The sequence below is a fragment of the Bos mutus genome, chromosome 22, assembly GCF_027580195.1.
Source record: "Bos mutus isolate GX-2022 chromosome 22, NWIPB_WYAK_1.1, whole genome shotgun sequence".
NCBI classification, from domain to species: domain Eukaryota; kingdom Metazoa; phylum Chordata; class Mammalia; order Artiodactyla; family Bovidae; genus Bos; species Bos mutus.
The window spans coordinates 62,478,544-62,539,491 of record NC_091638.1 but is presented as its reverse complement, the minus strand read 5'-3'; the positions used below and the strand labels follow the sequence as shown (position 1 = coordinate 62,539,491).

The 60,948-nt window shown below is 58.1% G+C and overlaps 2 protein-coding genes across 10 annotated transcripts; one reads left to right on the top strand and one right to left on the bottom strand.

Annotated features, from left to right (window-relative positions):
• Positions 1-6,151: 6,151 nt before the first annotated feature.
• On the bottom strand, positions 6,152-23,209 carry TSPAN32 (tetraspanin 32). Of its 9 annotated transcripts, XR_011461918.1 has the most exons (10): positions 22,829-23,209; positions 21,853-21,967; positions 21,057-21,154; positions 15,695-15,769; positions 9,907-10,008; positions 9,375-9,461; positions 8,833-8,965; positions 8,010-8,093; positions 7,758-7,828; positions 7,221-7,360 (listed from the first exon to the last, which is right to left on the bottom strand). XR_011461918.1 is itself a non-coding variant. In XM_070359445.1 (9 exons), the coding sequence occupies exons 1-9, from the start codon at positions 22,892-22,894 to the stop codon at positions 7,162-7,164; spliced, it is 897 nt and encodes a 298-aa protein (XP_070215546.1). In that variant the 5' UTR covers positions 22,895-23,209; the 3' UTR covers positions 6,152-7,161. The 9 variants fall into 9 exon arrangements, 8 of the variants coding, with proteins under 8 accessions (XP_070215546.1, XP_070215547.1, XP_070215549.1 ...); XM_070359445.1 differs by lacking the exon at positions 8,833-8,965 and having other exon boundaries at positions 6,152-7,360; XM_070359447.1 differs by lacking the exon at positions 7,758-7,828 and having other exon boundaries at positions 7,116-7,360.
• A 28,949-nt stretch (positions 23,210-52,158) lies between these two features.
• ASCL2 (achaete-scute family bHLH transcription factor 2) lies at positions 52,159-54,299 on the top strand. The gene is made up of 2 exons (XM_070359721.1): positions 52,159-53,398; positions 53,991-54,299. The coding sequence occupies exon 1, from the start codon at positions 52,800-52,802 to the stop codon at positions 53,379-53,381; it is 582 nt and encodes a 193-aa protein (XP_070215822.1). The 5' UTR covers positions 52,159-52,799; the 3' UTR covers positions 53,382-53,398; positions 53,991-54,299.
• Positions 54,300-60,948: the final 6,649 nt, after the last annotated feature.

Here is a 60,948-nt window from a genome sequence, read left to right as displayed (position 1 = left end):
TGAAACAAAAACATTGATAGAAAATTATGAATGGACCAAACTGACTCAAGAAGAAGTCAGATTAAGAATCGTCCTAGTTCACGAGTAGTCTCAGTTGAAGGAAAGTGTCTTCCTAGAGAAGGGTCATCTAAGGGACACAGAAGGAGTAACAAATACACCATGTTAGCTGTCTGCGGTGGTATGAGGCGACTTGGCCCCAAATGTGGTACAGCAAGTCCCCTGCATGCACACAAGCTCTGTTCTGAGATCACGCTTGTAAGTCTAAAAAGGTCGGCCCGGGTATCTAACTAACACTGTCGGCTATGTGGTCCTGTACTGTGATAGGTTTATAATACTTTTCACACAAATAATACATAAAAAAAAAAACACACACACACAAAAAATGAAGAAAACATTTTAAATCTTATAGGTGTGGTTCAGTTGCTAAGTCACGTCTGACTCTTTGTGACCCCATGGACTGCAGCACCGAGTTTACTCAAACCCATGTCCATTAAGTCAGTGATGCCATCCAGCCATCTCATCCTCTGTTGTCCCCTTCTCCTCCTGCCTTCAATCTCTCCCAGCATCAGGGTCTTTTCCAATGAGTCAGTTCTTCACATCAGGTGGCCAAAGTATTGGAGCTTCAGCTTCAGCCTCAGTCCTTCCAATGAATATTCAGGGTTGATCTCCTTTAGGATGGACTGGTTGGATCTCCTTGCAGTCCAAGGGACTGTCAAGAGTCTTCTCCAACACCACTGTTCAAAAGCATCAATTCTTCCTTCACAGGACAGCCCTCCATACGGTCACCACTCCCAGCAGAGTGAGCAAAGACGATAAGAGAACGGAAGCTGGGTCTAGCCTCAGAAGACACCTCATCACTGTCCCCTCATTCAGTTGTTGGAGGTAAGTCAGTCACTAGATCAGCCCACATGCTCTAGACAAAGTGGGTTGCATGGGGGTGTGACCAGTAGGAGGCAGGGCTTGATGAGACTAATTTATATGCTGCCTATCACAACAGATGGTAAAGAATCTGCCTGTAATGCAGGAGACCTGGGTTCAATCCCTGGGTCAGGAAGATCCCCTGGAGAAGGGAATGGCTACCCACTCCAGCATTCTTGCCTGGAGCATCCTATGGACAGAGGAGCCTGGTGGGCTACAGTCCATAGAGTTGAAAAGAGCCGAGCTGAGTGACTATCACTTTCACTATCACGACAGCGACTTGCCGTGTTGCCACATCTAGTGTCATAATCAATCCAACAGACGCTCAGCCAGGAGGAGGCTGCCTGCTGGGGAACGGCTGTCACCAGGACGACCATGGAGTGCTTGCTCGTGGCAAGGGAGAGATGTAACTTGACAGTGGAAATGCTGCTGTCCCCTGTGTGACAAGCAGGCCCGTGCTTCCCAAGCAGGGGCAGCAAGGACCCCACGCCTCACCTGTGCAGGGTTCCCTCTAAGGCGGGTGACTTGCCATCTCACCAAGCCTTCAGTGATCACTTCCAGTTACAAGAAAAACAGGGGAGAGAGGCACATTTAGACGGGCACCAGGAGGACGTCACCTTCAGAACCTGGGACCTTCGGGCCACTGACCCGGGCTCCCGAAATGGGCTTGTGGCTCGGGGAGAAATGCTGAGGGTGGGAGGAAACTGCTGTGAATCCGAAAAGACTGAGGAGACACACCCAGGGCAGGGGGCTCGACAGACTCTAGGCGTGAACAAGCCAGCAATAAGAGCTAAGATGGAAACGTGGTGGAAATGGAATGCAGATCGTGTTCTCAGCGCTGCCAGGGAATTATTGCTAACGTGGCCGCACAGCAGTGGGATTGTGGGTCTGCTGGGAAACAGCTTCCTTCTTTGGAGATGAATGCTGAACTACTTGTCTATGCAATTTCTGTGTCATGACATATGGAATCGACTTTAAGAGTCTTACATACACACATATCTTAAAGTAAACACACGTGTGTGTATGTGTATGTGTGTCTATATATAAAGAGAGAGAATGAAGAACGAGGTATTTATTCTACGGAACTGGTTCATGCAGTTGGGAGAGGGGCACATCTGAGCTCCATGAGCAGGTCGGCAGGCAGGAACCCAGGCTGGCTCCCTGTGTTTCACTTTTGAGGTTGAAATCCTTCTTCTGGGAAAACTCAGTCTTTGCTCTGAAGGCCTTCGAATGATTGGGCAAGGTCCACCCACTCGATGAAGGTGATCTGTTTTACTCCAAATCTTCTGGTTGAAATGTTCAATCAGACTTTGCTGTTGGTCCAGAGGTTAAGAATCCACCCGCCAATGCAGGGAACATGGGTTTGATCCCTGATCCAAGAGGATCCCACACGCCATGGGGTAACTGAGCCCGTGAGCACCACTACTGAGCCCTCACTCTGGAGCACGGGCTTTGTCACAGGAGAAGCCGCCGCATTGAGAAGCCTGCGCCTGCATCTATCGAGGAGCCCTGCTCGCCGCAGCTAGAGAAGAGCCACACGCAGCAAGGAAGACTCAGTGCAAACACACAAAAATGGTAATCTCATCGAAAAATACCTTCTGCAATATCTGACTGGTGTTTGACCAAATAGCTGGACACCAGGACCTGGCCGAGCTGACACATAAAATTAGCCTTTCCCGTGGATATATGTGTATTCATTATATTACTCTTTCTACTTCTTTTCTGTATTAAAGTTTTCATCAAAAGCTAAAGAACAAAGAACCTTTGTTCACAGACGTCACTATAAGGAAAGTGAAAGTCAGGTCGCAAATATGAGACAGTATTTACAATCCATGCAAGTAACAAGTGACTTCTACCCAGTAATACAGACTTCCCCACGCCTCAGAAGATAGAGACATAGGATCTGATTTTAAAAATGGGCAAAAGGCAGACATTTGGCAGAACAGGAAACAGAAACAGCCAATAATCATGTGAACGGGAAGTCATGTCTCCTGGACGCACAGACGTCTTCAGGTCTTGGGCAAGAACACGCGTGCGCTGCTGTGAGCACTGGAATTGGAGCGAGCAGTGTGAGGACCGATGGGCCATGTCCAGGAGGGTGGCTTCTGCACGTGCGGCGATACGGCACCCCACCTCTGGACGGGACCCTGGATCGGGTCCTCAGCCTGTGAGATGCGCCCCATGGGGGTAGGAGTGAACCTTAAAAATCAGGTGGTGGCGTACGGGCAGCCCTAGCTTCAGGGCTTCTATAAGTCTTTATTGAGACTTTGTTACTGTATAGCTTGTTTTATGTTTTTTTTATGTTTGGGTTTTGTGGCCCCAAAGCATACGGGATCTTGGCTCCCCAGCTAGGGACTGAACCCACATCCCCTGCGTTTGAAGGCAAAAGCTTAACCACTGGACCACCAGGGAAGCCCTGCTCCAGGTGTTCTTAGTCGGCACAAACCTACGCACGTGCCCACCCCCCGCCCCCGGTGTGCGGCTGCCCGCCCAGTCAGTACCTGGCTTTGTTTTTGAGTTTTTAGGTCTGTCCTAAGATGCAGAAAGCCAGAGGCCAGACATCTGTGCCCTCACCTGCAGGGACAGCAGCGTGCCCTGCGTCAGGACCACTCAGACACTTGCTTTCGTCGGCTCAGTCCACGGGCTGCTGACCCCTGCCGAGGAGATCTGGAGGAGGCATGGTAGGCCACTTGGGTGAAAACCGCATGGCAGAGCGCGAGTAATCCCTGTGAAAACAGGTCCTCACTGGGTCCGGGGGACAGAGCTGTGTGCCCCGCGCCTTGGACCCTGTGCACAGGAGGCGGAGGCCTTGTTTGGGCATCCGCTTTGCTTTCACCTGCATCCAGGCGGCACGTTGGGGTGCTGACTTTGAGCGACATGCAGAGTTGGTGGAGGTGCCCCCGGGGTTACAGGACTTGGTCCTTGTGACCCAGGGGCCCCAGGGCTGCTGGGGAAGCTGAGATGCAGAAGGTCAGTGCCAGTCCTGTGCGGGCACATAGTTGTGCCCTTTGCCAGGACCTCACCTCCCTTTGGGACACCTTGTTTGGCTCCCCTCTGGGCTGGGGAAGAGGTGGACCCCCGCACATGGGGCGGCAGGGTGACCTGAGCTGCCCGTCCTGAAGGGGGTGTCATCGGGCACTGGGTCATGTAGCTGGGCAGGCCAGCAGCGCCCCACTGCCCAGTGAGGTTGGGGGTCTGGACTCCTGTAAGGCCCTTGGAGCCCATGGCAGGCAGGCAGTGTCTCCTTCCCCAGTCAGCCCCATGCTGCCTGCTGGGCCCGCGCAAAGCAGAGGGCAGGGAGAGGAGCCGTCCCTGGGCCCAGCAGGACACCCCTACAGCTGGGTGCCCAGCCTGTCACAGTCGCGCGTCCAGCTCTGCACCACAATGCCGGACCTCCGGGAAACCGGCCTGCCCCCTGGTAGCAGGTTCACTGACGTGAGACCCCGTGTGGGTCAGGAGTCTCCAGAGAAACCGCACCAGTGGGCTGCCTGCATGCATGCTCAGTCACTCAGTTGTGTCTGACTCTTTGTGACCCCCCTGGACTGTAGCCCACCAGGCTCCTCTGTTGATGGGATTCTCCAGGCAAGAACGCTGGAGTGGGCCCCTTGTCCTCCTCCAGGGGATCTTTCCCACCCAGGGGTGGAATCACGTCTCTTGCGTCTCGTGCCTTGGCGGGCGGGTTTTTCACCGCTGGTGCCCCCTGGGAAGCCCACCAGTGGGATATCCGTCTCTACCCATCCGTCCGTCTTCAATTCATCCACCCTTCCGTCTCTCCATCCTTCCGTCCATACACCCCTCCACCTGTCATCCAGCCAATTACCTACCTGCCCCTCTATAAAGCATGTACTACGAGGAAACAGCTCGCGTGGTTACGGGGCTGGGAATGACCTGCTGTGGGCACACTGGCGGCCCAGGAAGGCCAGTTTGGTGACGTCATCCAGCCTGAGTCTGGAGGCCTGAGCCCCCTGATGCTGGAAACCGCAGTCTGAGGGCAGGAGGCGGTGCCTGGAGCCGCCCCAGCTCAGGCGGTGGGGCCGGAGGAGGGGCGTTCTCCTTTCCCCCATGTGCTCCGTTCAGGCCTCGGGGAACTGGCTGGTGCCCCCCAACATGGGGGAGGCCGCCTACTCTCCTGCGTCCACAGTTCAGTGCCAACCTCCCCGGGAAACACTACCCCCACAGCCTCCCCAGAAGTCGCGTCCCCTCTGGCGGGTCACGCTGAAACACTGCTGAACCCGGCTCCCCCTTCACGAGAAGGGCAGCGATGCCCTGCACTTGGATTGCCCCCCACCCGCGCCCGTCCTTCCCTTACTTACCGACTTAACACCGTGCTGCTGGGCTGGTTCCTCCCGGATCCCTGTTTCTGGGCAAGGACCTGACCTTACAGCCAGAGGAGCAAGGCAAGCGGAGATGCCCTGGGCTCCCCGAGAGCCACCCCATACCCAGCTCCTCAAGGAGGAGACCCCATGGGATGGGGCCTTGGCGTCGTTTAGGACCACGGCTGGGACAGTGGGGTGACCGTGGCCCTGTGTCCTTAGGACATGCTAGTCAATGCCGCCATCTCCCCCAGATCAGGATGCACGGGGGTGGAGGCCACGGCGGGGAGGGCCCGCTTCCTGTGATTAGAATGAGCGGGCTGCTCACACACGCTCTGTCTCTCGTCCCCGTTGGGCCCTGCTCGCCTGGTTTTCAGTCCCAGCAAAGGGATGCTTTGAACAAAACAATGGTGACCTTGAGTTGGAAGGGGGAGCGTTCCCACCTGGCCCACCTGGGGCTCCTTTGCCAGTGGATTAAGGGGCCCCGAAGGGGGCCACGGTGACGGGATCAAGAGGAAATGCGGTCCTGCTCCTGAGTGAGGGCGGGATGAGGGGGTGATGAGGGTGCATGGCAGAGGTCACCACCGGGAGGAGGCCTTCCTTCCCAGCACCCTCCCCAAGAAGAGTGGGCTCGCCAGCAGGAGAAGCAGGTGGGAGGGCTCGGAGCAGGTGGGCGTGGGAGGGGAGAGGCGAGCCTGATGGCAGAGGGTGCCGGCCACAGCTTCCGGCGCAGACTCTTCTCCTGCACTCTCACATCCGATTCTACGAACTCTGACCGTGACACACCCCTTCTCTTTTCTTCTTCTTCGGTTTTCGCCATGCTGCACGGCCCCTGCCGTGGAAGCGTCAAGCGTACACCGCTCGACTGCCAGGAAAGTCCCTGATACGAGCCTGTTCCCTCTTCTTCCCACCACTGCTGGTGCCTTCCTTAAAGTTTATTTTGTAAGATGAGAAGAACAGACTGGGAGAGGAACACACCTCCCCAGAGGCCCTGGACGGTTACCAAACCCAGAACCGCAGAACCGCGAGACTTCTGCCCACGAGCTTCCGGCACAAGGCTGCTGTCTGTCCCTGGGGAGCTGCTTGTTCTGGGAGGTGTACTACGGCCTGTGTGTGACTGCGGGCAGCGGGCGTTGTTCACTTCGTCCCCGTTTGGCTGCACCTCACAGACGCTGCTCCTCACTGGGGAAGAAGCAGACTCTGCCGGTTTCGGTGGGGCGGGGCCGCACCCCCTTGGTGGAAGCCCCACGGGCCGTGTTTCCTTCTCCTTTGGCAGCTACGACGGGGCCCCCAAGCTGGGCTGGGCCAGTCCGGTGTCCCGCCCAGGACTCTGGGGCTTGAGCCGAGGATGCCAGTCGTCAGGTGGTCGGATGGCAGACACGGGGGCAGCAGCAGGCAGGATTTCTCAGACGCACCCCCGGGACTGTACACGCAGCATCACTACACGAGTGATTTCTCCTTACAACAGGGAAGTCACCCGGGTGGCCCTCACCTAGTCACCTGGGCCTGCAGATAGTCCTGCTTGGAGGGTCAGAGGGGAGCAGGAGCCCTCCTGCCTGCGATGTGAGGATGGGGGGCCGTGTGAGGAGGGGAAGTGGTCTCCGGAGCCGAGCAGCCCGTGGACAGCCGACATGGGTGGGGCCTCAGTCCTGACGCTGTGCAGAACTGAACTGCCTCCAGTCTGCTTGAGCCTGCAGTGGGTCCTCCCTTCTCCCCAGAGCCTGGGAGTGGGGGGCCAGGGAGCCCTGCCAAACCCACCCTCTATTCCCTCTGCCCGCACTCTCACCCCCTAGCCTCTCCCCAGAGTCTGCAGTTGACCCCTGCTCCCCCAACCCCCGTCTGCTTCAATGGAGGTGCTGGTCTGGTCAAGCCTCCTCTTCCCTGACCCCCCACCACGTGGAGGGAAACAGCTCCTCCCCTCCCACGAGGGTCACATGCGAGTCGAGACCGTAGCTTCTCCACTCCCGTGGGTAGGCGGGTGGGTGTCCTGGAGCAGCAGAAGCTGACCCGAGCGTCTGCTTGGACTCAGACGGCCCCCAGGAACATCTGCTTTGGACGGGTGCGGAGACGGGGATCCCTCCCGGATGCATCTGTAGACTCTGGGTTCCTGGGGAGGGTGGTCGCGGGCCCTGAGGGGCAGAGGGACGGTGAGGACGCGAGGGGCCGGGATCTGGGCCCGGAGGGCGGGCAGGTGGCCAGAGCAGAGGGGCTGGGTCAGCGGTGGAGGAGCCTGCGGCATGGATGGAGGCAGGGGGCTGTCCTGGGGGCCCCAGAGACGCCGCTGTGAGACTAGGTGTCTGCGGGGGCGGGGAGGGGGCGGAGCCTGCCTGGCGGAGTGCTTGCTGCCCCCCAAGGGCCTGCTCTCGGGTGTCGGCCTGGGCCCTCGGTCCAGGGGCCCCACAGCTGGGCAGAGGCGGGATCTTGGGAGCGGGAAGGGGTGGTGCTGTCTGCCCCCTGCCCGCACCTGCAGGCCCTTAGGACCCTTCTGGGGAGGTGGCGGTGGGGGTGGGGGGTGGGTGGGCCTACCGTTGGCTCACAGGGTATCTGCCCAAGCGGATGGTGAACCAGATGAAGGAGCTAAGCAGCATTGCGTACACCTGGTGGGCGGGGGGACAGAGCACATGTCCCAGCAGCTCTGGGGGCTCACCGCCCCCCGGGGAAGGGGGTCAAGGAGGTCCTGTCACCCCCAGGCCTGCTCCTCCCTGCTCCCTGTGCAGGGCGAGCCCTGCGGGTCCCCAGGACCCTGGGGGTAGGGGCCGCGGGGGTGGTGAGAGCTACCGTGAAGGCGAGGCCCAGGCCGATCAGGGTGGAGACGATGTTCCCGTGCACCCTCAGGAAGCTCTGGATCCCCCGCAGGCAGTCCTGGGCAGAGGGCAGCGTGTGGGCCCGGACCGCCCCTCCCGACCCGGGCACGGTGCCTCCGCAGGGGCGGGGGGCCCTAGCGGACACTGGGACCCAGGCTAGGGGTGCCACCCGTCCCAGGACAACTGCCCCGAGCTCCAGACAGGTACTTAAAACAGGCAAAGACAAGCAGGATGGAACCTGTCTCTGTGGGGACGAGGGGCTCCAGAGGCCCAGCGGGGCCTGCCGCTGGGTGTTAGGCCATGTGTCTGCCCCTCCAGGGCAGGCTGAGTCCCAGGTACCCCACTGAGGGTGAGGAGAGGGCACTGGCTAACAGGGAGGGGCGTTCCTGCCGCGTCTGAACCTCCCGGCCTCCCCAGGCCGTGGCGCCCACAAAGGCACCCTATTTCCAGGGAAGAGGGAGGGGACCACCCCCCACTCTGAACCACTCAGAGGTGGCGTTCGGCTCCGGGGAAGGACTTGGCATTTGCGGGCAGGCAGGGGTGGAGGCCGGCTTGGTGTTTGTCCATCTGCCCCTGAATCCCTTTGACAGGCTCTCATCCCCGCCCCTGCGGCTGCACTTCCTCTTGGAATGCAACTGGGGTCCACCCTCCCACCCCCTCCCCCAGGGGTCTCTCCCCACAAGGCTTTCGCCGTTTCCCATGTTGCCTGCCTCAGAAGGTGCAGGAAGCCGGCCTTCACCCCCACTTTGCAGGCGAGGACCTGGGGCCTCCCACCCCCATCCCTCCACTGCCCTCACCTCCCCCCCAGCGCCAGGGCCCAGGGCACTGTGCTGGCTCCGTCAGGGCTGGGCTTCCAGCCATTTGCATCCTCCTGTCTGTTTCTTGGAGGGTGGCCAGGAGCCTCTTGCCAGAGATGGGGTGAGTTTGTTCCTGACCGGTGGGGGAGGGGAGACAGGGGGTGGGGGTGAGGGGAGGCCACTGTCCCTGCCTCCGACGCCCTCGTGGCCAGATTCAGGCCCAGGCTGACCTTCCAGGAAATGTCCTTCCGGCTTCGGGGTCCCCGGCACAGGCAGAGCTGCCCACCGCGCTCTGCGGGCGCTCAGCACAGCTCAGCCCCTGGGTCTCCTACCTTCCCCTGCCCTTCTAGACAGTTCTGACGGGAGGGTCTCAGTCCCTCAAGCTGGGAGCTGTACGAAGGAGTGAGCACCTGGGCCCAGCCGGGTCAAGTGAACCCAGCCCAGGCCAGCCGCCTCCCTGGGAGGGTCTGGGGGGCCAGTGGGTGGGTGTGGCGCTGCTCTGGGGCTGAGAGCCCAGGGATGGTGGCGAGCCCTGCCCTCACCTGTCTGGCAGCCTCCTCCCCCTGACACAGGTCGGCTTCCAAGCCCCCCAGGAGCCCAAGGGGCGAGCTCTTGCCACAGCACAGGAACTGCAGGAGCGGAAAAGGGAGGCGGTCTGCTCTGAGAACCCCAGGGGCAGAGGGGAAACTGAGGCATGACGTCCTCCCCCCGCCCTGCCCCCGGCCAGGACGGGGGCGCAGGGCCAGGAGGCTGGCTCTGTAGGGGACACCCAGCTCCCAGCAGCCCGGCCTGCGGGCACCGAGACCGGCTGTGTCACCTCCAGCTGGAAGCTCACGTGTGCACACGGGCTCTCACACTCCGCTCTGAACCCACGGACTCAGAAGCCAGGCCTCCCAGGGCGGAGGAAGACAGGCGCGCTCTGCCCTGCGCCTTGCCCCGCCGTGGCATCGGTGACCCAGGACCCTCAGCTCTGCACCTGGCCAGCTGGCTCTGGGGGACTGCTCCCCTGTGCCCCTTTTCTGGATGGCAGGCTGCTCAGAGCTGCGCCAGAGGGGGCCTCCCCCACGTGCTCACCGTGTCCTGGATGGCCACCAGCTCCTGCCGCCCGCTTCCGGATGTGCTCCTCAGCGCCCGCTCGTAGGCCCGGTCGTAGGCGTCCAGCACAGCGTCCTCCATCTGCACACAGGGCAGCGGGAAGGCCGTGCTGGTGAAGCTCACGTCCCTGACGGACCCGCTGACGACCCTCAGGTGCTGAGCAGCGCTCAACCGGCCTCCTCCTCTTGCTTCCTCGGGACCAGGCCCCCCAGGAGCAGGGCCTGTGTCCCCCGGGTGCTGGTCACAGGGGTTCCCGTGCTCCAGCTGTGGGGACTTCCCCCTAAGAATGATTGTTGATGCCACTCTTGCCCTTGGGGTCCCGCAGGGTAAACCAGCTCTTGTCTTACGGTGGGAGGAGGGCCTGGCCTGTGTCCACCTGCTTCTGTTGATCTGGAAATGGACAGTGGGGAGGGAGAGCGAAGGGTGGGCCTGGGGGAGACAGCCAGGAGCCGCCTCGTGCCGGAGTTCAGCTCACAGGGATGGTCCAGGTCGTCCCCCAGAACCATCTGGTACATTCCAGAAGGCCCAGGCAGCTGGGGTGCAGGCAAGCCCTAAAAGCCCAGGGCTGGCCATGGGCACCCAGGGCTGATGAGGCCCCTTGAGGCCGACAGAGAAGAGCAGCAAAAGGGCCTGGCCAGCTGTGCCGTCACCCTGTGCCCCTTCCCCAGGCCTCCTTCCATCTGCCCAGCTAAACGTCCCCTCCTGCGCCTTCTGAAGTGCCCTCCCCTTGCCAAGTTACTTCGCCAGAGGCAGACTGGAATCTTGCCTCCTCCAGGGAGTCTTTGGTGATTGTGCTGGAGTCACTGGTCTGGCAGAGGCAAGGCCTCTGAGCTCCCCTGCCCTCCTTCCCCACCTCAGAGACCCTGAGCCCAGCCTCCCTTCCCTTCCTGCCCCTGAGTCGTGTGCCCACTGGGATAGGTGGGCGGGTGCTCGGGGGTACCCTGCTCTGGCCACTCACCCCGCCCTCCGGAAAGGACCCGGCTTCCCCACTCCCAGCCTGGAGGACTTGGGGGCCGGCGGGCGGGGGGGCACTCTTGCCCAGTGCTGCCCAAAGCCCTGGTGCCCCTGTAGGGACAGGCGTATCTGCACCCCCAACATCGCGCTCCGAGCTCATTGCTCTCTTGGTGAGACCCAGATCTCCGAGCCTCGCAGATGCTCCAGCCGCTCTGTTCACTACCCGAGGGGGAGGTGGGCAGCGTCCTGGGCGGGGGGCCAGGCGCCAGGCTGGCCACCCCTGCAGGAGGCCTGGCGAGGGGGCCCTCTCCTGGGGGTGGAGACCGGGTGGGCTGTCCTAGTCTCTGTGGGAGGAGGTCTCGGGGGGGCCTGTGGGGGGAGCAGAGCCAGCCTGGGGTCAGGGGTACAGGAGGCCGTGACAGGGGCCAGCCCCCCCTACCCCTCACTAGGGCCCAGGGAGACCCTGGCCCCTCTGAGTGCTACCAGGAACACTGGCTGGAGGGGCACGCCCACCGGGGCTGAGCTGTGGGTTCTTCCCCCTCCTAGCTCCCCACCCGCTCCCGACCCCAGAAAGGGGGGCCATGGGCTCCTCTTTCCAAGTGGGGGCCATGAGCTCCTCCTCCAGGTGAAGAGGTGGATCCGACAAAGCCACACCCCTGCCGGAGACCCCTGGCCTGGATGTGGGGCTCGTCTGACTCTCCTGAGGCCCGGTGCCTGGGTGGGTGGTGCTCCACAGACGGACCCCATCCCCGGGCTCAGGGGTCCTGTGTGTCTTTAGGAGAGAAATTCATGGGGGGCTGGGAGGTCTCAGAGGCCCTTGGATCCCAAGATTTGGGTGCTCCCTGCAGGGCGCCCTAATCTTTAAGCCCGATCTCCCAGGGCTCTGGGGGACACCCCTCAGGACAGGGTTTCTAGGCTGCTGAATACAAACCAAGGGCCTGGGGCGTCCCTGCCAGGCCAGCTCCCCACGAGGACCCCTCCCAATCTTACCACTGACCACCCTCCCATAGTCTGCTAACCTGCCTGGCGGGGGATGCCTGGGGGGCGGGGGCAGTAGGAGCTGCAGGTGGTGTGGAGCAGCCCCCGGTGGCCCAGGGCCGGCTCTGGCGGCTACTGGACCGTGGGGGCGGGGAGTGGCCCCGAGGGGCGGGGCCCAGCCCTGGAGCTGGGGGACGCGCAGCCTTTCCCCAGCTCAGGCACCGCGCACTCAATCCGTGCCTGAATTATTAAGCGGGGCCTGGCAATTCATCGCCCGCAGGCCTGTCTGGGGACTGGGCAGAGCGGCTCTCAGGCGCCCTCAAGCTCTGTATTCACAGCACGACTGCCTAGTCCTGCTGAACGCCCGCCAAGCTTCAGGGCACCTACCAGGGCCTGAGGCTGGGAGGGGGGCCAGGGGCCGGGAGAGGGGGGCAGGGAGTGGTCAGGGCCTGCGGGATGGCTTCGGGACCACCAGAAGTCACGGCCATCCTCAGGTAGACAGGCCATCTGGACCCCGTGTTTCAGGATCTCTCAGGGGGTGCCAGGGGAGAAATGGGGGTGAACAGACCCCTTAGAGCAAACAGCGCGGCCCTTTGAGGGTCTCTGCTCCGGCCTCCAGGAGGACCCCATGGAAAGAGGGATCTGCTGGCCCGGGTTGGCCTCGATGCCAAGGGCCCCCAGGTGCCCGGGGTCGGGGGCACAGGACAGGTGGCTCCTCGGCCCCTGCCACCTGGGGCCCGCACCCTCGTGAGAGCGAGTGACGGAGGTCAGACCCGGGCTCGGCGGCTGCAAGTGGGTTCCGCTTGTCCCTTCACCTGTGCTGATTCATTCCCGCACACGGGGAGGTCTTCATACTCCTTTACAGACGAGGACACGGAGGCCCAGGAAGGTGGGCCGATCGCCCAAGAGCGCAGGACGCAGGGCTGACCCCACCCAGGCCCCCCTGCGCCCACTCAGGTGTGGGAGGAAGCCCCAGCCCCCACTGGGGCCTGCCAGGGCCCTGAACCCTGGACCCCAAAGGCCAGCTGCAGCACAGACCAGACCAGAATGATTTCTGTCGGGGGTGGCAGGGGCTGTGCAGGGAGGAAGCCCAGCTGGGTCCTGTCTGCTTCCACCCCTTCCCCTTCCCAGAGCGGGAGCCCCAGAAGGGTTTCGGCCTGTGGGCCCCGCCCCTGCAGAACCGCCAGCCCTGATCTGGGAGCTGTAAACACACAGGGTCAGAGTCAAGACAGGGGGCTGCAGCTGCCCCGGGGGAGCTGCCCGGCCGGGCACCCTGGCAGCTGTCTTGGCAGGGACCACCCGTGTGGTGACCCTGACCTCGCCTGGCCCGGCAGCTCCTGGGTGGGGGGCCAGCAGCCTGGCTCGGTGCTCCCTGGTCTCCGAGAGCCGAGGCTGCCTTTCCGGGCCCCGACCCCCCAAGAACCAGAAGGAATGCTCTTTTCCCCTCTGGTCAGGGGTGGGTGACCCCAGATGATCCCAGAATAGTGGTGAACGGTTTGGGGTGATCTTTGGGCAGCTACGGGAAAAGAGGCGTTGACTCAGGTCTAAGAGCCCTGACAGTGGCCCCTCTTGCTCCGGCTCTGCCAGGGTGACCTGGTCCCCTCCCCACCCCCATGGGCCTGAGCCCCTCCATCTGCAGACCAAGAGGATGGCACCGCCCTGCAAGGTCTGGGGATGCCCCCTCAACTCCAAGAAGTTCAGCGGTGGTGGGGCGGGGACAGGGGAACCAGGCCGGTGCTGTGGATAAGGCAGGGCAGGCCAGAGTGGGTAAAGAGAGAGGGTGAAAGTGTGAGTCGCTCAGTCGCGTCCGACTCTTGTGACCCCATGGACTGCAGCCCACCAGGCTCCACTGTGCATGGAATTGTGCAGGCAAGAATCCTGGAGTGGGTTGCCATTTCCTTCTCCAGGGGATCTTCCCAAGCCAGGGCTCGAACACGGCTCTCCCGCACTGCAGGCAGACTTACCCGCTGTCACCAGGGAAGCCCTCTGGGCTTTAGCGTGGGTAACCACACGCCTGAAAACGCACAGCACAAACTTGGTCTCCTGACCCAGCTGTCCTGCATGCTTCATGAACACCTTGGGGCGCCCGTGCAACCAGGGGCCAGGGCCGCTGGGATCCCTGATACACGGTCAAACACGCCGCTGGTCACCTGCCTGCCTGGAAACCCAGGATCCTCCAGGGCTTCCCTAGTGGCTCAGTCGATAAAGAATCTGTCTGCAATGTGGGAGACCTGGGTTCAATCCCTGGGTCAGGAAGACCCCCCACCTGGAGAAGGAAATGGCAACCCACTCCAGTATTCCTGCTTGGAAAATCCTGTGGCCAGAGAAGGCCGGCTTGTTACAGTCGCAAGAGTCAGACACGACTTAGAGACTAAACCGCTCCCCTCACCAGTGTCCTCCAGCAGGACTCACCGTGGTCTCCCCGGGCTTGTCCTTATGGAGTGCAGGGGAATCTTAAGCCCAAAGAGAGGAGAAAGGCGCGCTCGGGGTCTCGGAAAGTCTGTCTGGACAGGGCCTGTGGGGCTGGGCTCCCCAGGGTCTGCTCTGGGGTCTGGCCTGGTCTGGGCTCCCTCAGGCGAAGCCTGGGCCTGGGTTCTCCTGCCTGGCTTGTGTCCGCTCCTGGGGGCTGGGGGGAGGCCTCTACAGAGAAGCCCCTTTGGGAGGGGCACCCAGGGGCTGCCCTTCAGACTCACAGCTCGGCTGGGAGCGAAGCTGAGCCTGTCAGGGCCACAGGCACAGGGCACGGGGGGTGCTGGCCAGCCCTGCTCTGCCCTTGGGATCGGCCACATGGACCAGCGGCGCCCCCTCCTCAACAGACTGCGGACCCTCCTGGCCCCGCCAGGCCTCGGCCTCTGCAAACAGAAGCCCATCTGGGGCTGCGTCCCCCGTCTCTCTGAACCTCTTGGGCACCCATTTCCTCTGTCCGGCCACAGAAGTTCTGACCTTGACCCCGAGCCCTGGTCTGGGAGGACTCAGCTTCACTCATGGACTTGACCAGTCCCGTTTCCCAGGCAGGCTTTCAGCTGTGTCTCAGGGCCTGGAGTTCAGGCAGAATTTCTGGAAGGCCAGGCGGTCCCCGCCCCGTCACTTGGGAGCGATCCCTCCCGAGCTATGGTCCTGCCCTCCTCCCTGGGGTGGCACCCACCCTAGACCCGGGCCCGCAGGCCTCAAGCCCCATTGTCCAGGGGCTGGTGTCCCGCGTGACTGCGTTATCTCAGAACTGGGGCCTCCCTCCCTGCCAGCCTCGAGCCGCCCCGGGGTCCCTCAGAACCAGCAGCAACCAGAGATGGAGGGGTGGGTGGACGGAGGAAGGAGAGGAGAACGGAGCACCCCCCCCCCGCCCCCGCAAAGGGACCCACGCCCACCATCGCCACGGTCACCACCAAAGTGAACATCCCTGGGAACAGCCCCTGGTGACAATGGAAGGAGCAGGTCACCAGGCAGCCCGCCTGCAGGCAGGTCAGGGCCGCCCTGAAGGACCGCTGGACACCCTGTCCCCTGTCCCGCAGCCCCTGCTGCTAACGGGCCTCTCTCCTGGCCAGGCCCGGCCCCCGTCAGGGTGCAGTCCTCGAAGGTGCGTTTTTCTGGAGCCGACCCCTCCAGTCAACCCTGCAGGCCTGGGAGGCTCCCCTCCACCAACCCCCCAGGTGCCATCTTCCGGGCCCCGGGGGGGCCTGCCCCCTTCCTGCCCCAGGAGCTGCCGCTCTCAGCCCAGCAGAGGGCCGGCCCGCAGGCAGAGAGTGTCCCCAGCATGGTCCCCACACCCGCCTGCCTCCCCCGGGGGCCGCAGGAGAGAGGGAGCAGGGCCTCCCCTGCGTGGCGGGGCCGCGCTTACCTGAGTGGGGCTGTGGGCCCTCCAGAAGGCCGCCTGTACGAGGGCGCAGAACACCAGGGCAAAGCTCAGGAAGGCCTGGGAGGGGCAGGGGAGGAGGCACCCTGAGTCCAGGCCCCGCCGCGGCCTGGCGGCTCCCCCTGCCACAGGCAGACCTGGGGCGGCGGGCACGCTGGCTCCCAGGCCTCGCTAGGCCCTTCTCAGGAGGCCCCCACGGCCGGCTTTGGCTTCCCAGGACCCCAGGGAGGCGGCGGTCAGGCCCCCGGATGAGGCAGCCCTCTGTGCCTGCGGCCAGGAAAGGCACCAACCCCAGAAGGGCCGGGCAAACCTTCCCTGAGCCTGAGATTCAGATTCAGAACAAGTGCCCCCTTTCAAGTGGCCTGGCCTGGAGGGGCGGCTCGGGGATGTTGGCTACACTTGGAAGTGCTGTGCTTAGTCACTCAGTCGTGTCCGACTCTGTGACCCCATGGACTGGCGCCCGCCAGGCTCCTCTGTCCGTGGGAGTCTCCAGCCAAGAATACTGGAGTGGGTTGCCATGCCCTCCTCCAGGGGATCTTCCTGACCCAGGGATCAAACCCGGGTCTCCTGCATTGCAGGTAGACTCTTTACTGACTGAGCCATCAGGGAATCGCTTGGATAGGAAGGGCCTTTTCCAGAAGCGACAGCTGGTTTTGCTTGGTTTTCTGAAACAGGCCTCCCAGAGGTTCAGGAGCTGGGGTTCTGGCCAAGAGCATGGCCCAGTGGCCACCCTGAGATGGGGTGACTCCCAGCGGAGGTGCTCTTCTTCCCACCGGTGTGCTCCCCAGGACCCAGCGGGCCTGTCCACCTCCTGCCCATGCCTGGGCCTCGGGCTTTGGCGGACCCTTTCTCTCATGGGGGTTCTGAAGCTGACGAGTATTTGTCCCCTCCCCCGAAAACACACAAATGTCCCCAAAGCTCTTTTGTGGGTCATTTCAGAGGCTCACCCCAGGCTGCCCCTGGGACATCCCCCACTGTAGTCTGACTGGTCACTTCGTGCTGGGGATGCTCCCATTCAGGCTGAGCCTCCTCCGGGAGCTCTGGACGGTCAGTCCGCCTGCTGACCACCTGGCCCAGAGGTCTGGAGTCCGGTATCGCTCCTTCCCGGGAGCGGGACTGTCTGCCGCCTGGGGCCGGTGTGGCCAGGCTCTCCCAACCCAGGGTCTTACTGGGGTGACACCAGAGAGTCCACGGCCAGCACGGGGCCCATGGCCAGCATGGAGGGACACGCAGGTGCAGACAGACACGCTGACAGTGCCCGGGCTGGACGGGGGTGAAGAAGACTGTTCTGTTCCACACTTGGTGGAGGGGCTGCAACCAGGAGATGGGGGGCCAGCCCACCGGCTCCCAGACTCCATGCAGGGACAGGGACCTCCAGCTCCGCTCAGGGGTAGGAGGCCCACCAGCTTCCACCCCACGTTTTCTCCTGCCTGCCCAGGGGTCCACCAGGCCTCAGTCTCCAGATGGCTCTAGGATGCCTCTTCCTCCCCTCCCTCCTCCCCCTCCTCCTCTCTTTCCTCTCCCTCCTCCCCTTCCCTCTCTTCCCTCTCCCTCCTCCCTCCCCCTCCTCCCTTCCCTCTTCTCCCTCCTCCCCCTCCCTCTCTTCCTTCTCCCTCCTCCCCTTCCTCCTCACTTCCCTCTCCTCCTCTCCCTCCTCCCTTCCCTCTCTTCCCTCCTCCCCTCCTCCCTTCCCTCTCTTCCCTCCTCCCCTCCCTCCTCCTCCCTCTTCTGTTCCTCCCGCTCCTCCTCCTCCCGCCCCCAGGCTGGCCAAGGGCCCCTTTCCCCATCTGGAAGCCATTGCCCAGCGCTGCCTCCCAGGCTGGAGGCCCGGAGCCAGCTCAAGGGACTAGCATTTTCCAGGAACTGTTCCATTCCCCGGGAGAGGGAGCATCACTCCGGCCCGCCCGCCCACCCGTTCGCCTTGCACGAAGGGTCCTGGGTGGCACACGGGCCGCCTGTGCGCTGAGGCACTGGGTGCGGTGGGCCCCATGCCTGCCGCCCTCTCTGCTGATTCTAAACAACAACATAAATAAATCCAAATGGCTTCCTTGGCGCAGCGGCCAGCCCTGCTCTCAGCCGCGCATTTCCTGTGTGCGAGGCTGGTTTGGGAGGGGCGGGGGCAGGAAGGGGGAGCAGCAGGAAGATGCGGGGCAGGACGGGAAAGATCACCCTCTCCTAGCCCTCCCGGGGGCTCGCACGCTCCTGACACACACAGAGGCCAGACACAACACTGCACCCCGGGGTGCACACATGGGCCCTGCTCACCGGGCGGGCGCGGGATGGGGTCCCCCGGCCCCCTGCTCCCCCTCACCCCCTCCGGGGGCAGTGCTGGGGGCCCACGGGAGGCTGGGGTGCAGCAGGAGGCCAGTCGTGGGGCCCAAGCCGCGTCCCTGGCAGGGAAGCAGAACCGAGGCCCTGGTGCTCCCGGGTCCCTGCCCCAGAGCAGGTCGCAGAGCGCGGTGGTCGGGGGAGCTGGGAAGACCCTGGCCAACTGGAGCCTTCGGCAGAAGCAGCTTCAGACCGCGGCTTTGCGCCTAACACCATGGCGCCCCCTGGCGGTGGACGCGGCAGACTGTCGCCGCCGGGACCTCCGGGTCTGGCCCCGCTGCCGGCAGCCTTGACCTCCAGCAGTGAGCCCCTGTAGCAGCCCCAGGCCTTAGGGCTCCCCTCCGGGGGGACAGTCCACTTGCCTGGTCGGATGCCCCTGGGGCCTCCCTCCCTCCCCAGCCCAGCCGGACCATACAGGCCAGGTTGGTAGCACTGCCCACGCTCCTGTGGGGTCCTGGTTGCGACCCAGCTGCCAGATGGGCCTCCAGCACACCAGGCCCCGGGCCCGGCTCTGGGACGTGACTCTGCCCCGGCCTTGGTGTGTGGCTCAGTCGTGTCCGACTCTCTGCGACCCCATGGACTGCAGCCCACCAGGCTCCTCTGTCCATGGGATTTTGCAGGCAAAGATACTGGAGTGGGTTGCCATTTCCTCCTCCAGGGGATCTTCCCGACCCAGGGATCAAACCTGGGTCTCCTGCACTGCAGGCAGATTCTTTACCGACTGAGCTACCTGGCCTTGGAGGTGTCTGTAACCCAGGAGTCACTCAACACATTTGCTGACACCACTGGCCGAGACCCCTGCCAGCCGTGGGGACCCAGAAGGCTGCCAGGGAGCCCAGGGTTGTCAGCTTCAGAGTACACCTGGGGAAACAGCCCCCAGCAGGAGCTCCCGGGGGGGCCGCCTCATGAACTGCTCCCAGGGTAGGGGTGCGGTCTGCAGGCGCAGAGGGCTGGAAGCCAAAAAGTGGGCACCGCAGGGACCCTTGGAGGCCCAGGAAGGCTAGACTTGGTGTTTCGGGGAGCCTGAGAGGGACTGGGGGTGCAGCTGACACCACGGGGCACCAGCCAGGAGCTGAGGCCCTAGTTCAGGCAAGAGACGGCAGCTTGAGCCCACAGCGGACACCACAGTCCTTGGGGAGGCGGGGCTGGTAGGTGCAGCAGGACAGGCCACTTGGAGGAGCAGGTATGGGGGCAGCAAGGGCCCCTGCAAGGGGCGAGATCAGGGCAGGGGAGGGAGCCCCACCGCTGGCAGCTGCCACGGAGGGCATGCAGCTCGGGAGGAGCCCGGGGTCTAGGGGCCACAGCCAGTCCTGACCTATGGGCGAACCGATCGGGCCTGGCCTCATCCTAAAGGGTGGAATTCATCCGAACTGTGTTCCCAGAGCTTCCTGTGTCACAGAACCAGACCGTCCCGGGCCTCGGATCAGCACCCAAGGCTGGGAGGGCCGACGCTGCCTTTCAAAGCCCCAATGGATGATGGGGATGAGGTAGAACGCCCATCACACCACCCCTGGGGAAGGGTGCCCAGGTGGAGGGGTCCTGGCTGTCCTGGGTAAAAGAGTCCTGACTCTCCTGGGTGGAGGGGGTCCCAAATGTCCCAGGTTGAGGGGTCCTGACTCCCGGGTAGGGGGTTCCGACTGTCCCAGGTTGAGAGGTCCTGACTCCCCCGGGTGGAGGGGTCCTGACTCCCAGGTGGGGGGGTTCCAACTGTCCCAAGTTGAGGGGTCCTGACTCCTGGGTGGAGGGGTCCTGAATCCCAGGTAGGGGGTTCTGACTGTCCCGGGTGGAGGGGTCCTGGCTCCCAGGTGGGGAGGTCCTGACTCCCAGGTGGAGGGGTCCTGACCCGGGTGGAGGGGCCCCGACTGTCCCTGGTTGAGGGGTCCTGACTCCTGGGTGGTTGAGGGGTCCTGACTCCTGGGTGGGGGGGTCCTGACTCCCGGATGGAGGGGTCCTGACTCCCAGGTGGAAGGGTCCTAATCGTCCCTGGTTGAGGGGTCCTGACTCCCGGGTGGGGGGGTTCTGACTGTCCTGGGTGGGGAGGTCCTGACTCCCAGGTGGAGGGGTCCTGACTCCCGGGTGGAGGGGTCCCAACTGTCCCTGGCTGAGGGATACTGACTCCCAGGTGGGGGGTCCTGGGTGGGGGGTTCCGACTGTCCTGGGTGGGGGGCTCTTGACTCCCGGGTGGAGGGGTCCTGACTCCCAGGTGGGGAGGTCCTGACTCCCGGGTGGAGGGGTCCTGACCCGGGTGGAGGGGTCCCGACTGTCCCTGGTTGAGGGGTCCTGACTCCTGGGTGGAGGGGTCCTGACTCCCAGGTGGAGGGGTCCTGACTCCAGGTGGGGGGGCTCCGACTGTCCCTGGTGGAGGGGTCCTGACTCCCAGGTGGGGAGGTCCTGACTCCCAGGTGGAGAGGTCCTGACTCCCGGATGGGGGGTCCTGGGTGGGGGGTTCCGACTGTCCTGGGTTGGGGTATCTTGACTCCCGGGTGGAGAGGTCCTGACTGTCCCTGGTTGAGGGGTCCTGACTCCCGAGTGGAGGGGTCCTGACTCCCAGGTGGGAGGTCCTGGGTGGGGGGTTCCGACTGTCCTGGGTGGGGGGTTCCGACTGTCCTGGGTGGGGGGGTCCTGACTCCCAGGTTGAGGGGGGTCCTGACTCCTGGGTGCAGGTTTCCGACTGTTCTGGGCGGAGGGGTCCTGACTCCCAGGTGGGGGGTCCTGGGTGGGGGGTTCTGACTGTCCTGGGTTGGGGGGTATCCTGACTCCCAGGTGGGGGGTTCCTACTGTCCCAGGTGGAGGGGTCCTGACTCCGGGGTGGGGAATTCCAACTGTCCTGGGTGAGGGGGTCCTGACTCCCAGGTGGGGGGTTTGCAACTGTTCTGGGTGGAGGGGTCCTGACTCCCGGGTGGGGGGTCCTGACTCCCGGGTGAGGGGGTCTTGGCCATCCCACACCCCTTGGGCTTTGCTTTCCTTAGGGACACAGGGGTGAGGCGGGCTCCCTCAGCCCCCAGCTTGGGGCACTCACCGCAGCCATGAGGCCCCCGGCCCCTCTCACAGTGGCTGCGGCGCTCAGCATGGCCCCCAGGGTCAGGAGTGCAGCCAGGGCAATTCCAGCGGAGAAGGCTGGGGGTAGAGAGAGGCGTCAGGGTGCCCAGGCAGGGGTCCTGGGTGCGCAAGAATGGACTCGGGGCTGCTGGGCTCCCGGGGGCCCTGAAGGGGCCTTGTCTCCTCAGCAGGGATGTGCCCCCACCTTCCTGCGCTGCCCCTCCCGCCCGTCCCCTCTCCCCTCCCCTGGGGGCCATCAGAAGCCCGTCCCTGCCCCCAGGCCCAGCTGACAGGCTGGTAATCTTATCAGTCCAGGCCCAGCCCCAGGCTTCCTGCTCCCGGGGCTCTGGGGTTTGGGGCTCGAGATAAACACGGGAGGCCTGGGGCTAGGACCATGGTAACCCCGCCAGCCTCGGCTTTCACCACATCTGCCCTCCTCAGCCTCTTGTGGTCTCTCCTGAGGCCAAGACACCCAGGGGTGGGGTTGGGGGGATAGGATGCCATCTCTGTGAGCTGTTCAAGGCCTCATTGTGGGTGAGCACCCCTTCCTACCTCCCGACATACCCACGCTGCCCTAGAGGCCCAGGGAAGATCCAGGCAGACCTAGGCTCTGCGGGGGGAGCTGGGACCTCAGGGCAGCCCCTCCTGCCTCTGACCCCGCTGCCTGCCCCAGCCCAGCTTCTCTCAGCAGTCCTCACCCCAGCCCAGGGCTCCTCCCCAGCTGCCTTTGCTTCTGAAGCCCCTCCCCAGCAATGGCTGCCCACAGCATCACTCACCCCAGTGGTGCAAGGCCTCATAGGTGGTCCTGTCTGCGGACACGGGGCCGATGACAGTGAAGTGGGGCCCAAAGTAGCTGAGCGCGGCTGTGGCGGCCATGGCAGAGCTCAGGAGCTGCAGGCAGGCACGTACAGCTGGTGGGCGCGGGGCTGGGCACCGACCCCCACCAGCCGTCTCCAGCATCCTGGTCTCATGGGACAGGGTCAGCTTCAGGGCTTCCAGGTGTTCTGGGGGTGGCCTCAGGGGTGTCTTTGCTGCAGACAGCTACCCCCACACCGTCACACACAGACATCCCATCACAGACACCACACCACACACACACACCACCCATCACACACAGATACTCCATCACACACACAGACACCCTATCACACACAAAGATGCCCCATCACAGACACCCCGCTACACACACAGATACCCCATCACACACACAGATACCCCATCACACACAGATACCCCATCACAGACACCCCACTACACGCACAGACACCCCATCACACACAGATGCCCCATCACACACACAGACGCCACCACACACACCACACAGACTCACGCTCACACCCCCCCTGCCAGCACGACACTCACTATCCTGCACCTCCAAGGGCCCAGAACCTCCGGTGGTTCCATCTGAGGGTGGACACCCCCAGCCCTCTCAGCTCCCCCTCTCTGTGAGAGCACCTCCAAGGGCAGGAGGCCAGCCCCCAGCCCGCACCCCTGGGGGACCCCTCTCCGACCCCAGTTCCCCAGCCACCCAAGGCCCTCAGGCCTCCAGCAGGCCCCTTGCTGCCCAGCAGGAGGATGCACACTGCTCAGGGGGCACCTTTCGCTGCCGAGACTTTGCCCCCAGGACCCCAGGTGCACGCTCACGGGGGCGGGAAGGCAGGTGTGTGTGTTAGGGGGAGGACCCACAGTTCTGGAGACCCAGGAGCACGGCGCACCCCACCCCTGCCGCGTCCTGCCCAGCCTGCCTCTTACCAGAACAAAGAGGCTGGTGGCCAGCATCTGGCATTTGGCCACCCTGACTCGACTGCAAGGCTCCATGGAGGTCCGTCTGCTCTCCTCTGCTCTCCACTCCCCTCCCCACCCTCTCCTCTCCTCCCCTCCCCTCCCTCTGTGGTTTTGGTTTCCAGCTGGGCGGGGACCTCAGACCACAGTTCCCCGCAAGGAGCTGGGTTAGGTTGGTCACCCATCTGCCTGTCAGCATACCCAGGAACTGAGCCTCTGGGTGCCCCAGAAAAAGGGCAGGGAGGAAGGGGAGCAGGGCAAGGCCAGCTTCCGCCCCCCTGCAGCCCCTCCCCTGGCCCAGGCCCCCAGGACATGAGCAGATAAACGAGGCCTCCCTGAGGGGTGCGCCCTGCTCCTGGCAGGGCCGTGGAGGACCCTGGGAGGAAGTGGGTGGGTGATAGAGGGCGCCTGGGTGGGGGTGAGCTTCCCGTCCTGGGAGTGTGCAAGCAGAGGCTGGACCCCCGTGAGTCCTGCCTCGGGCTGCTGTCCTTGCAGGACTTTGGGAGAGAGGCCGTATATGAACTTCTCTATCGAAACACTGTCTTACGAAACATCTTTCGAAATGTTCTGTGACATCAAAATTTTCCAAAAAGCCACTTGATTTTCGATGCTTCAGCGGCACAGATGAGTAATTTAGAGCGGAGTGTGCAGGGGGAGGGGGCTGGGCCCCTCTCTGCACCCACATTGAGGCTCTGTCGGAACACGAATCTGTGATTAAACCTCCTGATGTGACCCTGGGGCTGTGCTCGTGGGCGGCTGGACCCAGTGCAGCCTGGGGGGAGGCACGTGGTGAGCCCCCAGTCTGGGCCCTTCTGGGCCAGCTGGGACAGCGGGGTCCCCCACTGTGGTCCTCCAGGGCTGCCTGGGCACAGCTCCCCTCTCGTGCTGAAATCACCTCTCTTCCACATCTCATCATGTGGGTCCTCAGGGCACTCGGGGGCCTCAGCTGGGGAGGACAGGTGCCCAGACAGCTGTCACCATGTCTGCGGTGAGGCCTTGGCCTTCTAGAAGCCAGCAGAGTGCGGCCTGTGCTAGCCGGCAGCTCTGCCACCTCCTTCCTCTCCCTGTTCAGAGCAGGGGCAGCCAGGACCCCTCATCTACCCCTGTGCCCTCAGCTGCCCCTTGGCGCCAGGAATCCTGCCTCGTGTCCACAGGGGCAGGAGGGGGCCCCCAACATCCCAGCCTGTGCTTTGAGCTGGTGAAGCCAAGCTGCAGCCTGAGGGGCAGCGGGAGTGGAAGTCCTGGATAGGGGTGGGAGTCGGGCCGTGGGCTGGGGGCTGGCCGCCTGGACCCGCCCTCCTGCAGAGACGAGCCAGTCACCACCGTGCTGGCCTCACTTCTGGAACTGTCTGCCTCTGACTTGGAAGCAGATGTCCTGACCTTTTCCCAGAGGTCAGAGCTGGCTCCTTGATCTGGCCTGCCTAGTGCCGACCCTGCATGTTTCCCCACATCAGCCCCTCTGTGGGCAAGAAACGAGGCTTCCTTGGGGACTGGGCTGCTGGGGACTGAGCGCGGCTCAGACCCCCTCAAGTCCAAGCCTCTGATTGAGGCCCCCTTGCCCTGGGCCCGCTGCCTGGGCAGGGAGCCTGGCCCACATGGGGAGCCGTCCACACCTGCCCCAGGAAGCCTGTTTCCACTCCCTCCGGCTCTGACAGCCAGTCAGAGACAGGAAATGACATCTGGAGGGGAAGTGCTGGCCTCGCCCAGCTCCCTGACCCTCAGCCCCTCGCCTGTCCCCTCTGGCACCCAGGGCGGCCACCCCTCCTGAGGGCAGGGCAGGCTCGTGGGAGCCAGCAGGGTGCAGAAAGCAGCAGCTTCTGACGGAGGCGCTGGGCTGGGGGATAGACCCCCACCCTGCACGGACCCTGTGCCAAGGGTCCCGCTGTGAGCTGCCCAGGCCGCTCCTGTCTGTGTCCACGGGGGGTGTGTGTGCGCAGGTGTGCAAGTGTGTGCGCATGTGTGCTGGTGCATACGTGCGTCTGTGTAATGGTCTTTGCCGGCCAGTGACTTCCTTGTTTCTCCCTCTTCCTGCCCTCATCTAATAATTACTCGATTAATAGAAAGCTGTTTTGTCAGGGGAGCCGACTGACAGAGCTCCCCATGGCCATGGCTGGGATGCTTTGAGCAACAGAATAAATAACAGATTGATGACAACCCACGATGTTAAACAGACATCCGCAATACGTGCTGGCCCAGCGGAAGGATGAATACACCAGTGGGAGGGGAGGGAGACTGCCTGCGCAGGAGAACCCCAAGGAACGTGTGTGGATTCTCCCCTGTTGGTGGGGAGCACCTCCTTCCGGCCCCTCCTCGGGCTCCGGCAAGCGCCCCTCAGCCAGGCGATCGCGGGCTGTGTCCATGGGCCGCGACGGGCAGGCGCTTCACTCCTGCGTCTTCCTGCCCAAATGCACAGCCCTGGTCTGACTGCAGCACAGACACCCGGCAAACCCCAGCAGAGGGGTGTCCTCCTGTACCCCTGACCCCCACACGGCCAAGGTCATCGAAACCGTCATGGCCCAGAGGAGCCCAAGGAGATGTGACGACCAATGGGTGTGGGTCCTGGGATGGGGCGCAGTACAGGAAAGAGCGAGCAGGCAAGGACTAGCGAAAGCTGAGTGCCGTGTGGGCTCTAGTCAGTAACAGCGGAGTCCTGGGAAGTAAACCGCTGTGACCGACACCCTGCACGCTGCTCAGACGCTGGTATTGGGAGGCGGTAGGCGTGGACGGGGGAGCCTGGTGGGCCGTCTGTGGGGTTGCACACAGTCGGACACGATTGGAGCGACTTAGCCGCAGCAGCAGCAGCAGGGGCGCGGTGGTATCGGTGAACTTACCTTTGCAGCTCTCCTTTGTGGATCTAGACTACCCTCAGATAGAGTTTATTTAAGAACGTGGTGTTAGCTGCCCCCCCGTCTCAGGGCGCAGAGGGGACCAGGCTCTGGTTGGCTCTCCTTTGTGGATCTAGACTACCCTCAGATAGAGTTTATTTAAGAACGTGGTGTTAGCTGCCCCCCCATCTCAGGGCGCAGAGGGGACCAGGCTCTGGTTGGCTCTCCTTTGTGGATCTAGACTACCCTCAGATAGAGTTTATTTAAGAACGTGGTGTTAGCTGCCCCCCCATCTCAGGGCGCAGAGGGGACCAGGCTCCTTGGGGTTGGCTCTGCCGGTCCACTTACCGGGGCTTGAACTCTTGGCCCCAGGCCTGGCAGAGCCCCACTTCACTAACTGCTTGTCACCAAGATGTTCACGGACTCGGTGATGTCACTGTCCCCCTGTCCCCTTATCTACCTGCCCACCTGTCCCCCACCCACGAGTCCCCCTGCCCACCTGTCCCCCTGCTGACCTGCCCACCTGTCTACCTGTCCCCTGCCCACCTGTCCCCCGCCCACGAGTCCCCCTGCCCACCTGTCCCCCTGCTGACCTGCCCACCTATCCCCCGTCCCCTTATCTACCTGCCCACCTGTGCCCCTGCTGACCTGTCCGCCTGCTCACCTGCCCATCTGTCCTCCCTCCTCCCCCCTCGCTCCCTTCTTCCCTCTCACACCCTCTCACGCAGTTGTGGCTTCAGTACTTGGCCCCTTGCTCCTGTCCTCTGTCTGCCGCCCGCCTCAGTTTACCAGGGCAATGGCCTCTGGGAATCCGAGTGGGGGTGTTAGCCATGAAGCAGGCCGCTCCTACCATGAGGCAACTTCCCTGGGTGAGGAGGTGGCAGCCTCTGCCCGGCTTCGTAACAGCTGCCCCGAGGGAGACATCCCTCCTCCTTCTCCATCAGAGGCGATGTTCGGCCTCACGGGCTGGTGACACGGCGCCCCCACCCAGGAAGGAGCTCCGGGCCAGCCGTGAGCACAATGCCTCCCCGCAGCGTGGAGTGTGGGGCTCTGCCATCCTTCTAGGGCGGGTCTGAGGGCTGAGAAGGACCCCGAGTTCAGTCTCTGGCTTTCTCTCTGCCCTTCGGCCTGATTCTGACGTTGTCACAGCTGCCCAGACGTGTGCGCCCTGGGCAGCGTCTCCTGGGGAAGGTTTTCTTCCCGGATATCTTACATCTGGTCAGCCGTGTGAGCTCTGGGGCTCCTGAACAGCTTTCCCTCCACAGGGTGTCATGCTGGCCCATTACCTCGATGACATCTTGCTGGTCGGGTCCCGTGAGCAGGAAGTGGCAGTCATTCAGACACTGTGTAACCACGGGCCATGCTGGAGGGTGGGAAAGAAATCCCACAGAACTGGCTGCCTGCTGCCTAGTGACCCTCGAGGGGCCCAGGGCGTGTCTGGGGCACTTTGAGGCCCATATCTGGCCCTTCCTGCTGCTTAAGAAGATGCCTGATGCCCAGGTCCTCTGCTTCTGTGTGTGTGTGTGTGTGTGTGTTTTAACATTTACATCACTTCATGGCAGATCAGTTCAGTTCAGTTCAGTTGCTCAATCATGTCCGACTCTTTGCGACCCCATGAATTGCTGCACACCAGGCCTCCGTGTCCATCACCAACTCCCGGAGTTCACTGAGACTCACGTCCATCGAGTCAGTGATGCCATCCAGCCATCTCCCCCTCTGTCATCCCTCCTCCTCCTGTCGCCAATCCCTCCCAGCATCACTCCTCCAATGAGTCAGCTCTTTGCATGAGGTGGCCAAAGTATTGGAGTTTCACTTCAGCATCAGTCTGATAGATAGGGAAAATTGGAAACAGTGGCAGATCTTATTTTCTTGGGCTCCCAAATCACTGCAGATGGTGACTCCAGCCATGAAATTCAGACGCTCGCTCCTTGGAAGAAAAGCTATGACAAACCTAGACAGCATATTACAAAGCAGAGACATCACTTTGCCAAGAAAGTTCTGTACAGTCAAAGCTACGGTCTTTCCAGTAGTCATGTACAGATGTGAGAGCTGGACCATAAAAAAGGCTGAGCATTGAAGAATTGATGCCTTTGAAATGTGGTATTGGAGAAGACTCTTGAGAGTCCCTTGGACTGCAAGGAGATCACACGAGTCAATCCTAAAGGAAATCAACCCTGCATATTCACTGGAAAGACTGATGTTGAAGCTGAAGCTCCAATACGTTGGCCCCCTGATGTTAAGAGCTGATTCATTGGAAAAGACCCTGATGCTGGAAAGATTGACAGCAGGAGGAGAAGGATTATCAGAGGAAGATTATCGGACGACAGAGGATAAGACGGTTGGACGGCATCACCGACCCAAGGAACATGAATCTGAGCAAACTCTGGGAGATGGTGAGGGACAGGGAAGCCTGGGGTGCTGCAGTCCATGGGTCAGAAAGAGCCGGACACGACTGAACGACTGAACAGCAACGAATGTGTAACACAGATGACTGATGAGAACCTGCTGCACAGCACAGAGAGACACTCAGCGCTTTGTGACAAGCTAAATGGGGAGGAAATCCAACAAAGAGGGGACGTATGGACGCTTACAACGGATTCACTTTGCTGTGGCAGAAACTAAAACGATACTGTGAAGCAACTATACTATTAAAAAAATGTTTTAAGTCCAACAATAACAAAAATAAATGCATGCGTGGCAGATGAAAAACGAAGAATGGGTGTCCCACCAGAGACAGGACCAGACGGCGCAGCTGGGTTTACAGTTTCACGCTGTGAAGTTGGGCGCACACAGTCCTGTTCCACCATCAGAGAGGGGCGTATGCAGCACAGGCTCCGGGCAGGTTCTAAGGATACAAGCAGGTCGAGTGAGGCAGCGGCCGCAGAGCCTGCTGTGCCCGCCCCTCCTGTGTCACCTCTGGCGTCAAGGGACCTTCCCATGACCTGGTGACCGAGGAGGGAAGAGCCTGGGCCTGTCTCTCCAGGGTTCTGCCCTGCGTGGGGTCACCACCCGAAGTGGACAGCCCCGAGCTCCAGGAACCCAAGCAGCATCTCTTCGTTTCACTGTGCCTGGAAGGAGAGGTCGGGGTCTCAGGTCCACACACATCACAGCTGTGAACGGTTTGCCTAGTTGATCAGGGACTTGGAAGGGGCACAGTTGGAAAGTTGCTGGCAGGAGGTCTGGGAAAGAGGGGCGAGGTTAGACTTCCCCAAAGGACACAGAATGGGGAGGCGTTCGAGGCCCATGTGAATGCCGAGCTGCCGCCGCGGCCAAGGAGGATCTCAGTTACCAGGCAGACCGCTGGCCCTTCTGGGGACCTCTGCCAACCTCTGTCCAGAGGGCTCGTGGCTGCCACGGTGGAGGTGATGGGTGGGCTTGGCACACAGACTGCCCACTCCACATGGCCGTTCACTGAGGGCCTCTCGTGAAACAGCAGAGGCAATACCGATGCCCCGATGCGGTCCGGGTGGTCCGGACTCCATCCCAGGGCCGCGGGTGAGGCGGCTGCTTCCCCGTGGGAAGGGCACAGCTGGCGTCACTAGAATAGACTCTCCGAGTTTGGAGTCACTTTCCTGCCCCTACATGGCTGCAGGCGTACCACCTATGCCCAGTGGGACACCTAACCCCCCGTCACAGGCTGACAGCAAAGAAGCCCATTCCCCAGCCAGCGGGGGGCTCAGGCTAACTGACCTGTAGGTTTCCCGAGAACCCCCACCACCTGAAGCAGCTGGCCCAGCAGGACAGTGTGATAAGCTTTTGAAGATGCGGCTGTAGCGCCTGCTGCGGGTGCAGGGCTGGGGTGCTCTGAATCAGCATTTTCTCTCTTTGCTCAGATGTGTGGTTCTGGGAATCATGAGGGAGAAATGACAACGAGCTCTGTTACCCTAGTGAAATGTCTCTGGTGTGTCTTTGCCTCCTGTCCCCAAGACTCTAGGTTTTTTTGGTCTAGAAATTCAAGTTCCCAAGGGAGGAGGGCTCCCATCAAGGACACATGAAGAGTCCATTAAACCCAGGCCACCATGGGGTCCTCATGCCAGAGAATCAACAGGCAGAAAGGGGTGACAATAAGGTTGGGGTGATCTGTCCCATCGGGTGGGAACCGGTGCTTACTCCAAGAAGGTGAGGATGAAAAAGAACATGTCTGGAAGGCAGAAGTCCCCTGGAGCATGGAGATTCCTGGTCCTGTGATGGAAATCAAATGGGAATTATAGCCATCGGCCCAGGCCTCTCAGGAATGAGGCCTTGGATTGACCCAAGGCAGGGAGCCAGAGTCAGCTGAGGTGCCTACAGAGGCCAAGAGGATGTGGAGGTGGGCGTGGGGGAGGTGCTGACAGAGACCAGCCGTGGCCGCCAGGCTAACCACAGAGCTTGGAGGGTGTGACCACGGTTCCCGGCCCACCATTCTGTCTCTGCAGGTAAATCATAAAACGTCAGGGTGGGAATGTGACTGCACCAGAAGAGAAGTGGACACCACCCTGGGGTGAATAAAGGGCCCTCCTCCCCTTTGGGGGGAGGGGAGCATGCTTCTGGTTGTCCAGGGTAGAAGTGTAATTTTACTTTGCCTTTATTTGGAAGTTGCGTGTGATGGTCGCTCAGTTGTGTCTGACTCTGTGAGTAGCCCTGCAGGCTCCTCCGTCCAGGGAATTCTCCAGGCAAGAATATTGGAGTGGATAGCCATTTCCTTCTCCAGAGGATTTTCGTGACCCAGGGATCAAACCTGGGTCTCTTGCATTGCAGGCAGATTCTTTACCATCTGAGCCACTGGAAAAATTAAGTACAGTCCAAAAAAAGCACATAGCATTTCGTATGACTCCATGTGTATGAAAAATCCAGAACAGGCAAATCGAGAGACAGAAAGTGGAGTCGTGGGACTTCCCTGGTTGTCGAGTGGCTAAGTCTCCGAGCGCCCAATGCACGGGGCCCAGGTTTGATCCCTGGTCAGGGAAGTAGGTCCCACATGCCACAACTAAAGATCCTGGGTGCTGCAACTGAGATACAGTCAAATAAAGAAATATTAGAAGGATGTGGTGTGAAACACAAAATCTCCCATCACAACCCTAGGTGCACGGCTCCGTGGCGTTGAGTGCACTGTGGCAGGACCATCACACTAGCCTCCTCCAGAACGCTCTCATCTCCCTAAACCCACACTCTGTCCCCATGAAGCACTCATTCCCTCTCCCTCCCCAGTCTGGTCCCCACCACCCCAACATCTGTCTCTAGGAATCTGACCCCTCCAGGGGCCTCATGTGAGCAGAGACATATAGGACTCCATCCTCGATGAAGGATGGTGTCCTTTTGTGTCTGGCTTCTTGGCAGTAGGTCCAGAATATTCTGCACAGCTGCACTGCTCTCCTTCACGGCCGTCAGCCTGTGGCCTCAGTCATCTGCTCTCCTTCACGGCCGTCAGCCTGTGGCCTCAGTCATCTGCTCTCCTTCACGGCCGTCAGCCTGTGGCCTCAGTCATCTGCTCTCCTTCACGGCCGTCAGCCTGTGGCCTCAGTCATCTGCTCTCCTTCATGGCCGTCAGCCTATGGCCTCAGTCACCTGACCTCAGTAGCCATCAGCTGGACTCACCAGTCCTGTCTGTGGCATCCACTCTCCCCTGCAGAAAGAGGGAGAGGGACTAATCCATTCCAACACCAGAATTGGCCGCTAGATGGGGACACTCAGGATCAACCATGGAGAAACCCTAGAAGCTAGAGGGAGGAAGGGATCTGAGGAAAGATCAGCAAGTATGATAAACTTCCGGGAGCACTGAGGGTGGTGGTGAGCTGCAGTGTGTGTGCGTGTGTGCGTATGTGTGCGTGTGTGTGTGTGAGACACACACGCAGTGTGTCTCTGTTTCCCTCTCTCCATGGATCTGTCTGCAAATCCTCCTTCCCTCAGCCTCCTGTAACTTAGATTTCCACCTCCCCACCTCTGTGAAACCTCGGGCTCAGTTGGAGAATCACCCCCTGACCCCGGGTTAGTTTCACCTCTCTCACAGGTCCCTCACTCCCCACTGTCCGTGTTTGAACACAAAGTCACACGCGCTGTTCCCTGTTCTCTGGGCGCTGACAGCAGGTAAATGTGGTCCCAGTTATCCGCATGGTCAAGAGAGGACCACCTGGAGATACTAACTTTTAACACGTGATTAAATGTAAGTCGCAGGTTTACAGTTACTTTACAGGGTAAAGTTAATATTTTGCCCTTTGTAATTTTTATTTTGCAGGGAGGAACCTCGAAATTGTGTAAATATCCTGCTACTCTCCCCACTTTTACCCACTGCTTTAGCACTGATTGGTGATTTGCACCTACATAAATCAGCACTGCGATGCTGTGAAACGGACTATCAGAGGGGACCCTGAGAGTGTGGGGAGGAAAACGAACACAAGCTAATTGGACAAGAGGAGTCACAGAGCGAAAGAGAAACAGGGGGAGGAAATATTTGAAAACGTAACCAAATTAAGTACCTCAGAAGGAAAGAAGCACAAGAAGAAGCTCTCAGGGGCCAAACAGGATGAAAAGGAAGAAGCTAGATTCTTCCTATCGTAGCGACACAAAGATGAAAGTTCTGGAACGCTCCAGAGTAACCTGAAGATGGCCTGAACGGATGAGCTTCATATCGTTCTTCTCAAGAGCAGCGCTGGATACAAGGAGAAGTCACATTTGGAAAGTGCAGAGGACCAGTAACTTTTCACAGAGGACTTTCCAGGATATCATTATCATTTAAATGAGAAAGTCGAATAAAACCACTTTCAGAGACACCAAACTTCAGAGTATTTAGAATGTTTGCCACAGTAACACCCACTCTGGCAACAAGGTTCTCAAACAATAAGATAAATAAATTCCAGAAGCTGCTGCAAGGGGTGTGAAAGTGGGAGAGACCACGGATCTGCTCTCCATGCCTGTAAAAATCACCAACGGGAATACAAAACAGCATACAAGACATCGCCTCGAACTGTACCAAAACCAAGAGCAACTAGAAATTCATGGGTCAGGAATGTGCCAGGCTTCCCTGTGCTAAATTCTGGACTCAAACAGAGACCCTGGTGGAGGTTGTTGAAGTGAATAGACAGACATTTCTTGTAGGAATGCCTTAATATGACAAAGATGTCAAACCTCCTGAAATTAACCCAGACTTATCCAGTGCCACCCTGATTCACATCTCAGCTGGAAGTTTGAAACACTCGGTGCACTTACTCTAATGTGGATTACCGTTCAGTTGCTAGGTCGTGTCTGACTCTTTGCGGCTCCATGTCTAGGTCGTGTCTGACTCTTTGCGGCTCCATGTCTAAGGCGTGTCTGACTCTTTGCGGCTCCATGTTTAAGTCGTGTCTGACTCTTTGCGGCTCCATGTTTAGGTCGTGTCTGACTCTTTGCGGCTCCATGAACTGCAGCGTGCCAACCGTCCTTCACTGTTTGCTGGAGTTTGCTCAGACTCACGTCCACTAAGTCAGTGACGCCATCCAACCATCTCATTCTCTCTCACCCCTCTTCTCCTCTTGCCCTCAGTCTTTCCCAGAATCAGGGTCTTTTCCAATGAGCCAACTCTTCCCATCAGGTGGCCAGAGTATTGGAGCGTCAGTTTCAGCGTTAGTCCTTCCAATGAATATTCAGGACTGATTTCCTTTAGGACTGACTGGTTTGATCTCCTTGCAGTCTGAGGGACTCTCAAGAGTCTTCTCCAGCTCCATAATTTGAAAATATCAGTTCTTTAGCACTCAGCCTTCTTTATGGTCCAGCTCTCACATCCATACATGGCTGCTGGAAGAACCATAGCTTTGACTGTATGGACATCTGCCTGCAAAGTCATGTCTCTGCTTTTTAATATGCTGTCTAGGTTGGTCATAACTTTTCTTCCAAGGAGCAAGGGTCTTTGAATTTTGTGGCTGCAGTTACCGTCTGCAGTGATTTTGGAGTCCAAGAAAACAAAGTCTGGCCCTGTTCTCACTTTTCCCCATCTATTTGCCAAGAAGTGATGGGATCAGATGCCATGAGTTTTGTTTTTTGAACGTTGATACTGAAGTCTAAAGGTCCATGAGTAGGTAGATCAGCTTTGAATAAAAAGGACAAGAAAGAGGGACTTGCCGTGTCTGATACGAAGGCAACCTGATGGAGCCTAATAGGAAAACCCCAGACGGCATGGGATTGTCACCCAGATGAAGCTGGAGAATAGAAAGCTTGCAGAAAGACTCCTGTGTACATTTACTCCATGCTTAAATATATTAATCTGTTCATGACAGTCCTTTGGGGAAGGGAAAAGCCATTAAATAGGAAAAGAAATCCATTAATTTTAATGGTAAAAATTATAATGTGTTTCATCCTAACCTGATAAATTCCAAACATTCACAGATAAAATACCAATAAGGCATGAAGATGAATTAATTTGAATTATAAAGAACACAAGGATTTTAAAAGTTTGTCAACTTAAAAAAAAAAATCTGCTGGGACTTTGATCGAGACTGTATCAGATCTATAGATCAACGTGCACCCAGGCGGAACGATATGGCCAGGCCGCATAAGCCTCGGTTGGCCTCGGACAGCCAATCCCCAGCGGCCCCCGCCAGCGGGCCACTGCCCGCGTCATCCCAGCAGCGTGGTGTGCCCGCGCCCGCTGTGCGTCGGGACTGGGGGTCGGTGCAGCGAGCCCTTCCTCCTGGGACATGGGGCGTGGCCAGAAAGGCGGCCGCCCCCTGCCCCATAATGCCCCGCTCCTTTGTGGGGAACCTGGTTCTAAATCATTAATAGAGGACCTGCTTCTTGGTCCCGGCTTCGTGCAGATGCAGAGCAGCTCCCTCGATGCAATCTATTGAAAGTCAGCCCTTGACATGAGGGTTTGTAGAAAAAGAAAGAAGAAAAAAATGAAAACAAAGCAAAACAAACAGAAAAAGAAGATTAAAAAAGAAAAATTAATGAAAAAAAGATTAGATCAATGTGGGGAAAAATAATATCTATTGGATCTCCTAATCCATGAACATAATCGTTATGATTATACAGTGGAAGTGACAAATAGATTCAAGGGATTAGATCTGATACATAGAGTGCCTGATGAACTATGGATGGAGGTTCATGACATTGTACAGGAGACAGGGATCAATGCCATCCCCGTGGAAAAGAAATGCAAAAAAGCAAATGGCTGTCTGGGGAGGCCTTACAAATAGCTGTGAAAAGAAGAGAAGTGAAAAGCAAAGGAGAAAAGGAAAGATATAAGCATCTGAATGCAGAGCTCCAAAGAATAGCAAGAAGAGATAAGAAAGCCTTCCTCAGCAATCAATGCAAAGAAATAGAGGAAAACAACAGAATGGGAAAGACTAGAGATGTCCTCAAGAAAATTAGAGATACCAAGGGAACATTTCATGCAAAGATGGGCACAATAAAAGACAGAAATGGTATGGACCTAACAGAAGCAGAAGGTATTAAGAAGAGGTGGCAAGAATACACAGAACTGTGCAAAAAAGATCTTCACGACCCAGATAATCATGATGGTGTGATCAGTGACCTAGAGCCAGACATCCTGGAATGTGAAGTCAAGTGGGCCTTAGGAAGCATCACTACGAACAAAGCTAATGGAAGTGATGGATTTCCAGTTGAACTATTTCAAATCTTAAAAGATGATACTGTGAAAGTGCTGCACTCAATATGCCAGCAAATTTGGAAAACTCAGCAGTGGTCACAGGACTGGAAAAGGTCAGTTTTCATTCCAATCCCAAAGAAAGGCAATGCCAAAGAATGCTCAAACGACCGCACAGTTGCACTCATCTCACAGGTTAGCAAAGTAATGCTCAAAATTCTCCAAGCCAGGCTTCAACAGTACATGAACTGTGAACTTTCAGGTGTTCAAGCTGGCTTTAGAAAAGGCAGAGGAACCAGAGATCAAATTGCCAACATTCGTTGGATCATTCAAAAAGCAAGAGAGTTCCAGAAAGACATCTACTTCTGCTTTATTGACTATGCCAAAGCCTTTGACTGTGTGGATCACAACAACTGTAGAAAATTCTTCAAGAGGTGGGAATACCAGACCACCTGATCTGCCTCTTGAGAAACCTGTATGCAGGTCAGGAAGCAACAGTTAGAACCAGACATGGAACAACAGACTGGTTCCAAATAGGAAAAGGAGTATGTCAAGGCTGTATATTGTCACCCTGCTTAGTTAACTCATATGCAGAGTACATCATGTGAAATTCTGGGCTGGATGAAGCACAAGCTGGGGTCAAGATTCCCGGGAGAAATATCAATAACCTCAGATATGCAGATGACACCCCCTTATGGCAGAAAGCAAAGAAGAACTAAAGAGCTTCTTGAGGAAAGTGAAAGAGGAGAGTGAAAAAGCTGGCTTAAAACTCAACATTCAGAAAACGAAGATCATGACATCTGGTCCCATCATTTCACGGCAAATGGATGGGGAAACAGTGGAAACAGTGGCTGACTTTATTTTTGGGGGCTCCCAAATCACTGCAGATGGTGACTCTAGCCATGAAATTAAAAGACACTTGCTCCTTGGAAGAAAAGCTATAATCAACCTAGGCAACACACTAAAAAACAGAGACATTACTTTGCCAACAAAGGTCCGTCTAGTCAAGGCTATGGTTTTTCCAGTGGTCATGTATGGATGTGAGAGTTGGACTGTGAAGAAAGCTGAGCGCCGAAGAAATTGATGCTTTTGAATTGTGGTGTTGGAGAAGACTCTTGAGAGTCCTTTGGACTGCAAGGAGATCCAACCAGTCCATCCTAAAGGAAATCAGTCCTGAATATTCATTGGAAGGACTGATGCTGAAGCTGAAACTCCAGTACTTTGGCCACTGGATGCAAAGAACTGACTCTTTTGAAAAACCCTGATGCTGGGAAAGATTTAAGGCAGGAGGAGAATGGGACCACAGAGGAGGAGATGGTTGGCTGGCGTCACCGACGTGATGGACATGAGTTTGAGCAAGCTCCAGGAGTTGGTGATGGAGAGGGAGGCCTGGAGTGCTGCAGTCCATGGGGTCACAAAGAGTCGGACACGACTGAGCAACTGAACTGAACTAAAGTAGGTTTGTCATGGCTCTTCTTCCAAGGAGCAAGCTTCTTTTAATTTCGTGGCTGCAGTCACCATCTGCAGGGATCTTGGAACCGAAGAAAATGAAATCTGTCACTTTATTTTATTTTTGTAGATTTGGTCAGATTTTTTCAGATGATTATGGTTTCTATGAATTAAAACATTTCGCTCTTACTTTCAGTTGCTTTCTTTCTCTTGCCACATGGCACCAGCTAAAACTTTCAGAACAATGTGAGACAGCAGTCTTGACAAGAGACATCCTTGTCTTATTCTTGACCTTAGGGAGAAATCGACCAGTTTCCTACCATTAAACTTGAGGCCTTTATTAGGCTGAGGAAGTGTCCTTTGATTCCTAGCTGCTGGCACTTATAAAGTTATGAATGGCTATTGGATTTTGTCAGATGCTTTTTGTGAATCTATTGAAATAATGACATGGCTTTTACTTTTAAATTTAATGTTGTCACTTAATTGGGTTGATTATGTTGAACAAACTTGCATTTCTAGAATTAATCCCCACTTGTATTGTTGGATTTGAGTTGCGAAGCTTCTCTTTAGATTTTTTCGCCTCTTATGTTCATGAGGAATATCTGTAGTTGCTTTTCTTGTCTTCATCTCTCTTTGGTGTCAGTACAATGCTGGCTTCACAGGATGAATTGGCAAGTATTTCATCCTTTTTCATTGTTCTCAGTGAGTTTAGGTAGAACTGGTTGTATTTCTTCCTTAAATATTTCAAACAAGTCACCAGCTATTCTATCAAAGCGTGGAGTTTTTTTGAACAGTAAGTTTTTTCCCTTAACTACAAATTTAGTTTACTAAATAGATATGAAGCTACTTTGGTTATTTCTTTTTGAATTAATTTTGGCAGTTTGTGATGAGTTTGTTATTTGTGTGCAGAAACACAACTCATTTCTGTATGTCGATTTTGTATCTGGCAACTTTGCTGAATTTGTTGATGAGTAATAACCATTTTTTGTTTTGTTTTTGATTTGTGGATAGGGTTTTCTATCTATAAATTCAGGTCATTTTCAAAAAGTAGCAGTTTTACTTCTTTCATGATTGGATGTCTTGATTTTTTTCCTGCTTGACTGCTCTGGCTAGGACTTTCAGTACTTCGTTGAACAGGGCTGTGGCAGTGAGCACCCTCTAACCCTGATGTTCGGGGAAAGGCTTTCATCTTTTCATCACTGAGTATGATGTTAGCCATGGGATTGTCATATGCGGACTTGACTATGTTGAGATGTGTTCCTTCTATACCCACTTTGTTAGGAGTTTTTTTTTTTTTATCATGGAAAAATGTTGAATTTTGTCAAGTGCCTTTTCTGCATTTATTGAGACAAGAATATGATTTCCATCCTTCATTCTGTTAATGTGATGCATCACATTGATTGACTTGTGTGTGCTGAGGCGCCCTTTCACCCCAGGGATGAATTCCATTTGATCACAGTGTACGATCCGCGTAATGTGTGTTGCGTTTTGTTTGCTAGTATTTTGTTGACAATTTTTGCCTGTACATTCCTCAGCAATATTGACCTGAAGCTTTCTTTCCTTGTAGTTTCCTTATCTGGCTTTGGTATCAGGGTAATGTGATCTCGTAAAATGAGTTTGGGATTATTCCTTCCTCTTCAGTTTTTGAAAGATTTTGAGAAGAATTGGCACTAATTTTTCTTTAAATGTTTAGCAACTTTCACCAGTGAAACCCTCTGGTCCTCTGTTGGGAGGTTTTTGATGAATGTTTTTAATCTCCTCACTCACGTGACTCTTAAGATTTTCTGTTTCTTCAGATTCAGTGTCAGTGGGTTGCATCTTTCTAGGAATTTGTTCATTTCCTCTAGAAACAGTGACGTTGCTCAGAGTGGTCTCCTGTCGATCTTTGGGTTTCCGTGGTCCCAGCTGTAACGTCTGCTCTCCCTTTTGTAATTTTGTTCATTTGGATCCTGTCTTTATTTTTTTTTTCCTTGGCCAGAGGTCTGTCAATTTTTCTTTATGCTTTCAAGAACCAATCCTTAGTTTCATTAATCTTTTCTATCATTTTCCTATTCTTTACTTCATTTATCTCTGCTCTAATCTTTACTATTTTCTTCCTTTTGTTAAATTAGAGCTTAGTTTTTTTTCTTTTCTATCTCCTTGAGATGTACTGTTAATTTGGGGGGAGACTTTTCTTTTTTCTTAATGGATGTGACTCCAGGTTTCTTTTGATTAGTTCAGCACAGAATATCTTTTGAAATCTGTACCAATTATTCATTGTGGCTTAACAAATACCCCAAAGCTTAGTGGCTTAAAATAATAAATTTTTTATCTCACAGCTTTTTTCGGGCAAGGAAACTGGGCGTGATTCAGCTGGGTGCCTCTGAATCAAGGATTCCCATGGGGCTAATTTTTTCCTTTTCCTCAGGCCCCAATAGGGCTTATCTCGGCAGAGCATTGAACTGTTACTAATCCTATTTTTATTTAAAATTTATATTTTAACTTTCATGAATTTTTAACTTGAATTTGTATTTTTTAAAAAGTACTGCACTAAGGTGTTGTTATCTTGATTGACGAGTCTTTTGCTCCCTTACGTTACTGACTGAGGCAGTGCCTCACTCACCGCATCTTAGACTCAGCCCTGGGTGTGTCTCGCAAGATAATCAGGGCCTCTTGAGCCACTATCTCTCAGAGCACTGTCTTACTTTTAACACGTTTGTGTCTTTATATTGGATGTGTATTTCTAAAAAGCAGCATAGACTTAGATGTTTCTTTATTGTCCGTTATGACAACATCTGCCTTTTAACTGGGATATTTAGACCATTTACACTGAAGGTTATTGTTGATTTGGTTAGGTCTGTCATCCAACTGTTTGTTTCCTTTTTACTTACCTGCTCTTTGCTCCTTTTTCTAGCTTTAAAAAAATGAATTGAATGTTGTAATTTTAATTATGCTATTAGTTCCTGGCATCTAATCTTAGACTGGCTTATTAACTAATATTGTTGGCTCATTAACTATAACCTTCATGGTCTTATTTTAGTATTTGCTTTAGGATTTGTAGTTTATATCTTAAATTTATAATCTGCCTTCAAGTGATATCATACGACATTACACATAGTGTGAGAGCTTTACAAGAAGCTCTTCCATGCCCCCTCCGCCCTTTGTACTATTGCTGTCATGCAATCTACTTCTGCATATCTCACAGCCCACACCATGTTACCATCATTTTTGTTTACACGTTGACTTATCTTTTAAATTTATTTTTATTTTGGCTGTGCTGGGTCTTCACCAGGGCACGCAGGCTTTCCCCAGTTGTGGCTCGTGGCTCTCTAGGGGTGGCGTGCAGGCTTAGTTGCTCCATGGCATGTGGGATTTTAGTTCCCCAACCGGGGACTGAACCTCCACCCCTGCACTGGAAGGTGGATTATTAACCACTGGACCACCAAGAAGCTCCATGACTTAGCTTATTTGTTTTTAGATATATTCAGGTAGTAACAATTTACATGTATTTACTCATATAGTTGGGCTTCTCAGGTGGTGCTAGTGGTAAACACCTGCCTGCCAGTGCAGGAGGTGAAAGAGACTCAGGCTTGATCCCTGGGTCAGGAAGATCCCTTGGAGGAGGGCATGACAACCGCTCTGGGTATTCTTGCCAGGAGAATCCCGTGGACAGAGGAGCCTGGTGGGCTACAGTCCACGGGATCACAAAGAGTCAGACCTGACTGAAGCAACTTAGCTCACACACACTGATATAGTTACCATTTCTGATGCTCTGCGTTCTTTTGTGTACGTCTATAATTCCATCTCATATAATTTTCCTCCTGCATGAAGGATTTTTTTTTTTTTTTTTTGCTGCCCCATTTGTCACATAGGATCTTAGTTCCCTGACCAGGGATTGAACTCATGTCCCATGAATTGAGAGAGCAGAGCCACTGTGCTGCCAGAGAATTCTCATGAAAGACATTCTTTAATATTTGTCTAGTGTAGTTCTGCTGGCGATGAATTGTTTCAGCTTTTAAATGTCTGAAAAAAACTTTGTATCTCTGAGTTTTTGCAAAATACTTTCACTGAGTATAGAATCCTAGGTTAATAGATTTTTTCTCTATATATTTAAAAAATTATATTATTGCATTGTTACTACTGAGAAATCTGTATTTTCTTTATTTTTATGCCTTTATGAATACCTTATTTCCCTGATTTTTTCTTTTTGGCCATGCCACATGGCATGTGGAACCTAGACCACAAGGGAAGTCCCCAGTGGGTGTTTTAAAGTATAGATTTTGTTATTATTCAGGCATAGCAAGGCCAACAGAGCCGAAGATGACCCTTGAAAAGACAGTTACAGTTTCTGAGAGGAGGGGGCAGGACGGGATGCTGGGGCTGGGTCAGGAGGCAGAGGGAGTGGAGAGAGTGGGAAATGTGGAGAGGAGCCTCTGCTGTGGTTTCTATGGACGGAGTTGGAAAGGCTGGATGAACAGGCTTAATGTTGGCTGGTTTTAATAATTCCAAGGTGCTCTGGGGTACAGGGGCTCCCCTGGCTGTCTGGTTCCTGATCTGGCATGACGAGGGCAGGGGCTGGTGGTCCTGAGCGTCAGAGCCCTATAGAGGAGGTGGTGGGTCTGTGCTCTGCCCAAGACGGTTTGCATGTCTGGCTTTTATCTCTAGGAGCCAGCCCCTCCCAGGGACGGGCAGTCTCTCCAGGGTCCCTGGAGCCCCAGGACGTCAAAGCACCAAATATAGACTAGAAAATGCAGTATTACAACGCAGCTTGGTGCTCCCTGTCCAGGCCTGTTGTGGCTCAATATGGTAGCATGAGTCACGCATGTGTTCAGCATTTGAAACGTGGCCAGCCCAATGTAAGTATAACAAAATACACATCTGATTTCCAAACTTGATGTGAAAAGAAATTGTGAACTGTCCACTTAATGGTTTTCATATTGATTATATGTTGAAATGTTATTCATTTGCATATATTATTAAAATTCATTTCTTTGTTCCTTTTTTTTTTAATGTGGTTACTAGGTACTTCAAAGTTACATTGAAGGTTCACATTATATTTGCCTTGGGTGGCCTGTGGCTCTTCTAACGTGTTTCCATGGGGACTTCACAGCCCTGGAGGTGGGAAGGACTTTACACCCCTCTTCCACACGGGAACACCATACTCTTCTCTCCAGAGCAGGCTTTGAGTCTGTTCTCCCAGCTGGGGTGTTTGAGTCAATGTGACTGATCACTGGGAGCTCAGCTTCCACACGATCCTGGGACGTCTGGGAGGGTGTTTCCAGTGAGGCTGGCATTGATTTGTGGGTGCAAGAGAGCAGGCGGCCTCCCTGTGGGGTGGGCACCATTCTGTCCAGTGAGGCTGGACCAGAACACAGGTAGAGGAAGGAGGGCTCCTCTGCTTCCTGTCTGGTTTCTCAAACTGGACACTGACCTTCTGCCTGCAGAGGTCCGAGACCTTCAGACTCGGGCTAAATCTCACCACTGGCTTTCCTGGGTTGCCCTCTTACAGATTGCAGATGGTGGGACTTCTCAACCCCCATAATCAAGTGAGCCAATTTCCCAAGATAAATCTGTATCTCTCATGGTTCTCTTTCTCTAGAGAACCCTATTAATAACAAAGATCTGGGTACTGAGAGTGTTTCCAGAGGGTACAGAATGTTAAGAGTGAATTTTCTGAATTCCAGGTTTCTAGGATCAGTTTTCTAACCTGATGGGGTTTAAAGACACCAATGGCTCTATTTCCAGGCAGAGTGAAAACACTGGCAGTCCATGATGGGATCTGGCAAGAGAGATACTCAAAGTATGAATATCCGCACCCTCCCCATCAACCACTCACACGAAGCAAGGAGCTGCACTGCTCTTTAGGGGAGACTTTCGAACACCTTCGGGAAACTGGAGAATGTCGTGACCTTGGCTGGTGTCTCCTGGTGCCTCTGGACAAAGTGGTTCAAGAAAAGTGTGAGTCTGAGATTTCAAATTCCCAGCTCAAGAGTCTCATAAATAATCTTAGAGATAATCTCAGAAAATAACCGCATAGTCATAAATAATCTCACAAACAATCATAAAGAGCTTCTGTGTATGGCCCGAGGAAAGCCTTATCTCCTTCTGCTGCAAGATTGAGATTACTGAAGCCACATGCCCGATCTCATCCTGACTCACCATGTGAACTGAGCTCCCAGCCTTGCAGGGTGTCTATGGTTAAAGTAGGAGGACCAGGAGACTGTGCGGTGGGGTGAGGACATGTGGGAAGATCCTGGAGGAAGGAGGGGTCCCAAGCCCTCAGATTCTCCTGAGTCCTCTTTGCCAGTGGAAGCAGCCTCTCCAGCCCCAGTGAGTGGGAACCTTCCCAGCTCCATCTGGAGGGGCTGACCCTGCATTGCCTGGGGAGATGCTAACAGTCCCCTGGAGACAGTTGCCATGGAGGATGCTGCTGCTTCTCAGGACCCACCCTCACCACCTCTTGGCTTCTAGACCCATAACTCGACTCCAGTCCCAGCAGGTCCCCAGAGGCGAGGGGCAAAGTGTGACTCAGGACGAGGTGTTCTGTGCTCCAGAGGGAGCGGAGTTTTCTGATCTATGCAGACAGAAGCTGAGGGGACACGAGAGACAGATGCTGAAGGTGTAGGATGCTGGAGGATGAAGTCTGTGGGACCGAATTTGTGGACACGAGCCTCTAAGCGGAGATTCTGGATCTCCTGCTGCCGCTCCGGAGAAGGGAGTGCGGGTGGGGCTCTCACTGTTTGTTTTGCTGCTCGGCTGAGACAGGGGCCAAAACATGGCCTGTCACGATGGCCTGAACCGGAGGTGGCCTGTCTCCCTTGTTCAAAGGTTTGGGGACATGGGATGTGAGAGTGGGTTTGTCGAGTAAGACCTGCCCACCCTCCTGGGAGGGCCCAGAAGACCCTCTCAGCACGACTGTGGGGAGCACACCCATGGGGAGCCCCAGCACCCCCAAGGACCATATCCTCAGAGGGCTGCATCCTCTGCCATCCAGACCTCGTGGTAGGAGTTGTGGTCACTGAACTGGGAAACCTAAGTGAGCAGGGGCACTGGGCCCCAGGGTGGCAGGGGCCTAGTGGGGGCACTCGCTGCCGAAAGCAAGGTGGGCACGGCGGCGGGCATGACCATCAGGGGCAAGGCAGTGGCCAGGACAGTCGGACTGCGCTGACCCACGGTCTTAGCTGCTCGGCCCTGGTGCTGGTGTGGAAGCCTGCCGGGTTCTTATCTGGATAAAGAAGAAGTCATAGGCCGAGTGAAGCAACATCTACCTGAATCATCAAGACAGAGGGTCATGGCCACTCAGTGAGGCCCCAGGCTTGAGCCAGTTTTCAGACCCAGGACCTTGAAGGAAGGGGAGGCCAGGGCCCCTTGAGGACGGACCCAGGACACCCCTGGATGCTGTCGGTCTTTCTCCCAGCCTTCCCCAGAGGACCTGCCGCAGCTCACAGGTGACTGTGTGCCAGGGAAGAGGAATAATGAGAGTTTCCAGGGGCCCCTAGACTCTGGCCCTGAACCCATACCCACTCCAGGAGACCCAAGCCTCCCTGGGGACCCCCCAGTCAGATGGGCCCCTGGAGGTCAGGGGGTCAGGGCCGCTTCAGCTCAGGTCTGTCCATATCAGGCTCACCGGAAGGCACAGCTGGAAGAGAAATCCTCAGCAGCTGGCAGAGTCCTCACATGGGTTCCCTGACTGTAGAGGAAGGGCTGTGATGGGGGGAAAGGCCAAGGGGAAACCCCTAGAACAGCGTCTCCTGACGAAGACAGCACAGCAGCCAGCATCCCTGGTTGGGCTGCAGAGGTCAGTGCCTCCACCCAGGACTTGAAGGCTGGAGGGGTGGAGGGGCGGTGATTCCCACGGCAGCCCATTCTATTTGGCTTTCGAAGAAGACAGTGGGTCTTGGAGAAATGACAGCGGGTGCTCTTAAGCTTGATGAGGTGGTGACTTCAACTGTAGCTGCTGTATCAGACGTGCTTTCACTGCTCGAGCAAATTCACACCTTCCCTAGTGCCCAGCATGCAACCCCGGATCCGACAGGCGCCTCTCCCTTCATCCTTGTGCCTAAGGCCCAGCAGAAACAGTTTGCTTTTACCTGGAAGGCCAGCAGTACACCCTCGCTGTCCTACATCAGGGGTGAGGCGACTCTCTAGCCCTGGGCCACAGCTGAATTCACAGGGACCTTGGTTACTTTCCCTCCCACAAGACATCACACTTGAGCACTACACGGATGGCATTTTGCTGATTTTTGAGCCTATCGAGCAAGAAGCAGCAACTACTCTAGGTTTACAACATTTGTGTATCAGAGGGTAGGAAATAAAACCAATGAAATTTCAGGGGCCTTCCATCTCATTAAAATTTCTAGAGAGTCCAGTAAAGTGGCAAGATATCCTTTCTAAGGTGAAGGATAGAGTATTTCATCTGGTCCCTCCTGCAACCAAAAAAGGAGACAATGTAGTCCTCATCTGGGTGTGTTACTCCGGCCCACTGACTGACTAGACGATTGCTGGGTAGGGTGGGGGCTCTGCTACAGGTCTAGGCTGTGCACTCCTGGAGTCACTGGGTGGGGTGGGGGCTCTGCTACAGGTCTAGGCTGTGCACTCCTGGACTCAAGTGATCTAGCAGATCCAGCGGTCCCGGAAGTGTCAGGGCAGAGACAGATGCTCTTTGAGTCTTTGGCAGCCCCTAGAGATGAATCGCAGGGCAGGCCCTTAAGATTTGGGAGCAGGACTTTGCCATCCGCCCTAGAAAACTGCTCTCCTCTTGAGGAAAATCTCTGGGCCTGCTACTAGCCTTAGCAGAGACTGAACACTTCACCACAGGTCACCAAGTTACCACGTGACCTGCTCATCATGAACTGGGTGTTATCTTTATCTGACCCACCAAGCCAGAAAGCTGGCTGTGCAGGGCAACACTCCACCATCCAATGGAAGTGGCATGTAGCTGAGCCTGACCAAGCAGGCCCTGAAGGCAGAGGTTAGTGACCTGAAGAAGTGGCTCAAATGCCCATGGCTCCCATCCCTGCTACACTGCCTTCTCTCTCCCTGCCTGAACCTATGGGCTCGGGGGGAGGGGGTGGCTTCCTAGATCTACCAACAGAAGAAGAAGCACCTCAGTCTTGTTTACAGATGGTCCTGTGTGATATGCAGGCTCCCCCCACCAGAGGCAGACGTCCCTCAGGGACATGGTGAAGGGCAGTCCTCCCGGCGGGCAGAGCTTTGGGCAGTGCACCTGGTCCTGCACTTTGCTTGGAAGGAGAAATGGCCAGATGAGTGGTGATAACTGGACTCATGGGCTCTGGGCAGTGGTTTGGTTGGGTGGTTAGGGACTCAGAAGCAACATGACTGGAAAATCGGTGACAAGGGAATTTGGGGAAGAGGTATGTGGATTGGCAAGAACCCTGAAAATATTCACATCCCACATGAGTGTTCACCAAAGGGTGAACTCAGCAGAGGATTTTAGTAACAGAGTGCACAGGAGAACCATCCTGTAGATCCCAATCAGCCTCTTTCCCAGCCACCCTGTCATCGTGCAGTGGGTTAAGTAAAGTGGCCTTGGTGGCAGGGATGGGGGCATGCATGGTTCCAGCAACATGGATTCCACTTACCAAGGCTGAGTGTCCAACCTCCCAAGACCAACACCAAACCCCAGAGGGGCCAGCCAGCTACCTGATTAATTACACCGGCATGTAACCGAGCCGGACGCTATGGGGACTTCCTGGAAGACAGCCCTCCACTATGTCTTGTCTGCAGAGAAACTTCAGCCTCCCAAACCTTCTCTGAGTTCCAAAGAGTAAATTTAATCACAGAAGTCAGAAAATGCGGAAAGAAAGGAAAACAGTCAAACAAGACAAAAAATACTAGTTTAGCCATTAAACAAAGTTAAGAACCTTGAGTTCCTCCTTCAGGGCTGTACATGATATTCTGAGCCATGTCCTTTGAGCTGCTTTGCAGACACTGAAATCCCCACCAGGTGGAGGAAGTTAACTGCAAACTGCCCACCAGCACAGAGACCCCAGATGGGTTGGAACCAGAGGGTGGACGATGTTGGCTCTGATTAGCGCATCACCAACCAATCAGAAGAATGTCCATGAGCTGATCACCCACCCCACAGCCTCTCTCCCTTACCCTTCAGGGAGTTCAGGCCTTTTGAGCACCAGCTGCCTGGACTCCTTGCTTGGCATCTGCAACAGACACTACACTTTTCTTCACCACAACCGCGTGTCAGTAGATTGGCTTTTCTACTCCCAGGTGAGTGGACCCATATTCAGCAACAGGACTGTTTTCATCATGGCTCCCCTGGTAGCTCAGTTGGTAAAGAATCTGCCTGCAATGCAGGGACCCCAGTTTGATTCCTGGGTTGGGGAGATCTGCTGGAAAAGGGATAGGGTACCCACTCCAGTATTCTTGGGCTTCTCTTGTGGCTCAGCTGATAAAGAATCAGCCTGCAATGCAGGAGACCTGGGTTTGATCCTTGGGTTGGGAAGATCCTCTGGAGAAGGGAAAGGCTACCCACTCCAGTTTTCTGGCCTGGAGAATTCCAGGAACCGTATAGTTGATGGGATCGCAAAAAGTCAGACACGGCTGAGTGACTTTCACTTTCATCATGGAAGAGACAGTGTTTTCTTCCTACTGGGACAGACACCCATGCTGGATACGGCTTTGCCTTCTCTGCATTCAGTACTTGTGCCGAAGTGAATCACAGAATGCCTTATCCACCTTGTGGTATTCCACACAGCGTTGCTTCTGATTAGGGAAGAAAGGGTGACAAGGGGCCCCTGCCTGTGGAACGCACCACGTTCCCCACCATCGTGAAGCAGCTGGCTTGCCAGGTGGTGGAATAGCCTTTTGAAGACTCAGTTATAGCACCAGCAAGGTGGCAATGCCCTGCGGGCTGGGGCGGGTTCTCCAAGAGGCTGCATGTGCTCTGAGTCAGTGTCCACGGTACGAGCTGATTCACAGCGGAGACTCCTGGGATGAAGGGGTGAAGAGGCAGTGGCCCTGACTGTGATACCAGTGGCCCACCGGCGTGACGGTTCCATCCTGTCCCTGAGACCGTGCACGCTCCTGCTCAGAGCTCTCAGTTCCACCAGGAGTTAAGCAATGAGTCCACTGAACCGGAAGTTAGGGCTCACCAGCCACTTCGGGGTCCTCGTGTCTCAGAATCAACAGGCAGAGAAGGGACTCACTGTGCCGGCCGGGGGGACTGATCCCGGAGTGGGAGGCTTGGCCGCTGCTCCCTCCTCACGGGAGGTGAGGAAGCGCACGAAGGCACCGGGGGTCTGGGATTGAGGTCAAGGTGAGATGACAGCAGCCCGACCCAGGCAGGACCACTGATGACCCGACCCGCTAGGAGCGATGGTTTGGGTCCACCACCAAGCACAGAACCACAGCAAGCTGAGGGGCTGAAGGCACAGGGAGCACGGAGCAGGCGGTGGGAGAAGGTGCTTACGATTACTGGCTACAGCCTCACGACCGTTACAGAAACCAGAACTGGAGCTGTGGTATTTATGTCCCCCTTCTGCTACGGTTATTGTTCAGTCACTAAGTCGTGTCCAACTCTTTGCGACCCCATGGACTGCAGCACGCCGGGCTTCCCTGTCCTTCACCGTCTCCTGGAGCCTGCTCAAACTCAAGCCCATTGAGTCGATGATGCCATCCAACCATCTCACCCTCTGTTGCCCCCTTCTCCTCCTGCCCTTCTGCTGTAAGTGTCATGGAACCAAACAAACTTGGGTTTGCTCTCCTGTGTGCAGTAGAGCCAATCTACTGACAGGTGGTTGTGGTGAAGGAAAGAAGTGCAGATTTATCGCAGGTGCCAAGCAACGAGTCCAGGCAGCTAGTGCTTAAGAGGCCTGAACTCCCTGAAGACTCATAGGGTGAGGGAAGGGAGTGATGAGTGATCGGGGTGAGTGATCAGCTTGTGGACGTTCTTCTGGTTGGTCGGCAGTGAGGAAATTGGGAGGCGATATCAACCTTTGATTCAAACAAGCCTGGGGTCTACCCGCTTGCAGGCAGCATGCAGTCAACTTCTCCTGCCTGATGGGGCTTTCAGTACCTGCAAAACAGCTCAATGGACATGGCTCAGAATACCATCTGCAGCCCTGGAGGAGCAACTAAAGGTCCTTGACTTGAATGGCCGCACTATTCTTTTGTCTTGCTCAAATGTTTCCTTTCTGCGTTTTCTCATTTCTCTGATTCCATTTAAAGTGTTTCCACACAGGAAGCAGGGAGGAGACGTGGCGGGGTGTGCGGGGAGGGAGGCTCCGTTCTGGGAAGGTCCCACTGGGTCCTGCTTGGTGATGCAATTGTGCATCTCTGTTTGTCTCCTGTCTTCTCCTCTCGTCATGTGACATACGATGCCCTGACTTCGAGTCACAGCATTTAGGCCTGGGAATTTACACCAGTGTTTAAGGATGTCGGGAGAGAGGCACACCCCCAGGCCTCCTCGTCCTCTTCTGGGGCAGGAGGGCATGTGCTTTCGTTTGTCGGCAGGACAGCTGCACACATGAGGCAGAACTATGACCTTTCTATTGTTTTTGTCTGGAGCTCAGGCATGGATTCAGGAGCTGGGTACAGGTGCCGCATTGACAAGGGGTGGATGTGTGATGATCAGTTTTGAGTGTCAACCGGCCCAGCCCACAGGGGCCCAGATTAGACTTTATTTCTGGGTGTGTTTCTGGATGGGGTGAAGATTAGAATCAGCATCTGCTGCAGTGCGGACCAGCATCACGGAGTTCGCTGAGCGCTTGCACGGAACAACTGATGCGGTGGGAGGAATTCACCTTTCCTCCTCCGTCTGGCTGCTGGAGCTGGGACCGGCCAGCTCGCCATCTCCCGCCCCTTCCCTGGGGCTTACACCACCGGCCCCCAGGTTCTCAGCTCTCCACACTTGGATGGGATCCCCCAGCACACAGGCTTTCTGGGTCTGCCTCCTGCAGATGGTAGACGTGGGGCTTCCCGACTCTACCATCATGCGATCGGGTTCCTCGTCATAAACTTCTTGTTACACGTTATCTGTTTCTCTGGAGAATCCCAACTGGTCATTGGTGGGTATGATGCTTGATGTCTGGAAGTACTTCATGTCCCATGGCTCCTGCCCACCCTACTGAATTCCAGAAGGTTCTGGACTCCCAAGTGACCTGGGCACACAGGTGGGACTCCTGCACGAGGGCTTCAGGACAACCTGTGGGCTTGGAGAAGCTGCTGGCTTGGCCCAGACTGGCTACCCGCCTCCCACCTGTGCCCTGACCCAGAGAATGCACTTAGGCAGCCAGGGAGGAAGGCCCTGGAGGGGTGGATAGGGAGGTGGGCAGCAGCCCTGGGCCGCAGGAGGAGTGAGGAGCCCAGGCCAAGGCAGCTGGCAGTCAGTCCTGCTCGCCCTCACCCAGGCATGGAGCTCACCCAGCCTCTGCCGAGTCCAGTTCTGCCCCAGAGAAGGGGGACCCAGAGCCTCTCTGGGCCTCACGTGTCCCCAGGGTGCCCCACATTTTCAGGGTCTACACCCCAGTCCCATGGAGCCCATGATTTCAGAGTGGGCAAGCACTCAGCCTTGGTCACCCTGGAGCAGGGGTTGGCATGTCCCCCTGGAGCAGCAGGACACCGGGCTGCTGGGACCTCTCAAGGTCAACAGCAGAGCTGGGCCTGGACTGCTCCCCTGTCGCTCGGCCACCGCCCACTCCCGCAGTGGCCAGCTCCTTTTGATCCTCTGTGCTGGACGTGAGGTCCCCTTAGCGAAGCATGGTCACGCATGGCCTGGGCACGGGCGGTGCCCTGTGGACACAGAGAGAAGGGTACCTGTCTTTCCGCGTGGAGCTCTCAGATGGACACCCAGGATGAGGGGCACGCTGAGCACAGCACGGCGCAGAGGGATTCAGACAGGGCTCTGGTGACGCGGCCTCAGAGCTGAGCGTGAGGCCAGCGCAGAGCGGGGCCAGGCTTAATCCCCAGGCCCGGCCGTGACCCAACTCGCTGGGGTAATGACCCTCCTGCAGTGGACAGGCGGGAGGGGGCAGAGCCAGAGCCCAGGAGGCTAGGCAGAGGCCCCGAGGAAGTTCAGGCAGGGCCCTGTTTGCAGGACTTGGGAATTCTCCTTGGCACCCTTGCCACGGGCAGGCAGATTCCTATCTGGCTGGGGGTTTGCCAAATAACCCTCAGGGAAGGAGGGGGCGGCTCTTACCAGAGAGGGGGCGCAGAGGCCAGCCAGGCCTTCTGCTCTGAAGGGACCTGATTCCTATCTGGATTGCTCCACTGGCCAGAGGTGTGACTGTGGACACATTCCATGTCCTTTCTGAGTCAGCTTCTTCCTGAGAAACAGGGCCCCACACCCACCTGGCTCCTGGCAAGTGCTAGACTCCAGGTCACTTCCTACAGGAGGCAAGCCGACCAGACTTGCCAGAATCCTTCACGGGGACAGGAGCCAGAGGGCGCCACCAGGCAAGCAGGAAACCCTCGCCACCGTGCCCCGCGGGGTCCTCGGGAGGCGCCCCAGCCCCCTACCCCTTTCCCATGCCAGCACAGTAAGTCTGCTCGAGGTAGCTGGGCCCGCCCCTTACCCCCGCCCTCCATTCCCGGAGGTCCTGGCCCTAAGGGTCTGGTCACTTTTCGGGAAAAACCTGCTGGGTATGGCCTCCCGAGGGCACAGCCATTTGGCTGGCCTTCCCAGGCCGCGGGGCAGGACAAAACTCTCCCATTAACGGCGCACGTCCAAAGTCCCTGCCCCCTCAAACCCCGAAAGGTACGCCCGTCGGTCAGGGGGAAAGGCGGCTGCCCCTCCCCAACTTCCCCCACCGGCCAATCCCAGCGCGGGGGTAGGTGGCCGGTGCTGGCACTGAGGGAAAAGGGTCATGAAGGCGGCTAGACATCCACGGGTGAGCGGCCGGAGGGAACCGGTCCAAGAAGGGAGGACGATTTCAGGGGAATATGGAAAGCAGAGGAAGCTTCGAGAGCGGGGCGGGGGGAGACGGGCAGAGGGGAAAGGCAGGCGGACTGCCCCCCGGGGTCCAAAGCGGTCTGAGCAAATCTCCAGGCCCTTCGCCTCAAAGACGCGCAAGGCCGGGGGCAGACTGTGTACGTGGCAGGGAACTGGGGGAACGCACCCCAGGAGCCAGACCTCCGGCCTCCACCCCACCCCAGCGCGCCACTTCTTAAGCCCCGCCTTGGCGGGAAGACGGAGTGGCCCTCTCGCAGGCCCCGTAGAATAACAGGTGGGCGCCCGGCCAGGAACAGGTGCGCGTGGGAGCGCGCGCCCACCCGGGTGGCGGGGAGGGGCCGGGCGGGGCCGCGCGGGCGCCAAGCTTTGTTGGAGACGCTCCGGGAGCCACGCGTCTGGCATACACGCTTCCTCCCAGGGGCCGGGCGTGGGGCCGCGCCCGCCGCGATTGGCCGAACGGGCGGCCCGCCATTGGCTGAGGCTCCCCCACGCCCCTCGGCCTCAAGGGGCGGAGCGTGGGTGCCGGCTGCCCGGCGCGTGCTGCCCCCGGGGGTCTCACGCGCCTCCAGGCTGGCTGCGCAGTGTAGGTGGACACACCCTACCCTCAAAGGCGGACGCGGCGGGGGTCGTACCCAGGACCTGTGAACAGCAGCTTCGGGGAGTGGGGGGCGGTGCGCACGCGGGGCCCGCGGACTGCATCTTGGGGGCGCACTGGGCACCTGCTGGGAACAAGGACGCACTGGGGGCCTGCGGGCTGTGCCTGGGGGACTGGGTGCGGTCTTCGGAGGCTCACGGCTCGGTCTTTGCAGACTGTGCGCCAGGGGTTGGGCGAAGCGTGGCGCGAAGGGGAGGCAAGGGAAAGAGGGCGTGAGAAAGGAGGCGGCGGCGCGGAGGAGGGTTATCTATATATTTAAAAACGCGCCGCCTGCGCCGCTCAAGGAAGACCTGGCGAGCGTCTGACAGCACGCGCGAGTCACGAGCCCCCCACGCTCCTCGGCGCGCACTGCCCGCCCTCTCTCGGCCTCCTGCGCCTTGCTGTCCCCGGACCTCGGACGACCTGGGGCCGCGTACCCGGGGGAGTCTTGGCAGCGCAGTGCCCGATCTTCGTTGAGACTTGACCGGCGTTCCTCCGCCCTCGGTTCCTTGCCCTCCACCTTCGTGCGGCGCACAGAGACTGGGGGAAGCGCGGGGCGAGTGGATGCAGACGCGATGGACAGCCGCGCACTACCCCGGCCCGCGCCCCCGGCGCCTGGTGTCCCGGGCTGCTGCGCCGCTCGGCGGCGACCGGAGTCCCCAGAGCTGCTCCGCTGCAGCCGCCGGCGGCGGCCGGGCGCGGTGGACCCCGGCAGTGGAGCGGCGGCCGTGGCGCGGCGCAATGAACGCGAGCGCAACCGCGTGAAGCTGGTGAACTTGGGGTTCCAGGCGCTGCGGCAGCACGTGCCGCACGGCGGTGCCAGCAAGAAGTTGAGCAAGGTGGAGACGCTGCGCTCGGCGGTGGAGTACATCCGCGCCTTGCAGCGCCTGCTGGCGGAGCACGATGCTGTGCGGGCCGCGCTGGCCGGGGGGCTTCTGGCCCCGGCCGTGCGCCACCCCCTGCCCCGCGCTCCATCGGGGACCCCCGCCACCGCCGCCTCGCCCTCCTGCGCCTCGTCGTCCCCTGGTCGTGAGCACAGCTCGGAGCCCGGGTCCCCGCGTTCCGCCTACTCGTCGGACGACAGCGGCTGTGAGGGCGCCCTGAGCCCCGCGGAGCGCGAGCTGCTCGACTTCTCCAGCTGGTTAGGGGGCTACTGAGCGCCCGGCCCCGCAAGGTAGGCTCCGAGAAGCGGGAAGGAGGGAGGGCTGGAGGGAGGGCGGCTGGGCGCGTGGAGACAACGGCCTCGCTGCTCGCGCTCCCGAGAGCCCACGAGGCCCAGAGCGACGGCCTGGATTTCGCTCCCTCTTTATTCCTCCCCAGACTTCTTCAAGCCTGTGCAAGACTAGCGTTTGTTTGTCCGGGATTGCAAAACTTCCCCCTCGCTGCTCCGCCGCCGTAGGGGGAGCGGGGAGACGGAGGGCTGGGGCGGGTGAGGCCCCGACTGTTTGCGGATCTCGGGGCAGACTAGGGCGCTGGGAGGCGGAGAGACTTTGCATTGCAAATTGCGCGCCCGGCCCGGTGGCAGAAATGAGTCGGCGGGGCGCGGAGCCCTGACTCACCCCGGCTCCGAGCGCTCGCCCCGCCCGGCGCCCGGGGCCGGGCCACACACCGAAGCCGAGGCTCCCACGGAGACCTGGGCTCCAAAACCCACCCAGAGAACGAAACTGCCGACTCCGCTTGTGGGGGTGGGGGAGGGCCGGGCTGCGTGGGGTCTCCGGGGCCGGATCCCGCACTAACGCACGTGCCTGCCCCCTCTTCCCTCTCAGCGGCGGGGAGCGCGCTCACCCCTGCGGAGCCAGCCGGTTGGAAAGGCTCCCGCCTCCGTGTTCCTCGTTCCGCGGGCCAAGCCACCACCGAGCCAGGGATCCAGCCGACGCTCCCCGCCATCCAGCCTGACCCAAGGCTAGTGTGCAAGCGGTCCCGCCTGACCTCCTCCTCCCGGCGGCAGCTCCTCGGACCCCAGCCACCCTGTCCGCAGAGACCTTCCACTGGACTGGGGCTGCGGAACCGACACTTGGAGGTTTGAAGGGGAGAGGGCTTTATGACGACGCAAATTATGTTTTTTTTTTACCAACACATGGACTTGAACTGCTCAGGGACACTGGCGGTATGAAGGCTTATTTTTGTACAAAGAACCCTTAGATTTAGAACACAATAAAGACTGTTTATTCCCTCTTCCTGGAAGTTGTGAACCTGGCTGAAATCTCCCGTGCCACAGCCCTTGGGCAGAGTCCCTGGTGGGCGTCCCCTTTCAGCTCTGCCAGCTGTGGAGAGACCAGCCTCAGGAAACCTGTTTTAGGGGAGGTGGATCTATGTATAAACCGGTGCTGTGTATCAGTGGTGGTGGGGGTACCCGCTCCATATCCCTGAGGCCCCCCGTGATCCAGGTGAGGGTCCCCGTGTGGGTGGGAGGGTGGTGGCTTCAACCCTGGACCCAGAAGGCCCACATCTGTGGTCACGTCTCCCTGGACCCCGCGCCTCTGTCTGGGGGTCCACCTGGCGGCCGCCCTGCCAAAGCAGTTCATGGGCCCGGGCGGGCCTGGGGCTCCCGTCAGGCGTCGGGGCGCTGGAGGGTGGTCCAGACAGGGCTGCCTCACAGCTGGGACGCTGAAGTCTGCAGGCTGCTGACTGGGATCAGGCTCTGAGGCAATGCCCAGCATAGGGCTCAGCCCAAGGGGGTCCGACCAGTGGGCCCCCAGGCCGACCCTCTGTCTCGGGGTCCAGGTTGCTGCTGTCAGATCCCCGCTGTCCGCCGCCAGCTGGGTGACCCCGGGCAGGGCTCTCCACCTGCCAGTGGGGGAACCTACAGTTGCAGGAGGACGGTGGAGAGGTGTCTGGCCGTGTCCAGCCCACCATACTCGGCCCTCCGCTGCCACGCCTGTGGCTGCTGGCCACGTGTGCCCTGCAGGCTGCAGAGGCCTGGGCCCTGCCCACCTATTTGCGGGTGGGGGCTGTGAGGGCCTCCTCTGAGAGGAACAAGGAGGCCCCCCCAGGCTTCCCAAGCTCAGAGGTGATTACTCAGCCCTACCTTTGACCAGAGCCTCGGCGGCTTTGAAGTCTCACCCTGCCCAGAGCTCTCTTTTATTGCACGGGTGGGGGTGGAGCCGACCGGGATCCCCCAGGCTGCTTTCGGATGCTGAAGGCACCCCTTCCTCCTGCGGGGAGTGGTTGGGTCATAGCCGTTGGAACCTGGGCAGGTTGGGGCGACTGGTGTTGGCAGAACGGATGTCTCCCGGGTGAGCAGGGTGACAGGCTGGGTGGGTCTGACGAGGCTCAGGCTTGGCGGGGTCAGCAGAGCAGCTGTGGCTGGGGACTGCGGGGCCAGGAGTGACCTGGCCTCGTCCAAGGGACAGACGAGGCGTGTTATGTGGCCACCCGGCAAGGGCCAGCCTGCAGCCTTCCCCAGGGTCCACAGCGTGGTCAGTGACCTCACCGAGCCTCTGGCTCCGGCCTCTGCTGGGTCTCCTTACCTTGACCCAGGGAAAGGCATGCAGCTCTCAGGACCTGGAGTGCTGGTGGGCAGGGTAGTATCACACATGGGCGTTGGCTGGCAGGGGGTAGAGGGGACGCACGGGAGGGGCAGGCCGAGGGGGACTGGTGATGAAACTCTGCCAAGGGTAAGAGCTGCTGTTTTTGTGCTTCTGTTTTTACGGAAAATCCCAAGCACGTGCAGAAGTTCCAGAACTTCCGCCGGACATGTTCTCTGCGCCAGGCACGGAGGATGCGCTGGTGCCTGAGGAAGCCTCACCCTCATGGAGCTGACGTTCTAGCAGGGCACACAGGCTCCATCTAACCCACAAGTGACATTGTTGTATCAGGCGTCCAGCATCCGGCCTGGTCAACGATGGACACGCCAGATGTGGGAGAAGGCTCTGAGAAGCCCCCATCACCAGCACCAAAGACTGAACACAAACCCCTGGCTGTCCGTGCACCGCCCCCCAACCCAGACATCATACGGTTCCACCCGTAAATTCTCCAGATGAGCTTCCAGGGGGAACCCAATACCTTGACCCCCACAGATGAACAACAGCTCTTTTCACTCTGTCAAACACCCAGTCAGTGGCACAGCCCTCTGACTGCCTCTGTTTTCCACGTTTGTGGGTTTTTTTGACTGCCCCACGCATGACTGTGGAACTTCCCTGACCACGGGTAGGGCCCGTGCCCCCTGCGGTGGAAGCACAGAGTCGAGTACTGAACCCCTGGGAAGTCCCTGGTTTTTATAATAAGGATCCGGTGCAGATCCGCACTGGAGTTAAGCCTCTCATGAGCATCCCATCCCCAGCTGCTTCACGAGGAAGCGAGGCCATCCGTGTCCCAGCGTTGCTGATGGCACCACGCCTGCGGGTGCCCACTGGGTACTGGTCCTGCATCTCCTGTGACTGGAGGGGGTGGCTTGGAAGCAGAGGCGTGATCGACTCCAGTTTGGTTTCTGGTTCCTGCACTTCAGAGCATGTTCCTGGCTCTGCATCCCATGCGGTGACTGATCACTGGTTATCTGGGCAGGCTCATTTTTAAGAGAAGAGTGGGCTGTGTTTGACCAGGCAGAATGACAGGTGCCCACATGGGCACTGGCCTGCCTGCTCACCCTAGGCAGAAAGCGCCCTGTCCCCCGCCAGCCGTCAGTTACCGGGTGCCGATCGCTGCCCTCTTTACAGAGCCGGAAGGCACAGCTCTGAAAGATGAGGTGCTGGAGGTCATAGAGCCTGAAGGTGACGGGACCTGGGACTCAAACAGGGACGGCTTCATTCCTGAGTCCTTGCAGTGGCCCCCTTCCAGGAGGGCGGGGCTGCCTGGGGCTGTCCTGGGGGGCACACTTAGCAATTCTGTGTTCCAGACCAGCACGTTTGCTCAGGTCCCCACCCTCAGCTCCGTGGTGGGGGCAGCAGGGCTCTCCTGGTGGCCTGTAGCCCAGGCCTTGCCCCCTGCTGGAGGTCGGAAGCCGATTTTAGATCCAAGCAGCCTGGGGCTAGGTGGGGACCCCCACTGTGGTGTGGGGGGAATGGTGCCTTGGGGTAAAGCTGGGTGGGACCGGGGGAGTCTTTTCTAGGGGTGGGCAGGTGGGGGGGTGGGCAGGTGGTCTGGATGGCCACAGCCCCCGGGGGCCCTCTGGGGGCGCCGTGCCACGGGGGGTCAGGATGTTGTCTTTGTTATTTGTGACAGTGGTTTTCCTGAGGAACCCTGCTTTATAGTCCCAGGAGGCTCCCTGTGGCTAAAACTCACCCAGTCAGAGAATGGTGTGTCCCTGGAGGCCACCCACATGGGGCCACCCTCTCGGACGGTGGAGGCCAGCATGGGTGCCTGCTGGCCTCGCCTGCTCTGCCCGGTCCCACGCCTGATCATTCTGGAAACTCCAGTGGGCACCTTCTCTGTGTCCAGGTGCAGCAGCACCCAGGGAGGCCCTGCCCTCGGGGGACCTGTGTTCTGGGCACGGCACTGCCTGGCCCTTGGCGGACACACGGGTTCCGGGGGAGCATCAGGGGCCCTGGGTGTTGTCGGGGTCGTGTAGCGTCTCGGAGCCGTGCCCCTGAAACGGAGGCTGCAGTCCTGACCTCGCAGAGCTGTCGCCTGTCCCGTGTGCTGGGGCCAGTGCGTCCCGAGAGGGGCAGTCGAAACCTCCGTGGTTCCTGCCTATTCCAGGGCAGCCCCAGCCTGGAACCCCCGGCCCAGGGCTGGCTTCCTTATCTGCGGGGCCCTCCTGCAGAGTGAGATCACAAGACACCCTTGTTCAAATATGGGGGGAAAGTGACGCTAAAGGTGTGGAAATAGCTTTTTCCTTTTTTCCACGGCCTGTCTTGACGTAGTGTTGCAAACTTGCTATTTAATGCCGTTCAAGTAAAGAAAGTTAATACTTTGTTGGCATGAATTTTTATACCGTGCAATGCTAGTCTTAGATGTAGAGATAAGCGCGTTAACTGCCACGCAGAATCACCGAAACGACGCCACTGAAATACTGCAGCGTGCACATCATTTTGCTTTTACGGAACAGCAGAGACGCTGGAAAAACTAGATGCCCGCGTTCTACCTGCACCTGCTCCCAGCAGCTGTGGCCGAGCAAGGCCTGAAAGGAGAAGATTCTGGGCTCACCCGTCCCCGCTTTCGTCCTGTGGTTGTTTTCTACCTGAGCGGTGGCCGGTGTGGGCGGTCACTCGAGGAAGGCGGGATGGTGGGTGCCGTGCGCGTGCAAGTGGAGCAGGCTCTGGCTGGACTGTGGATGGGGCTCTGGGGCTGTGGCATCCCGCCTGCTGGGTGGAGGAGGCAACCCGCGGACCTCGGGTCTCCCTGGGCCCCACGTCGCGGCCCCCGTGAGCGCTGGTTCCTCCGTGGGGCGGGCTCGCACGTGGCCCGCATCTCTCTGCGTCTGTGCGTCCTCTGCTGGCCCGTTGACCTTCACCTGTGAACAGTGATGTTTGCCCTGGTGTCTGCCGAGCTCCAACCACTGGGAAGCTGAGCCTGGTGTGCACCGCCCCCTGCCCTTCACCCCCAGCTGGGTTGGGGGGCCACGTGGGGAGGCAGCCAGTGCAATGCGCATCATCTGACCCTGCTCACGAAGAGGAGTGGCCAGAACAAGGGTGAGCCTGACCACGGAAGGGACCGGACATCAGCCGTGGGGTTCACGAGTTCACCTTCCCTCTCGACAGAGACTGAGGTTTGGGTGGGCAGTCAGGGCAGGGGAGGGACCAGGCGGACCCCTCCTCAGTGCTGCGGACGCTGGAGTCCTCACCATCACGCACAGCAGCAGTCCCCTGTGGCCTCAGGGCGGAGGAAGGGGGACATGCAGGGGGCTGGATCCCCGAGGAGCCGGCGTGGAGAGGCCTGGGTGGGGGCGGGGGCTGCGTCTGCCCCCACGGCCTCGCCCGGGCCAGCCCTGCCTTCCTACCTGTGCTGGGTCCCTCCAGGCCCCTGAATCCTAGCGGAGGTGGGGGGCCCTGGGGGAGGGCCAGAGTGAGGGAGGGTCCCAGTGCTCTGAGGCCACCAGGCCACGAGAGGACCCTGTGGATGGAAGGGGTGCGGCCGCAAAGGCACTTTGAGAGCGTGAGTCTCTGTTGGAACCAGAGGGCACGAGAGGGGTCCAGGTGGGCCCAGCAGAGCCCCCGTTGTTGGGGAACTTAGGGGTCTTGGGGGAGAGCAGGAGGAGGCTGGAGCTGACCTGGCAGGGCCAACAAGCGTAGGGTCTCAACTGTGGCTTTGTGATGGGGTCGCTGCTGGTCGGAGGAGACTCTGGGAGACAGAAGGGGTGGCAGACCGCCGCTGGTGGGTGAGGAGGGGGTGGCTAGCAGGGCTTGTGGACCCTCTGGACAGCGCCGGTCGGGGTGGGGGCTGTGTGGGGGCCTCCCGGGGCAGGGCGCTGGAGGACGAGGCCCACCCTGGTCTTTGCTGCATCAGACAGGAGAGTGGGTGGGGGGCCTGTGGGCTGTGAGTCCGCCTCGAGCTCTTTGGGGTCACGGTGCGGGCAGGCCCCCCAGGAGCCCCTCATCCTCCCAGCCCCCTTGAGGGGTCTTGCCCCCACTTCCAGGCCCCGGGAGGCTCAGTGACAGGCCCGAGGCTCACAGAGACCCCGGGTTCTGAGCCGACAGCTGAAGCTCCGGGCACAGCTCCCCGCCCCGCCTCCCCTCCTGGCACCCCCCCTGCCTGGAGGGCACCATTGTTGGTGCTTCTGCTGGGAACACTGCCAGGGAGGGTCTCGTCTGCAGTCGGGGACAGAGGGAGGAGCCAGAACGCCAGCTCTGGCCTCCCACACCCTGTCTTCCAACTGGGGGGACCTGGAGAGGCGCACGTGGTGAAGGGGGAGCAGAGGCCTGGCTGTGCTCTGGGGGCAAGTGCCCGGTCCCTTCGCTGGCTGCCCCCGGCCAGGGCTGCATGCAGGTGGATGGAGCTTCCCGGAGAGGGGCCCAGGACCCCCTCCAGCTCCACCCCCAGTCCGGGGCAGACTGTGATTAATGAGGCAAATCTATCAGCCCCCGGGGCGGTGGGGGGTGTGGAGGAGGGCAGACCAAGCATTTGTCTCGGGTGCCAAGGAAACTGCCTTCAGCCCAGCCACGTGCCCCCAGCAGTGCCCCCCTGCTGAGCCTGGGCCCCCGCAGCCCCCCTTACACGTTGAAATGGGCCTTTGTCACCAGAGCGCTGAACCTCAGCTTCTCAGAGGGGGTCACCCTGAGACCACCCCCAGAGCAGCTCCTGCCCAAGGCCACTTACCAAATGGTGCGAGAAGCTGGGGTGGGTGCCCGCTCCCCTCTGCTCACCCCCACCGCTGCATGCCACCCCCTGTGACTCTGACACAAGCCCCGGGGGAGGGTTGGAGACTCTGAGCCAGGTGCTGTCTGCCCGCCTCCCTTCAACAAGACCCTTCCTCCATAGTGACCGGGAAAGCCAGGCCCAGCGCTAAGGCACCCCGGATGGACTTGGCGAAACTGAGGCAAGAACCCAGGGGCCTTGACAGCCTTGGAGGCAGTGCATTCGCCAGCCAGGGATGCTCTAAGAAACATTATAGACGGGGCTGGACACAGCTGACGTTCACTGTCTCTGGTCCCCGAGGCTGGAATGCCAGGACCTGGTCCCTCCCCTCTCTCCTGGGCGTGCAGACGGCCGTGTCCTCACTGGGTCGTCCCTCTGAGTGTGTCTGTGTCCTGACCTCCTCTTTTTGTAAGGACCCCAGTCATTGGCCTAGGGTCCACCCTTGTGACCTCCTTTCACCTTCAGATCAGATCAGTTGCTCAGTCGTGTCCG

Excerpts from the sequence above, each read along its gene's own strand:
- TSPAN32 (XM_070359445.1), bottom strand. The coding sequence starts at position 22,894 with ATGGAGCCTTGCAGTCGAGTCAGGGTGGCCAAATGCCAGATGCTGGCC. Across the intron at positions 7,829-8,009 it reads GCCTGGGCCTCGCCTTCACG|GTGTACGCAATGCTGCTTAG; the intron begins GTAGCTCTCACC and ends CCCGCCCACCAG. Across the intron at positions 7,361-7,757 it reads AGATACCCTGTGAGCCAACG|GGCCCGCGACCACCCTCCCC; the intron begins GTAGGCCCACCC and ends TCTGCCCCTCAG.
- ASCL2 (XM_070359721.1), top strand. The coding sequence starts at position 52,800 with ATGGACAGCCGCGCACTACCCCGGCCCGCGCCCCCGGCGCCTGGTGTC.